Source organism: Plodia interpunctella, chromosome 10, assembly GCF_027563975.2.
Source record: "Plodia interpunctella isolate USDA-ARS_2022_Savannah chromosome 10, ilPloInte3.2, whole genome shotgun sequence".
NCBI lineage: Eukaryota > Metazoa > Arthropoda > Insecta > Lepidoptera > Pyralidae > Plodia > Plodia interpunctella.
This window is the reverse complement of record NC_071303.1, coordinates 4,699,439-4,771,527: the sequence shown is the minus strand read 5'-3', so window position 1 is coordinate 4,771,527 and position 72,089 is coordinate 4,699,439. Positions and strand designations below refer to the sequence as shown.

At 33.2% G+C, this 72,089-nt stretch overlaps 2 protein-coding genes across 6 annotated transcripts; one reads left to right on the top strand and one right to left on the bottom strand.

Annotated features, from left to right (window-relative positions):
* Positions 1-6,421: 6,421 nt before the first annotated feature.
* Positions 6,422-15,365, bottom strand: LOC128672986 (zinc finger TRAF-type-containing protein 1-like). Of its 4 annotated transcripts, none has more exons than XM_053750542.2 (7): positions 15,234-15,365; positions 13,676-13,842; positions 12,456-12,624; positions 11,753-11,953; positions 9,815-9,920; positions 8,082-8,206; positions 6,422-6,592 (listed from the first exon to the last, which is right to left on the bottom strand). In XM_053750542.2, exons 1-7 carry the CDS (start codon positions 15,280-15,282, stop codon positions 6,501-6,503), a joined length of 909 nt encoding a protein of 302 aa, XP_053606517.1. In that variant the 5' UTR covers positions 15,283-15,365; the 3' UTR covers positions 6,422-6,500. The 4 variants fall into 4 exon arrangements, with proteins under 4 accessions (XP_053606517.1, XP_053606518.1, XP_053606519.1 ...); XM_053750543.2 differs by having other exon boundaries at positions 13,676-13,839; positions 15,234-15,364; XM_053750544.2 differs by lacking the exon at positions 15,234-15,365 and adding an exon at positions 14,649-14,886.
* A 23,025-nt stretch (positions 15,366-38,390) lies between these two features.
* On the top strand, positions 38,391-58,730 carry LOC128672985 (uncharacterized protein). Of its 2 annotated transcripts, none has more exons than XM_053750539.2 (11): positions 38,391-39,081; positions 45,186-45,337; positions 47,454-47,639; positions 52,369-52,528; positions 52,607-52,715; positions 52,937-53,134; positions 53,567-53,664; positions 55,236-55,420; positions 56,500-56,649; positions 57,680-57,798; positions 58,492-58,730. In XM_053750539.2, exons 1-11 carry the CDS (start codon positions 39,057-39,059, stop codon positions 58,541-58,543), a joined length of 1,434 nt encoding a protein of 477 aa, XP_053606514.1. In that variant the 5' UTR covers positions 38,391-39,056; the 3' UTR covers positions 58,544-58,730. The 2 variants fall into 2 exon arrangements, with proteins under 2 accessions (XP_053606514.1, XP_053606515.1); XM_053750540.1 differs by lacking the exon at positions 38,391-39,081 and adding an exon at positions 40,102-40,252.
* Positions 58,731-72,089: the final 13,359 nt, after the last annotated feature.

Here is a 72,089-nt window from a genome sequence, read left to right as displayed (position 1 = left end):
GAATAGTAATAGTAAATGGTTTTAGTTACATAACCCAGCTTGTTGAGCTGTTTCGTGATAGTATAGTGTTGAGAAGTATGCGTTGACCCGTGTTGACGCCGTGATTTATCATTAAACCATATCGTCACCACATTGAATCGTACGGTCTTCTGTTGCTCAGTGAGGACGCCAGATTACTGTGTGAAGGTGACGCGTACTGATGATGTGTGGAGGTGACAAGTAGTGATTATACGCGCAGTAGCACTTATTTTTATATAGGCAGCTGTTCTACGATGCAGGGAGAATTACTAGAAGCCGACGACAAAACCTTCGGTCCTAGAATTTAGTTTAAATCCATCTAATCTCCTAGGATTGGAATGTTTATTGATTTTCTTAGTGCTTTACTTAGCTTAAGTGATAACTAAGACAAATCAGTATAGTTAATATAATGATAATGTTTACCGGTGTTTTATCTGCGTTGATATTCAATTGAGCATTCTGTTTTAGGTATCTTCATATGTGTAATATAGATAGGTTTGTTTCATATTTATTATGAAAGAAACTTTTATTAAAATTTATTAGTAGAAAATAAAGAATATATAAATGGAAAGTGCAACGTAAACTAGAGAGAGAAAATATTTAAATAACATAAAATATTTATATGAATTCACTTAATACATTTTGTGTTAAAATATATATTCAAGAACTCAATTATGATAAAAGTGTATTGTGAAAATTGTGTAAGTAATATAGTGTCGGGTGCCTGCGTCCAGATAATTAATTTGCTTCATCTCGACTCATAGCACGAGTTTCACATTGATACAGTTTATGATACGAGTTGGAATTAAACTACATAATATACTTTTTAATTTTGTGAGCAAATTTTAAACCGACGAAAACTATTTATTTGTAGATTTTCTATTTTACATTAGTATTAAAAAAATATATCAAAATCAGATCCTGAAAAAACTTTTACAACTACACGATACATGTTTGCAGTCAATGATTTACTTTTGAATAATTTATTTTATTAGAATGATGGTCAATAGATTTGACAATTGTTAAGTTCAGTATTCAATGAAAGCCAATAGGGTACGAGAATCATTCAAGTAATATGAATGAAGAATGAATCCACTTCTTACTAAATTCTTCCGAGAAACTCGTCTAATTTGAGCCTAATATCGTAATCCTTAGGGAGGCGATTGATCATTGCTCCGAGATGGACTTACTTTAATTATGAAATTTCACAATTTGTGATCAAGTGACCTCCATTAAATTTTTGTAACATTATATTAAGGACTTCCTTAAGGAATTCTATGAAATTAAAATATTAACATAAAAACTGCACTTGTTTTTGTTTTGTCCAGTGATATCAATCTCTTATGTACTAAATACACGTTTTTTCTTTCTTTTTTATGATTATCATCACAATCCTCAGGACAAGAATTATAATAATAAGTGTTTTTTAGTTAAAACATATCTCTTTTATGAATTTCTGAAATGTGAGAAACACAACTGATACATTTATCTATGGAAAACAAAGCAAAACATTAAAAATCCATGGTAATATTATAAATGCGAAAGTCTGTCTGTCTGGTCCACTTTTACTGCCAAACCGCTGAACAAATTTGGATAAAATTTGTTATGTATGTAGTTAAAGAACACAGTTCAAACATAGACACTTTTTTATCAAAAATCAACTCCCAGTCTATATGAGACGCGAAAGTTTGTATGACAACGATGTCTGTTCCGCTTTCACGACTAAACTGCTAGACTGTTTTTGAAGAAATTTGCTATGCATGTAGTTAATCCCGTTCAAACATAAAAAAAATCAACTCCCAAGATTATAAATAAGGGGTGAAATTTTGTATGATAACAAAGACTTTGGATTGGATAATAATCTCAATGTCAACTAATATTATAAATGCGAAAGTAAGTTTGTTACCTCTTCATAGATTAATCTACTCAAACAATCTTCTTTAAATTTTGTATGCGTATCGTTTTCCTTCCGGAAAAATAACTGCTTCCGTGAGAAAATCACGAAGGCGGAGTCGCGGGAAATAGCTAGTTTTCATATGTTATTTTTATTTTATTACAGTCCAAAGGCCCGGGCTTAATCCATTTTAAAGGGAAGAACGGTGATATTTCAGAACCGTTCTGGAAATGAATGAAAACTGAAATCTGAATCTGACCTGAGTCTGAGAGTTCTACTAGGAGGACCTTACATACTATTACATAAATTAATATCGTGAATGTATAAAATCTGCTGCCAATAACCGTATCAATTTATCAATATTCGACTGAAGGCTATTAATACGCAGAATCAGAATATCCACTTTGTCTACCACTTCATTACCGACGGGTCCGGAATGCAATTGGACGTTAGACAGGCCGAATCGATATTGCATTATTTCTATGTACACATACATATAGTCACATACATATATTAATAGAATATTAATGCCTCGATTTAATATTGTATTAATTGTACTCAATTATTTAACTTACAAACACTTCTTCTTTATAATATAGTAGTGTATGTATGTGTAGAACGCCATTTTTTTTGACAGCTACTATTTATCTTCATCCTCAACAGCTGAGGAAGAAAGCGGGAAAAAGTTCAGATTAGACAGAGAGAGAAACTTTACGTCGTCATCCAGACCTACTACCACTACTAAAATTCTTTAAAAAGTGACCCTACGTGAATTTATCTATAATAATAGTATATAATAATATAATAGCACTAATACTATACCTATGTGTTTTATGTGAGTGTGTGTGTGAAGGTTTCTGTTACCCAATTACACGAAATTTACTAATCGGATTTCGATGCAATTTGATATACGAGCAGAATGTAACCTAGAATTATATAGCACAGGGTATTTATCCCAAAATTCCTACAGGAACGAAGACAAATGAACAAAGCTTTTATTATGATATCCAGGCATAAAATACAAACTTGAATAGTTGGATAATTTTGTGCGAATGTAACTAAGTTTGTAAATCAGAACTCAACTTTGTCTCTTAAATTCTGAGACAATTCCAAGCAGCAGTTTCGCCTCGCCACTACGGTTCAGTATTCAAATTTAAAACATTTCAACAGCTGCGAAAAGCAGTCGCGTAATTTGAGAAAGCCAAGAAATAATGAAGCACATTCCGGCCCTGTCTCGTTTAATGAGTTGTCAAACGTCTGAATCCCTCCCTGGCGCCCTTTCCCTATAGGGTTAACAGACATGCCAGCTTTTAGTTTGACGATTTTGTGCGAGTGGTATTCTTAAACGACTTCAGAAATGTATTCCGAATTCACGTATTCTGTTATTTGTGTAATTTGATAATATCAAATATAAATGCTAAATTACTGTGAACAAAATAAAGTGGCGTAAAACGCTTAAAAAGTAATTGTTATTTCTACTAATATACATTTTGAGCTAATTTTGAGAAAGGCCTGATTATTTGACTGTAATAAATAAAGTTGTATTGTGTAGAAAATTACGCCATGATGAAAATTTGCAACCGGACGAGCGGTAATAAATTTCATGCTCTCGTGATTCCGAAGTGATTTACAGCAGTAGCTCTGTACACAAACTGCTTTGTTCAATACGCCAATCAACGATGTTCTTAATAATTAAATACTTTTCTAATTATTTGCCCAATATCTGTAGGAAACTGTTGTTCTTTTTTCTATTCAAGTATTCTTGAGTGAGCAGTGGCTAACCACAGATGACACCGAATGTTAATTTTAATGTAGATATTTTTAGTAACACAAAAAAGAAATAATTTCTTGTGATAATAAAAAATATTTTTTCTTTTCAATCCACAATCCAATTCACTTCACACTTCCAGCGCATTTTCAATATAATGATAGTAGTAGTATTTGTAGTGAATATTCTGTAGTGATCAACTCGATTGTTTCCTTGATAAGAACCACCAAATCATTTTGAAGCACGTAGCTCAGTACCCTGAACTAGAGCTTGCTTTATGTCAAAAACGTGTAAACAGAAGTAAATAAAATATTCAAAACAGAACGACCAAAACAAATACAGCGGAGCGTTCATCAAACAGGGAGCTGAAATAAAACTTCAGTAAAGATTCGCAAATGAAGTCTGAGCGGGATAGTTTTCAAAGGAATATTTTGCTTTGTCCGTGCTATTTCCGATATTTTCTATAGGTACGGTTAAGTTTAATGGTTTGTGTGAGAGATCGATTGCGCGACCAATATATTTTTATTTCAGTAGAAAATTTTCGCTTCGTTTGCTACGATTTGAGATACAAAAGAAAGCATACACCGACTTACTATTTGTACAAATTAAAGATAGTACAGAAAGGGGCAATGCACATGAGAGAAGTCATACATTACGACACTCTTAAATGCGAATTTAGAATATCAGGACAAATGAAAATAAAAAGTACCTAAGTCTTTAAGGTGGTAATTAATTTTGTATGTAAAAATTGCTGTTTAATTCTTTATTTATGAAACTATCTTAGTTTAAACAGCGTAACACTTAGTTAAAGTTAAGTTATAATAAATTATAAACATACCATCTTTCATAAGACAAAAGCAAGCAAGGAACTTATAGGCTGTCTTCCAGTTTAGGCTAAATATATCTTATTAAATTTATTTGCCATTTTCACTTCTGTATTTGCAGATTTTTAAATATTTTGGATTATACTATCAGGATACGACGTTAGTATTGTTGGTTTACGCTTAGCTGACTTCGAATACGACGTCATCAAAATAAATAAAGAACAGAGTTTAAAATCAGATCTGCGATGTTGTAGTATATACTTATAACATTTTAGACATACTAGTGGACTTATTTATGAAGTACTTATTGATATTGGAGCTTGCTTTCTTTACTTCATCAGAATTTAATGCTACAATCGAGTCGGTACTATTGTATATATATATATATATATAAATGACCTGAAAGGTTCTAATTTTAATTGTCAGATTAAGTAATAAAGCCAAAGTTGCTAATCCTATCAATTGTGCATAATTTGTGCATAATTGACATTAATAAACCTAAGCTATACTATATCTGCAGATTAGCTTGTAATAATGCAAGAAATAGACCTAACAATCTGCAACTTAAAATCCGAGAAATGTTCTTGTTTAAAACTACATAAACAGGCAGCTATGCATAGCTATGTAGACTGCTCAGGCAAAGCCGCGAGTGTAAGCTAGTTTACTAAAACTAGCTTTTACTTGCGGCTTCGCCTGCGTGTATTTCCTCGAGGAACAGTACTTTTCCCAGAAATGTGATCCTATTACAGACATATTTTGATATAAGGAGGTACTCTTATCAAAATACGTCTATATGAGAAATTTCAAGATAATCAGTTGAGCAGATTAAGCGTGAAGAGGTAATAAACATAAACACTTACTTTCCCATTTATAATATCAGTTGCGGTAATTGTGACCGGGATAATATATAATTACGTTTTAATAATACAAAATCAAATTAGATGCCGTAATAACACCCCAGCGATTATCAAATCCCGAGATGAAGATTGAATGATGAGATTTAGAAAAAGTAAGTACCTAATTTATAGAAAACGGTTCATTCTCCTTCTATCTCGGTGCCAAAATCTATATTTATCTATGTCATAATGTCAATCACTTCAGTTGCTTTATTAATTTATTCATTATTTTATTAATCAATTTCGACGGAAACAGACACAAAAGACGTCAAAACTTACCACTTTAAGTTGCCGACGACGACACTCTTTAATTAATTATACCAAAGAAAGAAGTTTTAATGGTTTTCTTGTATAAATAGAACTTTCGTTATTTTTACTTACATTAATGTAAATTCCTTATATACTGACGACCACGGTGGCGCAGTGGTAAAGTGCTTGCTTCTGATCCGAGTAGTCGGGTTCGATTCCCGGTCGGGTCAAGATGGAAAATGATCTTTTTCTGATTGGCTGTTGATGATGATGATCTTGGATGTTTATCTATATACGTATTTGTTATAAAATATAGTATCGTTGAGTTAGTATCCCATAACACAAGTCTCGATCTTACTTTGGGGCTAGCTCAATCTGTGTGATTTGTCCTATTATATTTATGTTATATTATATATTTATATTTAATGTGGTTTATTTTATAATAAAAAACTAAAAATAATTGAGCGAATTGAAAACGAATGAAACTCATTTGAGCGCATTTTTTAGATTGAGCCTCATCCAAAGAGAGTGAGTGTTCCGTTTTCAGACCTTTTCTTATTCGCTTTGCATCGTCCCTTTGCTCTCTGCATGTCATTTTTAAACGGATTTGTCAAATCATCCTTGACTACACCAAGTCATCTCTTCTAGGGTTGCCTTCTGCCAGACAGGACCAAGCGAGAGCGTAGACAGACATGTTTATTCCAGTACCTTAATAAATTACATTAAGTAATGATCCAGTATACAGACATTTCATAAATAACAATTAACTTTGTTATTTTTAATAAAATATAATTCGATATAGAATAAAAATGTCCATAAATATCAATTACTTTTAAATTTTTAAACCAGTGTTAGTTTTCTCCAGAATCTTCATTATTCAGTAAAATGAGGCTCTCACTTTCCATCGGCGTTCCTTCAAGAAGTGGTAGATTCTCTACCTCACCTAAAACAAACATAAATTTATCATTACTATCAGTTGAGATTGGTTACTAATGTACCTAATCCCATAAATTCCCTGGTTAAAAAGAAATATTTAGGCCGGCTCCAGACTATCGCGGACTAGTTCACCAAATGTTAGCAGATTCATACATTGCTGGTTAATAAAAGCATTCATACAAACTACGCAATGTACACGAATTCGCGTCGGCACGTGTCAGATTTCGGCGACAGTGTGGAGCTGGCATAATGTTAACTATACACTATCGGCGAAAACAGACAGATGCCAATGCGAATGAATGTACATTCTACAGTTTCTGAGGGTATTTTCTACCACAAATAAAAAATAACAATGTTGAAACTGCCAAAATTCGGCAAAATGTTTGCCAATAGTAGCCAACATAAAAAAACCCTTAAGTACATTTTCCCGTCTTTTTAAGTCCTAATCTTGTTACTTAAAATAAAACTAACTTTAAGTAATCCAGCAAGAAACCTCTTATTTTCTTTTGGAAACTGTGTGAGTGATCCTATATAGATTATCTCCAATAGATGGAAGGCATTAGAAAGACTTGGAATTCTAAGTAAAAATAGTAAAGAAACTTGATTATTCAGGTAAGTTCTCTGCAAACAATGTTAAAATTTCAGTGGCCCTACTGAAACTGTTGAACCTAATGTGGGTAGGTTTTTCTGAATAAATAATCAACAAAAGCTAAGTATCATCGAAATCGAAATAATACTAGTGGTACCTAAGTACTAGACATAATATGCCTATCAACCCTGTTTAAATGAGTTTCTTTCGGCATTTCATTAGGTAATTTACAAACTTCAAACCCAACATTTATAATACAAAAAAATAAATAAAAAAGAAAACCGTTTATAACAATAGATAATGTTCATGAAACTCGTGAAACTGCAATACAAGATTTTTAAAGCGAATACAAGATTTTTAAAACGGTTTTAAAATCGTCTCGTTATAATATAATATGGTCTCATAAGAACTTTATAATTACATCATTAAGATTGGTTTCTCAAAGTAGTAGTAGTAAAGTAGTTCTGCCATAGCAGAAGATAGTTAGCGGCAGAAACTAAAATGAAACTCAAAATAAATTGTAGTTTCGATGCAGTTATCACCATCTGTTGTGGGCCTGACTGAATGTATTTCTTTATCGACATATAGATACGAAATATTACTCATTCCTATTCATATAATACACTGTAATAATATTAATAATGAGATAACGTTCCATTGCAGCGTCGAAATTCATTGCAAATTGGAATCACCACACCCAATATTGTTTGTACTGCTATTAAACCAATAACATTCTATATCAAAATTAGTGCGTTAGTAATTGTTATTATGTATACATATTAATAATTATCATCTCATAATAAGCAAACAATTGGTATTATTATGATATAGAAAAATTTGGCCTTGGAAACTTCAACAAAACATGTTATTATATTATGTATATGTTTTAATGATAATATTAACTTACCAATTCTGACTGTAAAATTCATAGATTCGCTTTCATCCAGCATAGAGAATACATTTTCTACTGGAATGTAAACATTTTGAGTGTGTTCTAGAAAGTCGGCATCTTTTTCACATTTGCACGGACGTCTGAAACCATGAATGAGCACTAAAATCATGTTTGTACCTACAATTCCTTTAACAGAACTATACTTTCTGTGGCCTACAGCCAGTATACCACTTCAAGTATTTATAGAAGAGTAATTTCATTGCTGATCTTAGATTTAAATTTGAGACTATGATTATGTACTCTTTATTGCACCACTAGATGTTTCCCAGGGCTTCGCTCCCGTAGGAATTTTGAGATTAAATAAAATAGCCTATAGCAATCTTGGATAATGTGTACCTTTCTAATGGTGATAGAATTTTTGAAATCGGTTCGGTAGTTTCGGAGAACATACAAACTCACAAAGTCACAAACTCACAAATGCTTACCTCTTTATAATAATAGTATAGATTTACAGAAGAAACAAGTTAAAACTAAGTAGGTTAAGTAAGTATCTGAGTATTAAACAAATTAGGATACAGAACACGTCAATTATTTTATTTATACACCAATTTTCCAAGATTCTTGCCTGTAGCCATATTTATACATAAGCCAATTATATGTACTCACATTAATTCGCCTCCCAATCTCGAGATAATAAGATGCCTACCACTTATCATCCTTAACTTATGTACAAGAAATATTAGCGCAATTCTTTCACAAAAATTGTACAATTTGCAATTCTCCCTTGAGAAATAAATATCTTCAACAAACTTTGTTAAAAACGATACGATATCATTAACAGGGAGAAGATTATGGCCATAAATTGGGTGTTTCGTTTCTGGTTCAGCATCCGTTTAGGGTTGTTCCGTATACATCTTATCGTCTCATCCTATTTCGTCCGTACTAAGCCTATTTAGATTGAGTAACGACTCAACTATTAACAATAAAATAAACCAGAAATACTTACATCTGGATATAAATAGCTAGGTATGATATTAAAATTTGTGTCAAACCGAAACTAAGAATCGATTTTTTTTAATTTAAACCAAACTATGGAATCGAAGTTTTAAATTCAAGAGCGGATATAAAAACAATTAATATTTTCAATTTAAATATAATCTTAATAATAATGATATTCGATTATTGGCTGAAACTGAATAGTTAAATTTCCCCACTCAATCTAAACAATATAGGTTGTGTATGAAATAATAGTGGATGCGTAAGTAAATGAGATGAGAATGCACAGGATGCATATGTATATGCGTAACCATAAGGTTGAATGGGAGTTGTCATTAAACGTACTCATATAACATCATGTAATTGTCGGCAAGTCGATGTACGAGTAGCAAGACAATGTGAAACTATAGACATAGTAAATTAAATTCGTTTATAATTTTAATTACAAAATCGTCACATCCAATCCACAAGAGCGCCTCGGGCAACAAGATGTATCACATTATAGAATGTAATGTTACATTTGTTGTTAGACGGAAGTGTAATAAAATAATTTCTCAGAACATAATTCTGAGGAACTTTATTCAGTTACAAGATATTAACTGACAAAACAACACATTAGTTTTATAAAGTCACATTAGGGTCGGCGCACATTACACTCTCAGTGTTTTGCCCGGTTTAATTTTTGCAAAAAATTATAGTAGGTAAGGAATATGACGGTGAATATGTGAGTGTGTATGCTCGATAATACTTGCCTGTACACGATTCGTTTGCTCGGCACGTCCGGTAGGAATATGTCTACCTCGAAATAGAACTTGTCAGCGTGGTCATCATTCACAAGAACCGTCCACATCATTCGTCCTAGAACGAAAATCACTATCACTACATAGTATAAAACAAAGTCACTTTCTCTGTTCCTGTATCCCTATGTATGCTTAAATCTTTAAAACTACGCAACAGATTTTGATACGGGTTTTATTTATATATAGTTTGATTCCTGAGGAAGGTATAGGTGTATAATTTATTAAGGTTTTACCTGAGCGAAGCATGGACGGGTCGCTAGTATTTTATAAAACATAATTTATTACAAACCTCTTTGGTACGTACACTTAATTTAGACTTCATTTATTTTAATGAAATTTATTTTAATATAATTACGGCTGGATGCTCATTTCATTGATGATGATTCCAATGATGTCGAGTCAATATTACTAGAGAGTTCCATATATGATTTTTTAAAATATTTTGAAGAAATCTAGTATGGATATTAAAAACCCGAAGAACAGAAGCTAGAAATCAAATTCTTACTTTTGGACAATGGCCATTTCTCTACATTTTTATGATAATCATATAAGATTTTATATTATTTTGAGGCTTTTGCCCAGCAGTGGGACATGTTATAGCTAAATAAAATATAGATTTAACCACAAACAATTAAATACTAACATTAGTAAGAAAACTGAAATCAGGACGTATTGCTTCATTCATGAATGTCTTCAGGCATATTGTCTCCATCAAAATTATAATGAAGGATTATTATATTTTGCAGCAAGATGTCATTATGTGTTCAATAAGGGTGAGGAGTACCAGACAACTGTGACGTTAACTTTAACCAGAAAACAGAAAAGTATGCCAGTTTGTTTAAACGTCAGCGGAGGGCAGGTTAATGTCAAATACGCGTTACGTTAACTTTATCGTGCACAGACAAACGCAAAGTAGGTACTTTGCGTATGGCGTAGGTACGCCATCTTGTCTACACGTCAGCGGCGCGGTTGTTAAAAACAACGTCAAATTTGACGGTGCAACACACCCTAAGAGATAAATGGTTAGCTGCGTAATATTGTATCGCAAACGAAACGTATTGTGTTGTGTGACGACAAAATATCGTCATAATTTGCGGTCTTTCTACGAAATATGAGAATTCCAGAATGTGATATTAAATAATGTTCAACGTGACATTAATTTCATCCAACATGGTATCTATACCAACTTATTTGCATATTAAAATGTTTCAATACATATATAAATTTATATGTATTGAATACATTTTAATATGCAATACTTCTACACTAATATTTAAATATAAATGTGAAAGACTGTCTGTCACATTTTAATCCGCTGGGCCGAATTTTATGAAACTTGTAATGGATATAGTTGATGACCCGAGGTCAGACGCAGTCTACTGCGGTGGAGCTGCGCTAGTATGATATAAATGTATTGCTTGCTTACGTAGAAATACAAAAGTTTACCTTTTATCTTTGAAAAAAGTGTCCTTCCCCTGGGAAATTCATGCTTCGGCGTGAATTAAGGCATAGTGCTTTATTTAAATTATAATCTTCACACAAGCATGTAGTTTCATACAATAATACGTTTTGTACAAAAATTTAATTTTTGACACAAGCTTTTATTGTCGTCAGAGAGATCGAGTGATATTCAACAAGTAACATAAAAATCTTGCAGTATACCGGCGATCCTATAGGTTTACCATCTGGTCTTGCATATTATTATGCTTCATACATACCATCCATCATCGTCAACAGCCATTTAATATCCCCACTGCTGGGGCACCGATCTTCCTTATGGATGAATAAGGAATATGGGCCATGAGGAGCATTACAAATGCATACTATTATGTATTGTGTATTTCATAAGTTAAAAGCATGTAAATCATGTAATAAAAAAATGTAACGCACCTCCTCGTTTATCATAGATCTGGTAAACGTTGAACACCTTTTCGTAGCACTTGAGTAAGAAGTAGTTGAGCACAGGTTCTGTCCTCTTCGCGTCCCATCTATCTTTCACTGAGATAAAGGGCAGTTCAGTGACCCTCTTCTTGTGGTCCAGGAAACAGTGGTCCATCCATTCTCCGGCACGACCTTCCCATTTACATTCCCCTGAAAATTAAAATGATATAAAATAGGATAATAAGTTTTTACAAAAATGTAATTTTTGATACAAACTTTTATTGTCGTTAGAGACATTTTTTTGTGATAAAAAAAATCATATCCGTGCAGTAAGCCATTGAGGAGTTCCCTCGTTGGGAGCTGATGCTAGATGCATCAGATCATCAGGTCATACTTATCATAATAAGCATTGTCATGGCATGAAAAAATTTAACTCTGTAGGGTTAAGTTACGACTGTAGGATTTGATTACCGACTATACGACTAATGAATGACAGACAGACATGTGTGCTTGAAAAATATATGTTTTTATATGCCTACGCTATTATATGCCAGTAATATTTATAAATATTAGTTTATTTAGTTTTTTCATAATTATTACTGGTTATTGTCATCTTCCTTCGAATATACAGAGTATTCAATCAAGGGCTCTTTTACGTAGAACTTCATCTGCACGATTATGAACAGTAAAAGTAAAATGCAACAGTACTGACCATAGACTCGAGACATGAAGCAATTTATGATCCGGAACTGGCAGTGTGGCGTGTGTTTCTCCAGCTGAGGCAGAGTGGCGTGTCTGGGACAGCCCGAATTTGTGCATGGGAACAGAACCTTGTTGGCGAGCGACTCGAGGACCATGGGCCGGATTTGGGAAAACTCTTTCTGCGAACAAAATTAAGGGTTTTTTTTTACATTTTTTTGTTGATGTAAAACGTAGACGTGATGATGAATCAAATAGAATAGGATCTAGAATGGAAACTGCATAGGACCGTGGATGACTAGAGATGGACTAGAATGTACATACCTACAAACATTTTACAACCAATTAATTTACATTTACAGCACTATGAAATTCATATTGTACTAAGTATATCTTTCTCTATTGTAAGTTTGAAATTCAACAACCCTCGTATCAGATATTGTATTATTTATATTTAAGAATTGGGTTACGTTAGATAATTGTTATTGATAACATAACACCAACCCGTTATCTTTATCAATAAAACTGACTCGGACAGATAACTTACGTACTGTTGTTAAATTTTATAAAGGTTTTGTTTATTTTCTTATACCTAATACTTAAATACAAACGAAAACCTAGCATGGCGAGTTCATACAAACGTATCCACTGCCAATTCGCCGCTGTCATGAAACTTTTTTTGGCAATAATTTTGAGTTACTTCATGTGCTGCTGACAGTACGCAAGTTAATGCGCATTACGAACAACTTCCTGATCCATACTTCCAAAAAAAAGATAAATAAAAACGATGGGCTAGCATATTGCCTAAATGAGAGATTTCTATACAAGTTCCCGGCCTATCAATACAATGCGGCAGATTCGGCCTTAAAACCGGACACATGGTGAAGGACAAAAAATATTAGCACTGTGATCCAATTTTTCTCGTGTATTTCTAATACCCATTTCTCTTGTTTTTTTCCAGTTAAAATAGCAGACAAATTATATCTGGGGGCACGGGTGTGTTTCCGCCAAGACGAGCCAAGCAAAGTGCAAACCTACCTTTTCTCGATTATTTTAGTCCAGTACTTAGTCACAGTAATTGTCTTGTCAATGGCCTCATTCAAGCTTATTGGAGCACGAGGAGGGACAGTTTCCACAGTCACACCGATTAGTCAAGGGACTTTCTTATATGAGCGGATCGCAAGATATGACCATGTCTAATATACTTCTTCATTCTCTGACTACGGTACTTACTTTACAAACATGGCACTGATAGCTTTTCTCGTAGCAGACGCCGCAGATACTGTGACCGTCCACACACAGGTATATGGGGGGCTTCATGTATTTGTTGCATTTCGTGCAGGTCAGCTCCTTTATGAGGCTCTCGTAGTGGTCCGTCTCTAGCAAATTGCTCAATGCTACTGGAATAAATAACATGTTAGAATTGTCAAGAGTGTGGAGCCGGCGGCGCCCCACATTATCGCGGTGCGGCTTGCCAAAATTTGCGGATTTGGTATACATTGCTGGATTTTCTTTAAGGTAAATAAAAGCTGATGCAAATTACACAATGTTTATGCATTCGCGACAGGATATTTCTGATTTCGACAATAGTGCGATAGTGTGTAACCGGCAATAATGAGTAACTTATGTTTAATGTGCCTTTATTTTAGTTCAATGACGCTACTATTATAACATATTATTTTTGTGACATAATCGCACATTTTATGATTTACTTCCGCCGCTAACACATGGTGGAAAAGTGCAAAAACTAGGTCATTACACTCTACAAGCAATTTTAAAGGTGGATTTATAGGTGTAAAATTTGATGCATTTCATAACGATAACTTGATGAACTGTGGATTGAATATGAATAAATACACTTTTGAGGAATGATAGTCGAAAACATTTTATATATTTAAATTGATTTGTACATTTTACATTTTATATGTCACATATTTTTGAAAATAATTCATATATTGCTAGGCAATAAAAGAATATCAGTCAAATTATGTCATAAATTTTAAATAAATCATAATGTAGATTTCAAGTCAAAAACGAACACTCGTATATGTATGCATTTGAGCATTGATCTTTATTTAATGAAAGTTAAACCAAGCAAATGAAAATGAATACTTCACTACAATTAACTAATGCCACGACGCATGGAAATGCGGATATTTAGCCACAAAATTAGACGCTCACGATAAAACACTAATAATACACTAACACTTCTTGGTAAGAGACGCCGACGACATTCTCAAAATAACACAGACGCTGTAACTAGATCACGTTAACTATACACAGCAATATGTTTTATAAACACTCGATTTTCGAATGCTAAACGATTACACGATAATCGAAGCACCATTTTCAGTGATAAGACAACTGTTGTTATTGCTAGTTGGCGACACCGACGAAGTTTCTATTTTGATGACAAGGTCGGGGCAGAAGGGCCTCGTCTCATTTCGACTAACTGCGATAGTCTAGTAGCTAGTATTATGTCCGATCGCAAAGGAATCACGACTATCTCTCCTCTCTCTCACGATATCTCCAATTTAATGTGATTTTGCGTACGGCTATTAATATTTTAGGTATTTTTTTATGAGAAGATAATACGCTGAAGATCCTTAATATACGACATTACTATTACAGAAATAGAATGGGTACACAATGAAAACAAAACCAAAATCGGGAAATTATTAATGATATTATCATCTCCTTCATTACTGGAGGTTGGCCGTCTTGCTCGCGTCAGCTTCGAAATTTCTCTGTCCATAGCTCAGTGAATTATCAATAAATAATAAGTCATTACCCAATTCATATGATTCCGTCACTTTAGTATTACTAATACTTTTTTGCATTGCTCCTGACTATTATACTAATGTCAATGGATGGGTGACTATTACTAAATTAACTACTTGAGTCTGCGTTACGAACTGTTGCGTTTACCTAATTACTAACAGTTCCTATAATAACGATACTAAATGGTATCGATTAAAAGATAAATGTTATCTCGATATGAAAAACCGCATTGAATTTACGTAAGTAAATTATGTTAGCGATTATTATTTGTTGGCAAAGATAAGATACTAGTGATATCTCATTTTTATAATATGACATATAGAGGTAGCATTTTTTGTGTTTGCATTTTAATTTTCGATTTTTTTATTCTTGATTTCAATTTTAACACCTTTGTCATATGTAAATTGTTTTAGTAATAATTTGATTACTCAATTCTTCTTTTCCTTCAAATGTTTCATTCTCTCTCATCAGATAATTTTTTCTCAGATACAAAGCGTCGGTGCAAATATTTCTTTTTGTCTAAAGGAAAATTTACATTAATGAGATCCAAGTCTTAAAACGTAATTTATCACCTGGAATCCTATCAGGCAGATAGCAATCAGGATTTCAGCTTCGGACACTTCTAATTGAGGTACAAATGTCCGGTCATTCGTCTTTATTGCCTTGCCCTTGCTAATTTCAGGTCCTGCTAATTTATACCTACTGTGAGCCGTTTCGATTTCCCGAGGTGTTTTATGGGTTATATCAAGTTAAAGATTTGTTAGATCACAAAACAAGGCGGCATTGTGGAATTAATGAATAAATAGATAATAAATAATAGATTTGAGTCAATAAAGTTTGGTCGCAATCAATATTGCTCATAAATTTGTATGATAGGAATGTGTTACATACGCTGTATAATCATGATCCTTTCAAAAAGATTTACATGCGTTAAAGTTATATACATTAAAGTTGTTGATGGTAAAATAATATTCAACTACTTGTTTTTAACTATATCGAACAAAACATTGTTAATTAATTTATTATTTTGCATCCAACCAACATTTATTCTTCGAATAGAGTTTATAAGCTGTATTCGATGAAAGCAGGGCCTGATACAAATGTATAGCACTACATTATGTGTAATATTGGATACAATTTGACATTGTTGAACTGAACAGTCATGCCTGCAGTTTTTACATTCCGCATAAAATGTGGAATTTCAGTTATTTTTAATTAATGGTCAATACTATGTAAAAGAAAATTCTGGACAACTCAAAATTTTCTTATCGGTTTTACAAGATTATTGATTTTTTTACAAGCTTTTATTTTGTTTAATGTGTCCCGATGTTTGTTTGTCTGTAATCAAATCTTGCAAATTAAATTTCATCTATTACTGCTTGTCCTACAGGTTGATAGTAGGATTTTACGATTTTGATGTGGAAGTCTTTTCTGTGGTATATTATTTACGTAAATTTATCTCTAGACGAGTTGTAAGTGAAATATCTAGTAATATACTTTACTAATTTCAAATTTAGTTTCGTGAAGTTCTTCAAATTCTTTAAATGTCGTCATTCATTTTTTCGATTAAGATACAAGCTTTGAAAACCATAATTTACAAGAGGTATATTCTGGTGACAAAAGGGCGGCAAAGTCATCAGACGTAAGTACCTATAACAGCAGGATTTTAGGGATGATAATAAATCATTGAAGGGATCTCTGTGAAGACCCCATTAAAATTCCAGGTTCAAAAGGCAGATAAAATTGAACTTAATTTTTCTTTGACATTATAAACTTAGCCAATTCTCTAGAGTAAAATAAGCGGTGTACATTTTAACACTGCCAGTCTGTTTATATCTTAGTTTAAAAACTAGTTTGTTACACTTTATAAAATATTTTTAAAATACAAATTTTTTTCCAAGTAATCTCGAAAATAAACAAATCTAAAAGCAAAAGTTTCAATATCCTTCGAGTCTTACGTTACAAATCGCTTACAAGAGTTATTAAAACTTTTTAATGTCATTGTTTACGAATAAATTATATCTATATAAGTTTCGGAGCTTCGAGAGACGTAAAAGTTGGTAACAGCATTACTGGAGACGAATAAAACGTCTATCCTTCAACTTCACAAACTCAAAAGTTTGGCTTTGTTTTCTTAGGAATTTGCAATTTCAGGTAAAACCAAGAAAGAGGTTATTTATGTGTTGTATGCTAGATAGAGAATGACGCTGGAAGCTGACTTAGTGTGGGTTGCACCAGTAAATTTTTACGTTAATTTTAACCTCCGCGCCGCCGCCGTTGTTGCTTAGATAAATTGCGTTTTTCTGCGAATTTTATTAACATAATATGGAAGGCGACAGTAAATATCTACGTCAAATATTAAATAATTTGTAACAAAAATATTGACAAGTGTTTGACCCAGCGACCCGATATTTGTAATACAAACAAAATCTATTTATCAAACTATGAATGCAAATAAATGTTTATAACAAAAATCAATTTTTGTCTGCAATTTCCGTTATTTATAATCCATATATTAGGATAGAGGCTAAGTACGAAACTAGTCCGATTGGAAAATATATCTTTGTATTTAGTTCTATTGCTTCATTCATGAAAAATCTTATATATACTTAAACTAGTTATAGGAATACAATCAAATGCTCAACAATCTACCGAATATAATCGCAATAATGAAGAAAGTTTGCAAGCACATAAAATATGCTTATTACCTATTAACTTACAAGCTTCTATACTTGGCAGCTTTGGATATTCAAAAAGTTTTTAATCGGTCCGTTAATCTGTAGGATCATGAGGCGGTAACTTTTATTGTTTTTATCCAAGAGAGCGTTTCTAAAAGGTGCCCGTATTACCAGTAGGTAAGTAATTCTGTTTTGTTTGTGGCGTAAATGAGCACTTTGTCCCTTTTAATCCAATTATGTTAGCTTATAAAAGGATCTCGCGTTTTTACGGTCCGCCATTTTGTCTAAAACCGAGAGTGCTGAAACGTGCCTTATTTTCAGCTCTGTTTATATAATTTTAATAGTGTTGCTTAATATTTCGTGGTTAGCTAAACGTTAATGGATACTTAAAAGAAAATGTAGCAAAAGTAACGATATCTGCGTGATTATTTCCTCAATATTTGCCAATAAACTACTGCTACTGCTAGCCACATGCATATGCTTTTCTCAGTGTTATAACTCTCTGTATTTTGGACGTGAGGTAAACCCAGAAAATGGGTAGTCTACATAGACCTAAATGTGAGACGTCAGTTCGTCATCAAGAAAATGAACGCAGTAAAAGTTGCAAAATATTTTTAATGTATGAAAGTAACATACACGAGTGCCAAATTGTGAACTCACTTGAGAAATGACGAAAAACAAAATTAATTTAATAAAACTCTATAGGTATTTATTAAAATAATTCGTAAAACTTCAATTTATAAAATATGATTGATACATTTTAAACAGTTATAAAATATTTGTTCAAGTAAAGTTGGAGAGAAATGCTAGCTGTGTGTTGTACAAATAACTTTATTAAACTAGGTAAGTAAATTGAACTCGGATCGTGCCAAAGTTCTGTCTACTGCACTTCTAGATAACAAATAAAATATTTTGTTTCGATCACTACCTGACCTGGTACTCGAAATTACTTCCTAGCTAGTAGCACCTATTAACGTTGACGGTTGACGTTTGTTCATATATTTATTTGGAGAAAATGCTGTGGTGAAGTTTGTTGCGTCTTCTTCATCTGCATTTTGAAAGTAGTAAACAAATTCCGCCCGACCATGCCACCACTAATTCTCCCCTTTGATTAAACATATTTTCTTGACCCATCAAGTCTTTTTTCCATGAGGGTAGGCAGAGACTAGATAATTCTACTTGCCATGATCCTGACAAATCTCACTTGCTTCCATCATCCCTTATATAAAGCCATGTCCCATTATTCAGATGTCTGTCGATAGACAACGCGTAGCAACAAAGAAATTGTATGAAGTTTCTATGTATGTCAACGCACATCAGTGTCAAAACCTATAAAAAACAACGGATCACGACATTCCTGCAACGTGTAGCATACAGTACGACTGAGCATGAGCAATGAAGGATGACTTTTAATGACCACGACCCTCAACTATAAAGAATACGACTATAAGACTATATTATTCTTTGAACAAAAATAACCGGTACAAGTACAAGACAGACAGACAATACTCCGGTATGGATGCAGGTGTTACTATGGACCATTTGTTTGTTTCCAGTGCGAGAGTGGGGCAATACATTTTCATCACAGAAGCGATATCACGAAGAGAGGTGTTCTTTTATTGTTACAATAAATCTTAAAGTTCCAAGCGCATTGTGTATTGGCAATTGAAGCGTTTCCTTTGATAACTTTACTGTTGATAAATTGGTTAGAGGTTCTTGTATTTTTGGATAATGTTTGTAATGTTTGTAAACTATTGTAAACTGTGTAACACTGTTAGGCTTGTTATTAATGCGTACCACATGCTACGTATCACTATGTACCACTGATCCACTTAGGTACGTAACCTATAGAGCGACTTCCAATTAGGCCAAGGCAAATCGTTGCAAGGTTTTAGGGCGGGAACCACAAGCTTCCCTCGTGTGAGGCGACTAAAGAAAGTCTTAACAGCTGATATGCAACAACAGTAACGCTAAAGAGTGTTGATATTAGACAGAAGGCCGGTAACAAAACCGCGGAATATTAAAATAATAAAAAAACTTTTTTACGAGGACCTTGGTGTTCCTGGCATCACAGCTGATGATACAATTGAGGAACACGTTAATATATGAGGAATACGAGAGAGAAAAAGACTGAAGCACTAAACTAAAAATCTAAGTACAATTTTCATTTGGCTGAAAATATAAAAAAAAAACTTTAAGAAATAATATTGCCTGTCTTATATAAATCAGGGCCGTGTTGGTAAGTAAAAAGTTATCAGTTCATACAACAACATTGTGATCGAATTGTAAACAAATCTTGGGAAACATGCACTCATTAGAGATCGTACGTACTAATAAACATGTTTATGTATTCAACCGTGGCGATATAAAAATATATTTATCACTAAGACGGATTGGAATGAGAGAAATCAGTATATGGCCTATAGGTATAGATTAGTCACTTACGTAATATATTTGTTGTATTTATTTCGCTTCAAGCCTCATTTCTATCCTGATAACACGAATTGAATTCCATCATCGTAAGTCATCTATGTGGGGTTCAACTTCAAATGGAACTTTTTACCACATATTCTGAGTTTGTAGAATGAGCTCTCTGCCATGAATTTCCCTAAATACTATAACGTGGAAGTTTCCAAAAAGGGCCTGAAAATATTACTAACAAAACTATATTTTACCTTGTACTTATATTTTACCTTGACCCTAAGCTTCATGGAGTCAGTCTCCAAGAAAATCAGTAACACGTGAAAATTATAGAAAGAGAGGTAGAATCTGGAGCCCTAGTTTCTATAATAACCTTGCCTCAGACGGGTTTTAATCTTATTATTTTCTATTAGTGTCTGTCGCAGGTCAAACACCTATGCCACAACAACTGTTCACCTACAATGACAGTTATTATTACGCACGTTATCTGCCCCTGCATGCAAGGGAATGTCTCACCAAAATATATTGCCACACTACATCAACCCCTGACACTTGACACTATCTGAATGAAAATATGATCTACGTACTTGGTTTAAGGTTTAGATTACCTTGAGTGATAACAGGCAGTAGGTACTAAGAATGTTATGATCTCTTTATTTTTAATGTACACTTTATTGAATAATGTATTATTTATATTAGCCATGTTGAAGCAATTTGTGGAGGCGAGATTATGTTTTCATCTAAAGGACTATTTTTTGTAATAATAAATATATTTTTTCTTGAAAATAAACTGCCTTTTAGAGAAACTTCACCCACTCATTACCTACCGTTTTTAAAAGAAAATACATTAAAACGAACATTAGGCAAGAATATAAATACGATATCACACGATGAACTTATAAACAAAAATGATTCTAAAAACTTTTCATGAACAAAAAACGACGTGTTTAACGACGTATTTTGGTCATAGGTTACACAATAATTACACGTAAAATAGGCAGATGAATACTGATTAAGTTACTATAAATGGTTGAATTCCTTTGCAACATTGCCTATTAACACATACATTTCACTAAGAGACAACATTGCTAATTTTAAATGAGTCGCTATAAATACAACTTAATAGATAGTATTTTACATATCAGTAGTACTCAACACGTGTCTACTGAGGGAGATATGTTAGGTTATAATATTAATTGCTAATAAAACAGTTGCTAGACAGTGCAAGGAAATTTCCCTTAACCTATTCGTCCTCTAAACTGTTTAAGAGCTAGTAACTATCTAATGAATTATAAAGGAAGATTTATGAAAATACCTAAATGAGATATGAAAATTACACAAGAGCTTTGTAATAATTGTTCTTACATAATAGAAATAAGACCCCTGTCACGTTTATCAGTATGAACGCGATAAACTAAAAAAATATAATACAAAATGGTCCGGCCATTTTGTATTGTTTTCACCAATAGTCAAAAAGCCTGAGGAAAATCTCGTCATCTCGTGTAGGTATTATTTTCTCCGCTTTATTTCTTTATTTATTAATACACGTGTACACAACATAACATCTAATTTTAAGTCTCATTTTGTTCCGGAAGTATTTTGTAATGTGTAATTTATTAGGAATGTGTAATTTGTCGACGAATTGTATATCATTTAAATGCATTGTCCAGCTATTCACCTGAAAACCTGAATATAATGTTATACAATGTTGTTGTATCTTTAATTGGAATAAAATTGGCATAAAAATATTACAGAGGATGGTTTCGAAATTTTATTTCTTTATCAATAATTATGATATCACTAATGTATCTGTCAATAAAACGAATATCCTAAGCACATCTCAGGTTGTATTAGGTTTGATAAAAATCTTGATTAAAAACAGACGATAATTTCACGCGAGTAACCCGTATTTTAAAAATCTTTATTAAGGAAATAAGTGGTGACTCACGTGTAACGCCAGCGAAAAAGTTGATTATAGTTTCAGTATATTTTCTAACTAGCAACCCGGCCCGGCTTCGCTCGAACCCTATATACTCGTAGATAATCAGATTTAATTCAAAATAATTGATTTTCAGGATTCGAACCATCAACAGTTACAACGTGAATTCAATGGTGTTTACGGCTGAGCTGTACTCATATCTTTGACGGGGATTATTCGTTATTTCTTTTCACCCTTATTTAATTACCCTAAAGGTAAAATTTTAAGAAATCCTGAAACACGGGTTTCATTATTTTTGTTGCATAGTATTTATGCCAATTTTCAAGTAGTTGATACAAACTTTGCCCCCCATTTTTACCCCTTTGGGGGTTGAATTTTGAAATTCCTTTCTCATCTGAGCACTACGTAATAACCTAAAGCTACTCCCCAAATTTCGCGTTTATAGCTTCTATGGTTTAGGCTGGGCGTTGATTAGTAAAAACGCTTGTTCTTTATAGATAGATTTGTTTCTCTCTTCTACCCAAAGCTTAGTTTTGGAAGAGATTGCTGAGCAATAAGTCCGTCTTTGCTCCATAAATATTATTTGTGTGTGGGGAATAAAGTTCATTTATTTTTATTAATTATTATATTAGTAGACCCTTTTCAAGAATAATGCAACCCAGGCCACGGATACGAATTATAAATTAGTATAAATCTTCTTCTACTTCAAGTAACAAATTTGTAAACAAGTTATTATTTGATTCTAATTGGGCGCCCTTCATCAAATAATGTTTATTTATTACGATTGTGCAAGTAGTTTATAGAAGGCTATCTATTTAGAGACTCCTCACACAGTATTGTTCTAATTTAGATATTTTAAATGGGTGATATATTATGACATAATACAAAAGTCTTGTATATTATGCAGTATAAAATATCATTGATCTAAATCGAATGAGAGCGTTACGTGAATAAGTTTTCATTTTCCAAATGAGTTTAATTCAAGTCATTGTTTAAGTAACTAGGCCTTGGAGCACTGATTTATGAACTCTACTGAAATATTTTTTTTGTTAATTTTCTAGAAGTATATATTATCAAAACTCACTTTACCAAATCTTTTTAGCGGAGTAGAATAAACAAATATCTGAACTTGAGCATTTCTGAATATTACTTTAGATCACTTTCACTTTTTATCTTTTTTTCTATCTGTAAAAAAAGAAAATACGAAATTTAATATTATAAAATAGTGTTTGGCCGTCTATAATTTTTTTTACAAATTTATTTCAAGAGTTTGTTATCAAAATGTGTTACACTCGGGAACCTCTAAAACATGTTATCAAAGTTTCTATAAATATCAAATTGGAGTCTTGAGTTAACTCTGGGAGCCCTCCCACTTGTTGTTTTGAACTTTATGTTATGCAGTAGTCATCATTGACATAGGTTATCGTTTCTATTTATTGAGAAGCATCGCCAGATTATACACTAGACGGAAGCTTCTCTGCCAGTCAGACGCCAGACATCACCTAAGCAACATCAAATTAAATAAAATGTCTGCAAAAGTGAATTTGCTTCGCTGGATCCTGTGCGTCATGTTTTTGTACGCAGAAATAGTTAACTGTGAACCAAGTGCTGGATCAAGAGACATCTGCAGCAAAAGTCTTTCGCGGCTTGTTTACCAGGTGTGCTTCGGTGATTTTGGAAGTGATGATTTTATGTCAAAATTGAGGGGGAAGAGATCCTCAATGATTTTAACCAAAGAGAGACTTGATCTAATGGTGAGTGAGTGCTGTGTCCATACGTGTTCCATGTCACAACTCTTCAAGTATTGCCCAGAAAACTGGTGAAGAGGAATAAAACATTTTTGTGGATCAAAATTGTGACTACTTCAGTGTTTTTTTGGAAGCGTGCAGCGGGTCAGCGCACGGCCACGGAGTATGAAATACGTTGTAAATTCCTTTCATGTTTTGTGGAGACTTTTGTATTATAAACTCGACTGATATTAATGTATTACTAGATACTATCAATAGTGGTTTATGTTTTTGGGATATTGTCCTAGTTGGCTTGTTTGTAAGGACACGAGTACTGGGTCGCAGTTATCTTGCGCGTGTGGACTTTATTGAGTGGGGTCTATTCGCTTGACCGATGACCCTAGTAATTTCCGTCCATTTAGAGACCATCTAAGACCATCTATTTTAGGCACATTTCATTGTATAATAAATAATAATGAGTGCCAAAATATAGTAAAATATTATGAACGAAAATATGCTTATTTAATTATTTTGTAAAAGAGACCATGCAAAGAATGGTAAAAATATAATAAAATAAAATGTTATTTATCTGTTGTTTTTTTGTTATCCATAAAAGAATAGATTTATGATTTTCTCATGCAACTTAGTTGCAAGTTACTGGCCTTACAGTTGTTTAAGGCTCTTACAGATTAGTTCCGGTTGTTTTGTACATAAATTTATAAAACTAAAAATGAATATAAACGAATACAATGATCCATGGAAATAAGTAGGTAGAATTTTAAACTTGTAAAATTATAGAACATATTAAATAAGATTACTACACGGACAGATCCATAAGTAAATCAATTGGAACAGTTTGACCTCAAACATAAATATATGTACTTGTACCTCACCTCATCACAAGGAATACTTGCCGAAGGCGCCAGTCCTGAGTACGTGAGGTCAAATTGAGTTTGTTTACTGGGAGATAATTTCTAAAGGTACATTTCCTTAAGTACCATTGTTGTGTCTCTTTTATCTTCGTCTGCAGGAAAATTACCGGGTAAATATATAAATATTCAGCTTTAAATAGCATGCTAAATTCAGCTGCGCGGGAGAACTAGATAAAAAAAAAAAAAATAATGAAAGTTTTGGAACAATACATGTAAATACGTGAGTTGATGATATCACAGAATTATGGATAAAATAAATTATATTACGATTTTTGCAACTAAAATGGCCAAATAAAAACAAAAAATCTTGACCTGACCGGGGATCAAACCCGGTGTAGCAGTCCGAAATGATAACCACTAGACCACAGAGGTCGTCAAAAAGTAAATTATATAATTGAACCTAAATTGCTATCGTTATGGGGCAAAGTATAATTATTATTACCATGCAGCGGAGACCATCGTAGTCGCTTGTCGAACCATTGATACTTTTGTATACCCAACCTGAAGAAGACTGGAGAAGACTACCAGTAGAGTACAGAAATCTAGCAACATTTCCGTTTTCCATAGCCAAACGTAAAGTTTAAGTTTAAAAAAAAACTAGGTATAGTATAGTAGCCTCACAAAATACTGTATTTGTGACAGCACTAATTTTAGTATAAAAATATGAATGAAAAAAAAAAACCTGTTATCAACAACACGTGATATTAATTTTTTAAAACAAGCAAACTATCATTTGTTTTCGTTTTTAATAAGACTACGTTTAAATTAACACTATCTCTGTTTGTCTTAAATGATTACGAAATATACCAATGTTAACGCCACGCTATTCACAGGGTAATGTTTTTTTTTTTGCAATGGAATCTGTAAATGTTTTATTGTAACAGAATATTAAAAATAATGTCCTAATTCAAAATTAATAGGTGGATTTTACGAAATATTGAAAAACAGTAACGCTCAAAAAAAATGTGATAAAATGTTGAAAAACATTTTTTTTTATAGATCGATTATTTTATATATATTATTGTATAATCTTAACTAATATTATAAAAGCGAAAGTAATTTTATTTGTTTGATTGTTGCCTTTTCACGTTTTATGTACTCAACCGTTAGGAGTACGAAAAAGAACATAGGCTACTTATATCACGGAAAAAGTATACTCGTACTGTTCCTGTAGGAAATTGACGCGCGAAAAGCCGCGCGTGAATGTTATTATGATATTAAGTATTTAAAACATTTTTCAAAATTTCAACTTATTCGAGTAGATATTTTGACAATTTCATATTAAAAAAAAACTTTACAATATTAATATCGAGCACTTGTTATTTGAGTGATTCATCCATCATTGAAAACTATGAGATCAATAGTTCACAAATGATTTATATTACGCATGGCCCATATTTAAGTCACACGCGGTATCTGGGTCATATAATAGTATAGTCTAATCTAGCCTTAATTTGATTTGCGACGGGAATGGTCGGCCGATAAAACGCTTAGCAAAGGCAAAAGTGGGATTTATGGTTTCAGGCATAGCTGTTGCATACATGAAAAAGGGTACAGAAGTATCCTTATTTTTACATCCTCTGCCGCGTCTGTATGTCTGTTACGATACGCTCAAAAACGATGTCACTACTAACTAAAGCTCAGTAGCTTGTTTTAAAAAATATATGTCTCATATATGTAAGCGTTTTCTAGGTTTCTTCCAATCCGCTCGGAGACTTTTCTACTCTCAATTCCAACAATAAGCCTGCTGTCTAAGCAATTTATTGATGTTGACTCTTCTATCAGTACTTTGACATAAAATACAATGACATAGTCTTTCGTACTCTTTTTAATTGTGGTGCCAGAAAAAAGGGGAGGTATAAATCTTGCTGAAGCTAATAAAGGCTAGTTGACGGCTCTATCTAAGTAGTCCGTTTTGAGAGTGCTCTCCAACAAATATTTAGTATTAGACACGCTTTTCTGGTTCTAATTGTGACTTTCACCAGCTGAGAAGCTTTCACCAGGTAATGATCTCTCTTAGCTAGCCTGTGTGTAAGGATGCTGAGAAAACTAAGCTATATTCTCGGTTGATAATCTGTGTGATTGTGGAGCTGTGCAAACCATGGCTTACTCTTTATCGTGTTCGAAATTAAGCTAATCATAAGGCGGTCGCTGTGGCTTATATTATTTTAATAATAAAATAAATTAGTATAATAAAAATAATTAATTTAAATTCTTCGTATATAATATAATTACTTATTATTTAGATACTTTAATTTTTCATTATTTTACAAAAGCTTAAAATTAACTGGATAATATTTTATGTAACTTAACTTATATTACGCCAAATATTTTTAAAAAAATCGAGAAGTTTCTGCAAACAAAATTTGTGAAGTACATATTTTATCTGACTACGAATTCTTTCAAGTCTTTGAACTTTTCTGTGAACATTGATAACGTAGATAAACTAAGTACTAAAATAAACTACGTGAAAAAGTGATTGGCATGTTTTCGTTTTTATTACAAAGTTTTTATCTTCATTTATTATTTGATTATACATTTACTAAAATGACCGTACCACCGGCTATTTTATCTAGAATCAAAATCAAATGTGCTAAGTGATTACAAAAATAACTCACCTAATTATTCTAGAAAAGTCAGAGTATTAGGGCTGACACATATCAACACAAATCCGTGATATTTATATAAAAATAGCAAATCGGAATTGAGGTATACACGTCATGAAACTCACAAGATATTCTCGTACCTGTCGCGAATCACGTCAGTTATGAGATTCCAGTTTTGCCTTGAGGAAATATTGGATGATTCTCAATCGATTTCCGAATGCCAACAACCCTAGACATATATGATTGCCTTTGAATATTTTGCCGTCATTTCTTGATATCGTTTGCAGTTTAAATTTTGAACTCTAAAAATATTATTTATGCGCAATATCCTTTTCCATGCTGAACTGTTTTTTTATATATTGGCAAGCGAATAGGCAATAAAGGCTAAACTGATGGTAAGTGGTCATCACGGCCTATAGACACTAGCAACGTAGGCGTAGGGGTATCACACGCACGTTGCCTACTTCGTGGCCAAGGCTCTTTAGCTACTCTGTTGCTAGATTTTTTTACAAATTATATTAAATGTTATGCCAACTCTACACCGACGCCGAACTTTGACGAAAATTCGTGAACATTGCGTAGTTACTATGAATACTTTTATTTTCTTTTTATTTTGCAATGAAAAAGCAGCAATGTATACCGAATCCGCCAAAGTTTGGCAAACTGTTTGAAGACAGTGTGGAGCAGGCATTACAACCATAATGCCTGTTTCTCGTGAAAATAGACAGAAGTACCTATGTATTCATGAGATGATATACTTACAGAAGATCTTACGTGAAGCAAAGTTTAACAATTTTCACTTAGTAGCATAAGCACAGAATAACAATCTTACTAAGTCTCGAAATTTCGACATGCAATTTTCAGCTGTTTGTGGGAAGAAATCGCTTTGGCACTGATACTGACACGTGTTAACTATTTAGATAATGAGGAATTGACTTTGATACAAACTTGTTTGATTTAGGTATGTTAGCAAACAAAGTAAATCCATACTAATATTATACACTAGCTTTTACCCGCACCTTCGTCTGCGTTTGTTTCTGCGTTAATTATTTCGCTGGGCACAATAAAAGCTTATGTTAAAAATGAAATTTTTGTAAAACACACCTGCTGTCTAGCTCATTGTAATTCTTATTTTGACGTATTTCAAAGATAGTAGTTGAGTGTGTTATATTCCACATAATGACCACGATCCGGAGACAAGAGGAATACAACACCTATAAGAAAAAATCATATTTCAATTTAACAGCAAAAGACACAAATGGTTTTTGAACTTAATAAAATCGACGGAGCGATAAGGGTACAATATGAATTCATCATAATTTCCACGGAGTCCCTAGGGCGTAATAACTCCTGTTTTAACACTGTTTATCCAGAAAGTTGTTACTAACGAGTGGAGTTACATGAAACTTTATCGGGCACGGGTTGTTGCCGAGCTAAATTGTAAACCGATGGTAGTTTTGCAAAATTCTTTAGTTTGCTTCTTTTTAGGGTTCCGTAGCCAAATGGCAAAAACGGAACCCTTACTGTTGAAACTTGATAATTAGATGTATTCCGTGAAATGTATTCCGCCGAAAATTGGTTTGAATAAGATCTAGTAAGTCGTTTTTTATTCGTCATAAACTGTAAAGCACAATTTACCTTTCATTCAATCAATGCACATGTATCGCGAATATACGCAATCAATAAGAACTTTTATGTTATGCTACGGAACCCTTCATGAGCGGGTTCAACTCGCACTTAGCCGCTTTTATTTTTTTATTGAATCTTTTAGCTAAGCTAGGTAACGGTGAGTTTATTTTTTATTAACGGTGTACGTCGTTATTAATTCAAATAATTATTATACGAAAACTGTGACTGGCCAGTTTCTGTATACTTATTTAAACGAGATAAAAAATAAATATTAGAATTATTTGAACACACATATACATATTATAGAATTATATTTCTACAGGTCAACTTTAAATTTGACTGGCTAATGATAAATTAAGAAGTGTGCTATTGTAAAAAAATATGTATAGCGAAGATTGAACTAAGTAATTTTGTCCAAGCAAATTAATGAAAACCATCTTTTCGATAATGATTTTTGTATAGTGATATTTGAAGACAAATGTGTCTTCCATACTATACAAAATGCTCGTTAGCAATCAGGTTATACATAATAGTGAAACAGCTCGCCAGATTCTGCATACATTTCTGGTTTTTTCACTGTGGTAAATAAATCCCTTATACAAACCACGCCATGTTCGCGCATTCGCGTCGTTTGTCTGAGTTCGGCGATAGTGTTTAGCCGGCATATCCAATCTAATCATATCAGAATATACTTAGTAAGTAATAGGTTAGTAGCGGAAATAAATCTTTTGTATTTTAGAATAGATATATGTATTTTGTATTAGCTATATATAAAGGACCGTGCACACGGAATCACTACGCAGCACGGTTGTATAGGATTTTAACGCATGTTTGTGTACGTGCGTGTACACATGCGTTAAAATTCCACACATTTTCGCTGTGCACGTGGTGGACACGTATTCAGTGTGCCCGGGTCTTAACCCTGCGGCAGCCGCAATCACGGCAAATCGGCGCAGACTCCCGGCGGACCTGTGACAATCTATCAGATACATAATAGCTTAGCCAGGCGGTTCATTACGTTTTAGATTAATCAATATAATACCTACCTATATCGGTTTTATAAATCTCGCATAGTAGTAGGTAGTTCATATTTTTAATTATGATTCTTCTAAATGTTTTATTTTCATGTATCAATACCAAATTCATGCTTGTTCGAATTTCTAGATAAAAATAATCTGAATCCGATTTTTTCCCGATCTATATGAATTATAAAAATCAATCTAGCTGCGCCCCTGGGCTTCGCTCCCGTGGGAAATTCGGAATAAAAAGTACGTATGTGTTATTCCAGGTTATATTCTACCCGTGTACCAAATTTTATAACAATCAGTCCAGTAGATTTTGCGTGAAAGAGTAACAAACATACATACATACACACACCCTCACAAACATTCGCATTTATAATATTAGTAGGATTGTTGATTTGATTAAGAAAACAATAAACATACAAAACGCAAACGTTTCGCAAACTTAATGTTACATACATACAAACAAATATCCCCTACAACAACCACAAGAAAAACTTCGTAGATACTTTTATTTACATCCTCAACTTGTAGGGGAAACTTTTAAATGGATTTATTGTGGTGTGTCAACTGTAGGGAACAAAGACAAAACCAAAACACGAAGTTTTTTTGGACCTTGACAATTTGATAGTTCAGATCAGTAATGAAAAGTTATATTAATATATACTAGCTGTTTCCGGCAGCTCCGTTCCCCGGCAAAATATATCAGGTAAGTTTGTGAAAAAATTGGAAAAAAAAGCATATTTCAACGTTTAATGGCGGCGCGCGGCCGATGGAACCGGGATAACGCTTAGAATAGAAAAACTATTTGATCGAGGGACTCATTGACTGGCAATATAATACAATCCTAAATCCATTACTGTACGTAATAAAAAAAATATTTATATACATAAAAAATAATTTATATGCACAAAACGGCCTTATCACTGTGAGCAATATCTTCCTGGCAAGCTTTTGGAGAATCACAAGAAAAGAATAAGTTAGGTATATTATTAGATTATTTTTTGATCCTAAAATCTGTAGTGCGGTCCCCCATTGAGACTAAGTTATCTCCCGCGTCCAGAAGTCTCAATGGGACTTTTGAACTTTAGCCAAAGAACGCTGCCCACCAACTTATAGTTAAAGACAAATGTGCTAACTCCTTTTTCAACTTTTCAGTTCACTGGAACTCTTGAACTTGGTTTCGAGTTGATTAGGACCCAGGAATCGGATTTTAGACTAGCTATTGTTCGCGACTCATCCCGCGGCACACCAAAAATCACTTCAATTTAATGCTCTATTTTAACGCGAAAAAAGTTTAACTAAATACTTTCTCATATTATATATCTGGATATGGATAAACTATGTCATACTGTAATTAGGCCCTTTAAATAATTTTCAGTTAAGATTGCAAATTCTGGATTTTTAAATATGTACCTACCTACCTACATTCTGAATTTTTAAATATGTATTTATCTCTTCAAACGATAGTATAAAGAGATGTTATGTAGAATATATATATTATTCATAACACATACTTTAAAACTAGTTAAACAAACGAAACAATGTCAATTTTGTAACAGTTAACTACATGTCACCAATTTCATTTCCCTGGGCTCATATTTCCCTCTTTATATTCGAGTTCATTCATGGGATAACATTATTGGCGTTGATATAACACGCAGCATCCCACATGTCATTTCGTTGCCTGCAAGCGCAAGAAATTGCATGACGCAACCATTTTAAAATGATCCACCACCTCTCTCGTGTGTAACTTATCCCGATGCTTAAAGATAGTCTTATTAATTTCTGAGGGGTCAATTTATACTGGCGGTGTTGTATGTGATCATCGATGTACCCCTACAGGCATATTGGAACCAATCTGTGATACCTGAAAGGTGGAGAATTTCATTATAGTCTATTCAATGTCCATTGACGGTCAGATCGGTGGAGACGTCATTGTTTAGTACAAATACAAACCCTATTGTATTTATTTAGGTACATGTTACATTGGAAAGATCTGTTGGCCTTAGATTGCATGTTTAGTTTTGGATACGATTTGTAGATTTGTTTCTCCTTTGGTTTTGTAATTTATTTAAACTAAACATAGGACTCATTATGCAGAACTCAGAGTGGTGGAATGTCATTACACTTTCTGTCATTACTCATAACAAACTCGATGGCCACCACACAAGTGGAAGAAATTCACTTCGAAGAAATAACTACTTTTTTGGTCAGATAAATTATAAAATGGTGCTGTTTGAAAATAATGTTTGATTTTAAAGTCTGTTATTTAGTCAAACTTCACAGAAATAAGACTCTTTCTTTTTTCTTCTATTGATATATTGCATTTTTTTGGATAGGTACACGAAAACAACACGTTTGCAAAAAATATATTCAGTATAAAGCCGCATATAAAGTCTGATAAGCGCGAAATAGAATCTAAACATAGTCGCAGTGAGGTTACCCTCATATACTTTTATAACGCCTGAGGGTGCATAAAATGCATCCCATTGATTCCCATACAGTCATTGCCCCGATCACAAAATATGGAGAGCAAAGAAATTTAGACAATTTCTTATATAGGTATACGCTTTTATCATATAGGTAAAAAACAATATTTATTTTTAATCTCCGAAGACAGATGGAGGGGAGTTATAAGTTTGTTATAAGATGATGTCAGTAATTTTATTGGAATAAACAAGTAACTTAGCAATAACCAACAAATTTCTGAATTATTTCTTATTTATTAATTTAGTTTATATTAGATTTTAGAAGTGAGACTTTTATATGAGAGAGAGAGAGAGAGAGATATATATATATATATATATATATTATCACAATCGTAATGATACAATGCATTTTTTCGCTTCTATAGCTAACCTTATTCAAATTAAAACTTAAAAGTGGCTACGTCTTCAATTATTTCACAAAATCACCTTTTCTACAAATATCAAACCAGTCGGTATTTAATAGAAATAATATTTTCTAATGTAAGTATTTTTTTTTATTTTCAGTCTTTGATCTCTGCAATAAAACAATTTCACGCACTGATAAATGAGATATGCGAGAGTTGAAGTACGTGAGTTAATGTTCTGTACTTTTTCATTTTGTATCGACAGTAATAGCTATGCACATTTAATACTACCATTGCACTGTTATTAAAGAACAACCTATTGTTTGCAATTTTATATAGAGAAAAGTTCTCGTGTCGGTCGATAAAAGTTGCTATACGTTTAGAATGTTGTTTCTCCTCTTACCTTATCGTTTTCTACTTGTATTGTTGGTAGTATATTAATGTTTTTGTATCTTTGAGGATATATAAACTTTATCTCTCATTGTTGCGTATTCTCAGTTTCATTATAGGTTCTAATGTCTCGATGCCCGTGTTTACTTACAAAATTAACAGATCCAGCTGTGATTTTACAGTCGTTGGAGCCCGGAGTCCTATTTTCCATCTTTTCTTCTCCATTTCGCTTGGTCTTTAGCACGCATATTTGCGATACGCACTTATATTATTTTTCGACCTAATTTTCTTCTCGACCTATGGCCTAAAGGTAATCTACCGAATTGCTTCAATTGAGGTCCAGGATTCGACCCCGGTCAAGTTAAGAAGGAAAATAATATTTAAATAAATTTTCAGATTGATAAACATCCATGTATTGCATATTTATCTAATATGGTATAATTGCTTTTAGTAATTCCGTATGCGCTTCGAGTATGCAAATACAAACCATTACAAAATATTAAAACTAGCTCTGACAATTCGGATATCACAAAATTGATTCGATAAAACATCATAAGACAAAAAAGGCAATACTAGTTTATATCATTCAAGTTGACATTTCCAACGAAGAAATTGTTACTTTGAGATTCTGGGCCAGTTCGATGGGCCAATAACTCAGTTACCAACAGTCCCTAATTTGAGGCCTGTGTTGCTGCGTCGTAGGGGGCTCAAAATTAGATCAAATGGACTCGCGAGGAACTTGAATCATTCTTGATTTGATTCACGCATATCAGAAATAAAATTGTCAATTTAACTGTCTTGACGTGAACAAAATATCGAGGTACGTGACGAATCACAATAATCCATTCAGACTTGAAAATATAAAAATATGATCTATAAAAAGTCGTACGTTTCTTCTTATCTCTCTCTCATTTTCGCCTGTTCATGTGGTTTCATTCGGGGCTGTGATGCTGATGAAGGCTTTGTGTCCCTATATCGCCTGTGGAATTCTAGGGGCAATAAACTGTGCTAATCATCAAAATCGGCCCAACAGTTTTTGAGTTTATTAATTACACACAAAAATAAAAATGTGTTTTTTTTCGCTATATAATATTTGCATGTATTAGTATGGATAGATAAATTATTTCCAAATTAAGAAATAATGAAACTACAAATCAAATACAGATAACTGCATAAAGCAAAAGAAAACCGGCTTTCAGCGAACAACGGATATTATCAACTAGTTTGTGAAAACGCAAACCAGACCATTAAAACTGCAAAGAGGATTGTATTTATTTAATTGCACATAAAGACCACGATTCTTATTGATGAGGAAGACGACAGAAAAAAGAATTGAAATTCTAGCCTGACAACAATGATAAAAAAAGCTTCTTTTAAATTTGAAAAAAATCTTTCACGGGACTACTGGAAGACATGTCTATAGAAATAAGTAGTAAGTTTTCCATTAGTAAGTTTTATATTTATGCTGCCAAATAAATATAAATAAAACTTGTCAACAGTTTCGAAATACTAACTTATTATTTTAAGAAAATAACTCACAAAATCCAATCCTTTGGTACAGTCAACAGCACATCAACTTTACAAATTCATTGCAAACTGGCAGCTTTCATCAGAGGTTCATTTAGGTAACTTGATGTGTTGTTGACTGTACTAGATATATCACAGCCACTCCGCTGAGGGATAGAAATCTCAACTCAGAAACTTTCCACTCACCACCCTACCCCCGATAACGACGCAACTTTTACTAATCTTGTCACTGCGTATTTCGTGAATATTTCATACGATTTGTTATGACAACAACTGATTTTGAAATTTATAAAGATAAATTTGTATTTTCTGGTTTATGGAATATAATATTAAAATAATTGTAAGTAATGTTTTATTTTTACATTTCTTGTTCAATTTTTTTGTTAATGGAGTTACATAGAATGCAGAACGAGAAATTTAATTAATTTATTTAAAATTATGAAAACGTCCGCCGCGACGAATACATACCTAGTATGTAATATTTTTAATTATAACTTTTTAGTCACTAAATAAATTATTTACAAAAATGGAATTTTTGACATAAGCTTTTATTGTTATTGCATTCAATGTGTAACAAAAAAATCATGTGCGTGCAGTAAACCGTTGAGGAGTTCCCACTTCTGGGGCAGTTCCTGGATATAAATGACTAAACAAATATATTCTCTACGTCTGTGTCCGTGGTATTGTGTACAGTATAATCCTAAGTCAATATTGTATGTACAGAATAGGTATGATATGACAAATGTTCGTGTTTTGTACAATGTATATCGTCGTCAGATATACTTAATGGCTAAAGTAACGTATGGCGAACACTACAAAATAAATAAAACGCAGAATTAACATTTTCATTTTATGAACAGTTTATAAAATCGATAAGATTCTCGTACTAACAGCAAACAATAATATTATTTGAGAGATCCCGTTTATTATGCATATCATCATCTTCGACAAAAAATATCGATGTTATTATTATGATGAAATGAATGATTTAACCATAAGAACCATCTAAACAACTAACTCGTAGCATAGATAGTCGAGTGCATGATTTTTAAAGTAGTAACTAGTTGTTGCCCGAGGCTTTGCTCCCGTAGAAATCCTGGATAATGTACCTTTGTAATGATGAAATAATTTTTAAAATCGGTTCGGTTTCGGACTTTACCCGTCTCAAACATTCAAACTCACAAACGATTACCTCTTTATAATAATAGTATAGATAAGTAGATAAAGCAAGCAAATATCGCTGCCCAATGATCATCAACAAACCAATAAGAGATGATGCGGTGCCGACCTCTTTATTTGAAGAGTTCAATGTAAAAAATATTCTGAAAACCGCAGAAGCGAGTCAAGTGAAATATATTTTTGTACTTTCAATATTTTGTTAAAACTTTTGTGCTGAGGGACTGCGTGGCCGCGTTTTCAATGTGATGGGGGTTTGATTTATTCCCATTTGGACCTCAAGTGGAGCTTTGGCCCTTTCTGCCTGTAGGTATGTTTAATACCGAGAATTGGGTCATTACAATATGTACAATTTATCACCCGTGTAATATTGTTACTATGATATAATATCACTATTTGTTTAAAGTAAGTTCCATTGCAATTAAATATTAATTATACAGTTATTTTATTATTTTATACTAGCTGCGCCCCGGGGCTTCGTTCCCGTGGGAATTTCGTGATAAAAAGTACCCCTATGAGTTATTCCAGGTTATCAAAACAATTGCTGGAGATAGAGGAAGACGGAAAGAACCCCACCGATAAGAACCATGTTTTGAAATTTTTAATGAATAAATAAATGCCATGTTCCTATTAGAAACAACATAGAACAAAGTGTTTGACAAATTTCTTTGTCTATGAACAGGAAAAAGCATTAAAAACAAATAAGTACTATTAAGTATTATTCGCTACTTATCGATCCATACAAGACGTTTCACATTTTGCCTAAAACTATGTACTACTGAAAATCGGCCCACGGTATACCGATCGCACTAATGGTGTAAACCAGATCTATAAATTCCAGACTCCCCTACTGAAAGGATAATCAGGCGGTCTGCGCTATAGTAAATGGGGATTTAGAGTCCCAAAGAGCGGCCTAATTGACAAAACATACTTGATTACAACCAACCCTTTCGAAACGGAAATGACTTGTTTTCGAAACGGCGTTTCTACGAGTGCGTCGTTTGCGTACTTTGCGTTTTCTGAACAGGTTACAGTTAACGTCAAAGTTAATTTGAATAACTTTGATACTAAATTTAACCTGCCCAGAAAGCAAATGGTGCAACGCACCCTACAAGTTTCTCTTTTTTTAACTAACAAACTATTTTGAGCTTTACATACACTTTTAAATTTTATAAAACAATAAAGTACCTACCTAGAATGTAAAAAAAAAATATGTTGATCGATTGAAAATAATTTCTGGATTTTTAATTTCCTTTTTAAAAAAAAAAAAAGTTAAGATTGGTGATTATCATCACAGTGAAGACGTTTTAAAAATATATTACTTTTAAGTTTTGTACAAGTTTAATTATATGAAATCTATTAATATTAAAATTGTTTTAGGCTAATCGATTTGTCTCTAATTAGTTTCTTTAGGGCAATATCAATATTCAAGCAATATTTTCGAGTACAATAACTTTGTTATTTACATTATAAAGTTTATATTATTTTAGTAGATCTGATTCTAGGTTTTTATAATTTTTATGTAGGTTTTGTATATACATGTGCAACGAACATTGTGTAAAATATTAAGTCTTATTAATTCAAAATTTACCATCTATGAACCCAAATAACTTAAATAAAACAAATATTTGTATTCAATTTTCCGTTTATTTTGTAGATGGTGTCAAAAAATCAATTTAAGGAAATTAAAAGGAGCTCCTATCACTAACCAACAGATACTTCGAAATAATGAAAAAGGGGTGGAATAGCGATGAAATATTTAGGTACGTTCCAAGATTTTGAGAAGAACAGTGATTCAGTATATATCAAATAAGGATAAATGATGTATTTGAGGGTTAAGATAATGATAAAGCACGAGGTGAGAATCGGAGGAATAACAACCCCCCTCCCCCGCCTCTGCCACTTACGCACTCCGAATAGACATTGAGCTACTAAAATAATAGTTATGAGTTACTTTTAGTAGTCGAGCCTCTAGCCGCATTTTTATATACTCACTAATTTAATTTAGTTCATTTCATAAAAAAATATTCTCTAATATAAAGTAAGTAAGAAGTATAAGACACACTCTAATTATAATTTAAAATAAAATTAATTAAATATTTGATAAGCCATATCTCATTAACAGGCTAAAGATGAATGAATACAATACCATGAATAAAATTCAATGAGGCTGTTATTCAGTGTTTCGGTCCCACTCGGGCACATCCAATGAATTCATACATCCGAGAAGAAAAGTCATTGGGGAAATTCGTAGGGTGCGACGCACCGGCGTGTTTTCAGAGCCAGTGCCGTTTTCGCCCACGCCGCGAGAGGGCGCTTTGTCGCCCAACTCTCGACCACGTGACTTGTTGAATCGCTAATACCGAAACATGTCACGTATCCAACAAACGCGATAAGTGCAATGACAATATACTTTGACATGAATTTTATTACTAAACCTCTATACAACCATGCTAGACTTTTCATGATACTGAGTTTCGCTTTAGCGATATTAGTGGCCGGAATTTTATTACGTGCGACTAATCGCCCTGTTATTACAGAGGATATTCGCAACGGCACGGAATATGAGCTTGAAATAAATGCGACAACCGCGGATCCGGGGAAATCCAGAAGAAAAGAATACCTGTACCGCCTTTTGACAAATACGACCCGTTCCCTCATACAAATGGAAATAAAAGCAAAGAGACTTGAGGAAAATATGCGTAGGATTAAGGAGAAGACTGCAGATTTATTGTGGAAGAATAAGGACAAAGCGCTGTGGCACATTTTGTTCAAGAATATAAGCAGACATATTTCAATCCGGCACGAATTCCACCAGCATGCCAGTCTGCACAGAATAATGCAGGATAAACATGTACATCACGGACGTAGAAAAGTTTTTTTAAGCCGGTAGACAGTTAGTGTTAAGACAATTGACAATAATATTTTGTTTAGTGTTAAAATTGAGTTGATGGTGGCTGAAGGACTCAAAGCACGTACGTACCACATGTCTGGCTTATTTCTTTGGTTACAATTTTATTGTGTTGCGATATATATTCTAGTCGGGGAGTCTTAACGATGGCACGCCCGCTGAATGGTATTATTGCTCGTATATATTTCGAAGGAAACGCAATTTGTTTTTGTCATGGTACGTTTTGCACACATCCTAGTCATTAATCACTAAAATGGAATAGTGGAACGATTCAGTTGACTATTTAATTGTTCAGTAGAATAATTGTGTCTACACTATTACGTGTTAATAATTTATTCATCGTCGCTGTACAATAGTTGAAAACAAGCACAAATTATAGTCAAATAAAATCATAGATTCTTTTAATAAATTAATACATATTACATTAAATAACTATGAAGACAAGATTATTTTTATTCCTTGGGAATGCTAGTTGCACAAGCTTTGTCCCTTAGTCGCATCATCCTACATCTACGGGAGATTATGGAATGACCCTATTATAGTGCGGAACCACACGCCACATAACATGTAGTTTTGTTATGATTTTGATGACGATAAATGTGATTTATAAAAACATACTAAATTATGTAACACATAGAAGACAAACTGGTTCTTACTACGATAAATCATTGGTCAATATATGACGACAAGTTAGAAAGTGATGGATGCAATAACATAGATAATTTTATTAGTATTCATCATGTGATTGCTAGTAGTGAAGCTAAACTATCGATAAATGTCGTTTCGTGAATTATACTTTTCAAACTATATGTATACCTTCGAGGATAAATTGTCTAAATAACAGTGAAAACTGCATTAAAATCCGTTTCGTGGTTTAGGAGAAGAAATCTACTACACAGACAGACGCGGAGGGCTACTTTGTTTTATACTATGCAGAGATAGTGATAAAAAAGATGATGACAAAACGTATACTTACAAACATCATTTATATTAAATGTATCGTAAAAGTGATTATGTTTTTTATATTTGTCATGGTATTTGTAAGTCAGAAACAAACTGTCATATAAATAAAGTCAACGCGGCCGCCGGTATCGATAGTAACGTCGCCGCCTCTCTAATTCGGAGTGTGGAGTGGATATCTCTGCGCGTGCGCAGCGACAGTCACCGGCCGGTTGTGTTTGTGTACTAAATTCAATCGTAATAAATCGAAGCAAAATTTTGTGAAATGTCTTGCTGTAAGTTTAAGTTTCTTCTATTCAGTTAACCAAGAATATCAATATAATATTTCTACAGGCAAATTTATTGTAGAGATTTGCGATTTTGTAATTAATTTTGTAAGTGCTTATTCTACATTTGTTCTCTTTCTTTGTTGTCTTTTTTGAATCTTTGATAAATTAATTTTATTATTGTTTTCATTTATTCACATTGAAATATTAGATAAAATAGATAATAAATGCGTGAGTTCTATTTCGATAAAATAATACACTTGGAGTTACATATATTATTCAATATTTTTTAATTTTGCATCAGAACTGTGTTCTCATCTTCTATAACCTAAACCTCAACCAAGCCCATAACCAGAAAAAACACTTTTCAAATTGTCTAGATATGATTGTGCTAAACTTTACAAACAAATCATTACTCATTCTACACATAGTGTTAGCTGTTATGTAAATCTTGTGAATATATTGTTTATAGACAACGACGTCACGGTTTTTTTTTGTTGATCTATGGACGAATGGCTGTATGGGCTTAGATCCTTAGACAAACGAAACAAAAAAATGTCTATAAACGACGACGATAATGATGTGATGACTATGCGAAGCTTACTTTACAATAATCTCAAATTAATCTTTAAAATCGGTAAAATAGTATTCCAGCTTCATAAAAACTTCCCAAACATTGCACAGTGCCTATTGCAAACTGACAAAAAATAGACATGGAGTCGTAGTGTGCACATACGTCATAAAGGTTTTCATAAAATTTCGCCCGACTCCTAAGACATCATATCCCATTTTTCTCATCGCAATATGACACACGTATTTGTCAGTCGTAAGAAACTCATTCGTCCGTGTCACGTGATAAGTAAAATAAAGGAGCCAAAGGTCACAAAAAAAATGTCAGACACATCAACCTCTGTGCAATTTATCATTCTTGCCGCGGGGCTGGCATCAAAGCGGAGCTAAACTGGTCCAGCGAATACTTTAATCTGTGATGGTTGTATAGACCGGGACTTTTTCTTAAGGCATGTTCATAAGTTAGGTTTCTAAGCCAATAAAATTTACCACCAAGCACCAACTTGTACTACTCGTGCTATAGGTAGAATAGTAAAAAAATTAACAAACTTATTCATACTTGCATTATTTTTTTTAATTAGCTAAAAACATTCGTTTGTATTGGCTTTTTACTACCCAATATTTAAAATGTCGAGTAGAATAAAGATACACAATACCGTAAATATAAAACACAAAGTTTCGTAATTCTTGTGTAATTTGTTTCTGATCGTTTTGGATGGGATCATTGCAAAACTATAGAATCGTTTTTGACACTATTAATAAAATTATAATAAATATTTTACTACATTTGTGTTTTTTTACAATATCCGTGAATTAAATTCTGATTTGTGGGTACTGACCTTTAGTTGGAATATTAATCGCGAATCTCGAGTTTACTTTCTGATAAAACGTTAAAAAGACTTTGTAGATTGCGGCCTTTGTTATAACAGAAGAAAATGTTTTAATTTAATGAAATAACAGTTACGATTACGGAATGAAATGTTTAATTTTGTTGATACATCCAAAGCATATTTTTTATATTTCTAGTAAGTAGGTAGCTTTAGAAAATATATCTCGAAAAAGCAAAATATTTTTTTATAAATTGCTAGTCTCACTCACGAGCTAAGTCCAATTAGAATATGACGTTCTTGTCCCGTAGCGCTCAGTGGCGCGACGCTTTCGAATTTTAAAATTGGCTCTTGGCATTGACGCTCTTGTTATGATTTTCTTTGCATAGACCGTTCGACTGTTAGAATTTCGTGACAAAATGAACTAAAAGAGTACCTATATAGTTTTGTAGACATATATAGTTTTGTAGAAGGTCTTTTATTTTTTGACGTCAATAAGTTACGTGTATCATCCTAAACTGAATAAAGGATTTTGAATTTGAACAAAAAAAAGGAAAACAAAAGGAAAAGAAATGGCCAAAAAAATTCCCAAATTTGAGATAATAAAAAGATACTACTGCGTTTACATAAAAATACAAAATACCGCATTGTATTTTATTTAAGAATTAATATAATGAATAATAATAATGAACGCTAGAATGCGGAAAACTGATAGACACATTGTCGGAGAATAACATCGCGACTGTCTTGCCTACCAAGTTCGGATAATAAAATGCAATTTATAGTTTTTATAAGCTACTCAGAAGAAAGCAAGCAAACATAGCTATTAAATGCAGTAATGAATAATTCACGGCCGAAAGCCTGAAAATATTTGAACAAAGTTTATAAAAAATAGTGTATTTTAAATACGTGATGTGTAATGTGTAAAACTATTTGTAGATGATTCATTGAAATGAGCTATAGCATTACAAAAAACGTCTGAAATATTTACCAGATGTATTTATTTATCGTCCGTATTGATGCGAAAATAATGTTGCTGCCGGATGCTCGCCTGACTGATTTCAGATAAATATGTCGCTACCAACCGAACTTGATTATTTCACATTTTCGCACATTCTGTCCAAAATGTCCAAATTGAGATACGATAACAAAAATTTCCAGTTTGTCATTGTGGTTCGTCCCGACTCACGGAGATATTTAAATATATTTTTAGATAGGTATTTCATTGCTTAATACCTGTTTTTTGCCCTTTTCTTCCATAACAACTGAATTATTGTTTTCCTCAAAGAAAATCTGACAGATATATAAGCAATATCGTAGGACGAAAATAGACTGAAAATTAAAAAATTCATAGCCTTTGGCGTGGGACATAAAATGCAAAATACAGAGTGGATGGGCACCGTCAATCATCTTGATTAATATTCTAAAATAAAAATAAAACAGATTTACGGCTACTCGTATTCCACGAACAAAAAATCAATGTATGGACAGCAAAATAAGTAGAAAACAGGACGCTCTGTGATGGTATTTTAAATTATACTTGGATAACTAAAAATCTTCCCCAGGCAATATTTAATAAAATATTTCTTTCTTTCCGATTGTTTCAATTGATTTTATCCAAGTCGTATAAAGGCATCTGACACGACTTTTTATATATTTTATTTATTGTAATTTTATTTATTTATTTATTCATACAACTACGACTACCTACCGGGTCTATTGGTACAAGCAGGAGTAATTATGTTTTATATATTGTATACACTCATATCTATATTTTTCCTGTATTGTGCTGATTGCCCTTCAAAAAAGCCAAAATTATTTTCATATTGGTGAATAAATTTCCCTTTTAATATAGCACTGATTAAAATCTCTTGTATTCCTTTGTTCAATTAAGCGTGGAAAGTTGTGGACAAAATGAGGACCAAACAATGGCCAATTGATGGGATTACAGGCTACAAAGGAGTAATTTATATGCAGGCAATACCTGACTTGATTACTAAATAGAGGGGTGCCATCCCTCGGTTGTCCGCAAGCCCCGTTTATGCATCGAAAAATAATGTTTTGATGCATATCGCCTATTTATTGGGAGTGACGGTTGGGTTTTTTGAGGCCACCATATTATTTGTGAGGGAAATTGAGTGGGCACAAGAGGGGAAAGGAATTAAGTATGAAATGAAATTTAATGTATTGATAAATTATTCTGAAGGTTTTTGCTCTGAGTGGTAGACATTTTCTTGATCGAGAATTTTTCTATAGGTATTTTGATTTTGTGCCAGTGTTTTGCCCCATTATCGTAAGATATTTGTATTAGAATCAGAAATGGTAAGACATAATTTTTATACTTTCAATCTAGTCTACTGATAATATAAATATAATTTGTTCTTGATAAAAAAAATCTAGTAATTATCTTGTCATTCGCAATTCACGTCCACTTCACGCAGAGTAACTTTGTGTTCATAGTGTAGGTATAACTTTAACTATAAAAAATATTTTTAATTTCTCACACTCGGAAATAATTTAAAAATTGTATAGCGGATGGGAGATGCGGTATTCCATCCTCGGTCGGGAAATATTGCTAATTGCCTACTTTCCAATAGAGGGCGGTATACGATTTTTTTTTATGTTTTGGCTTCTATTAGTCCCATAAAGAGCTTCCATAATTATTTTTCTTTAATATCTGCTACATATAAAGCCCACTTATAGTTTTATTAAATGTATAGATAAAGATAATACTAACTAAACAGCTGTATTCCAAATTGTCACAGTCAAGTTACAAGCATCATACGGGTTGTCCAACATTCTCTGTAGTTTATTGTTACCTCAACAATACACAGCTTACCTGCAGTACTCACAAGCTTTCGTATGCACAGACAAACTAATTTAACAAATCCTGTTAGAGGCAAAGGACCAAGGTGCTTTTCCCCCTTCGCCCTGGCTTCCAGCTTTGCATGCATAGTGTATCGAATTTATACATTTTACCTTTAGAATTTTCACCACAAGATATTCCAATTTGTTATCTACCATAGGACCTCAAATTTTCATGTACCCTGGTTGTGTTAGGTGTTGAGAAGCTGCGAAATACGGGATCAGCGTAAAAAAAATCTTTAAAATGTTGAAGATTCTGCTGTGATTTTATAACCGGCCGCCTGCCTGACGTCTATCCTCCTTGGAAATGCTATTGTTGCCCATCAGCTACCTAGGCTTTGTATTCATTAGTCGTCTTGTATGAAATTAATGTCAGGATATGGAGTCCTATTCTAGGGCGGAACCACACTCCGCAATATAGCACCGATTGCGATGAATTGTTGAATCTATATATAGTAAGCTATCCCGAATTCAAACGAATAAGGAATAAAAAATCAACCTTAAGGAATAAAAAATCAACCTTTACAGTTGTGAAAGATTTTATGAAAATTTATTGTTGTATATCTATAGCCTCGTGATATATGCAGGGTAAGATAATAGCATTAAATGATATGTAAGGTATAAATGGATTAGCATAGATACAAAATATATTTAGCCGTCTAACCTCAAACCGTCCACAGGCAAAGGACCGGGGTACTCGTCGCCCCTGGAAGCGTTCACAAAGGGCGCCCGGGAACAGCTCCTGTACGCTGTGTGTGTGCAGCCGGACCGGACCAAACAGGATTACTTGGCCACCGTCGATGTGGACCCGAAGTCACAGACTTATTGCAAGGTATGATGAAGAGACAAGAAGTCTCTTACAATTTAACAAATCTCTAGACAGGCAAAGCAGGGACCTGCCTGGAAAAAAAGGTGGTCACTATCGATATGGATCCAAAGATACTACTTATTGCAAGGTCCGCTGCGTTTGAATTTGAATCTTCTCAGCAGTGGTCCTTCTGATGCTAGTAGTATTTAGCTTTAGCTTTTTAGTATTTAAGCTTCGAGAAAACTCTTCAAACACACAAAAAAATCTAAAATTACTGGTGCAAAAAATAAAGTCACCCGGACACGTCTGTCTGTTTCAAAGCTTTCTTCTTTTAAACCATGCAACAAATTTCCATTCAGTTTTCACAGTTATTTATACAATTTATAGTAATGAAAATTTATAAGGTACTTACATACAAATTGGCCATATTAGACCGTGCCAGATTAAAGTATTACATAATTTTAAACTTGACGTAATAAACAGCTGCCTGTGAAGGTAAATTTCTCAATAACTTTTTGCCTTTGAAACTAATCAGGTAAATAATTAAATTCTATATCACATTTTTCTGTTCTTACAATATGCTGAAATGAAACAATATGTTAACGTATACATTTGTTCAATGAATAACTTCTAAACGAATTTATGTAAGCAGTTCGGCAAACTTACTTACTGCCGTACAAATCGGTAAATAACTTCGGGTTCTAAAAGGAATTCAAAGGATTCGGAAAGTAGAAACTTCCCCAAAAGACGTGTTTCCTATAAAATTCGCGTATATTCGAGAAAGTTAGTAACATGGCCACAGTGTCTTGTTAGCTCATTATTAATACCTAAATATTTTTTATAGATGAAAATTGTCGGTCGAAATTTATAAAAAAATGCACATTATATATATAATGTGCATTTTTGTTTGTGCAAAGAGTTAAATGTAAATAATTTGAAACATAGACTCTCAATAACTATTTGAAACGTGAAAATAATTTTGTCTCAAATTTTTAACGCCAACAAATTACTAATACGATTTTTTGAAGTTCAATTTTAATTAGAAAATCTATAGCAAATCTGAATATACAAATACTTGTAAGAAAAACAAAAAAGAAAACATTATAACAGTGTTTTCTAAGACTCTCTATTTCCTTTTATTGGTCAATTTTACGCCGATGTCCAGCAACTCCGCACCCTAATCCTGAAGGATCCCAGCATCCACATTATTGTGCTTGGGCCCCATTCCGAAACTAAATTAACCGGCGAAATGCAATATATCGTTCCAATGGATTTGTTGCTTGATTTTTGGTTACTACTTGCTTGCGACGTCTTCTAGTCAGATTTAGTAACTGTTCAACCCATGGCAACAGGAGTATCTTGTATAGTTTTGAAAACAATCTTCAATCTTCATTTCCATTGGACCCCTTTGTAGATTGATTAATGGTAGAATATGTTTCGTGTCTTGAATTAAGCCTTTCATTAAATTGGGTCTAGTGGTTTAGCCGTCAAAACTAGCAGATAAACGGACGATCTTTAATATTTGTGTAAATAATACTATGCCCTAGGGCTTATGTCTTGTTGACTTATCGGGATACAAATTTAACCAAAACTTTTATCAATAATAGCTCAATGTTGAATTTGTTGATTGAGTACAACCATCCATCTTATTTTGGCATTTATGTAATATGAGAACGACACTAAACGATTTTTATTAAGCGAAATCTTTTATTTTTAAACTAGAAATTCTCAGAAAGAGCTATTAGCCTGAGTATTCTCGACGAAGTCCTTTTTTAAGCGAAACAATAGCTTATTTTTTGTTTATAAATTTAAATGCCTTTAGCAAGTTTTTTTAACAAAGGTCTTAAATTCATTGGAAAAGAAAAAATAATCGGTATATAATTTATTCAGTTTATAGTAATATACCCATGGTTAAATTAATTGTGAGGATCTTCAATATTCCTCTAGGTATAAAATAAAAAGAATATCATAGAGGAACCACTTTGAAAGATTTATATGGTTAAAGATTAACAGCAGCAGAACTAGAGCTGAATAACTCGTCTAAATAACAGTGAAACATACATAAAAAACCCGTTGCATGGTTTAAAAGATGACTTTGTTTTATTCTATCTAGTGATTCTTACCTCTTTTTTTCAACCAGGTCATACACCGCACATACACGGGAAATGTGGGAGATGAGCTTCATCACAGCGGGTGGAATGTCTGCTCTAGTTGCCACGACAACCCTGAGCTGAAGAGGGATCTCCTCATCCTACCCGCTCTTGGATCTTGCAATGTCTACGCTGTTGATGTTGGAACTGACCCTAGGAAGCCGGAAATACATAAGGTAAGTCTACTACTATATTTCGGACTAGATTATATTAAATTAAAAACATAAAACAATAATGCGCTGGTTCCATGATATTTATAAAGTTATGAACTAATGGGTACGATCGGCAAAAGACTAGGTCGAATGGAAACACCATGAAGAAGTCTACACACATCTACTCGGGTTAAGAAGATTTCAAATGGCTTTAGGAACTGTTATAGGTGGATATACATTACTACTATACACCATACATTACTACTATAAATTGAAGAGACAACTGCCAGCTTCTAGACTGACATTGCCCCAATATTATTTTTTAAACTGTGGCACAAGTAAAACAGCTACTCGACAAACAAGTTATTTAACTCATTTATTTAACTTAGCTTCCTCAGTCATCTTCTATTTATCTCGAATTTGGAAATTCAGGTTAAAATTTAGTCTCAATAAAAGGTTACGGCGGGGTTGCCATACCATAAAACTTTTATGCACCTGTAAACTGTTGCAGCGGACTGAGTTGAAACATTCACTGGCTGAAACTAGATGTTTATTGATTTCTTTTTATTTTGACTTCAACAAAATTGCATTGCGACGTAACTGCATTGATTCGGGTTATTTGGTTTCCACAACGTGGATTTCTTCGTGTTATATATTGGCAGAATATTAAAGTTGGGGAAAAGGTGTTTCGTAAAATATATACTGAATACACGTAGGTAACACTATTACTTATATCATAACAAATGTGGCCAAATTATATTCTATATAATATGTAAAATCAATTAATCTCATAATTTCCGAGCAGTTGAGAGATGGTTTTACTTTATGTATGTTTAGTAAAACCATGCTCGAAGTGAAAATTTTAAGTGAATAAAATAAAACTTGAAAACATTATGTGTCCAAAGACCTAATTATCTATTATGACTAATAAACAACTAAATAAATTCTCCAATAAACACAAAATTCACCCCAATTCGCGGGTCATTGCTGCACTGCTCTGAACTTTCGAAACTACTTTCTCAAAGAATATTTACATGCATAACGACTTTTTTATATATCCTGAAGGAAGATTTTACTGGAGACAACCAATTTCATGATTTTTACGAAATAAAGTTCCCTAGGATAGTCATGTAACTGTTTCATATTAAAACAATTTTGAAAAAAGAATCCGAGTACAGATTATTTGTCTTTCTTATCTTCATCCTTTAGTAAATGTAGAATCAATGTAACAGTTTCAATGGGATCTTATTTTCACCAGATTACTTAAAATATTTACAATGTATTTAGGTTTACCATGTAAGTACTTGCACTAAATGATATACGATAAAATCATATGATTTACGATAAAATGTGGAGAAATTCCCCTTTGTCCTTAAATAATGCAACCTCTCTGATTTAAGGTCCCGGTCGGGCACAGCCGTGTTTGGCAACCAACTCGTAAACTGAATTTTTATGTCAACACTTCGGCAAAGTTTTTTAATTTCTCGGGTTTTATGCGTTGCTACGTAAAATAAAGACAAATGGAAGTCACGGTTCTCCATCTTTATTGATAGGTGCTCGACTTGCCTATATGTAAGTCTTAGAGGCGGGTGTTAAGTTGTGAATATAAATTATTTTCCATTGAGATGGATTTTCATATTTTTTGCTCGATAAAAAATGCAATTAAAATAAACCTATTACAACAAATTAAAGTAAAACAAAATTTCAGAGACATTTAAACTAAGTTCTCCCACAGTTATCTACTAAGGTGCTCATAAGAACGTTTCTCCTACTACGAAAACCACAAACATAAAAACATTTCAATACTAGCAATACTATACTTAATATTAGAGTACCTATAACGCTTTTACTTCTGTGCTGACGATATCTAGCTTCATAGCTGTGATCCGAATTTTATTACAGGGGTAGATTTTTAGTTATGACAGAGTTATATGCATCGTAAATTTCAGAAATTTTGATTTTACTTGCAATGGCGTGGCGCGTTATTCGAACTTGTAAAGAAACAGCGATTTTTTTTTACATCTTGATTATGATATTTATTTTTCATCTCATCTCAATAAATATATCTACTTAATGACAATTTGGTTAGTACGGAACTTGTAACCAGGAAATTGCATTTAATTCTAGCTAAACGTACTTTATTTGCAAGAAAACGTTTCCTGCATTTGGAAATCTAATATTTTGCTGAACTGAACCGAATTTAAACTCCCGATGGCCAATCTGGACTGCGCTGTATAATAGAAATTCGAGGATACTATCTTTAATTTAAATTATATAACGTTGTTTAGGAATCTATACATTTTTAAAAGTTTATTTTAAACTTTAGGTTTTTCTTCAATAGATCAGTGAGAGCCTTACTAATACCTACAATTTTGAATGTGATTGATTGTAAAGGGGGACAGTTACTCAATCATGTCAAATCTACTTAATGGATTTCGATGAAATTTGGTTCAAGGGTAGATCGCGCGTATTCTAGTACTAGAACACCAGAACGAAGTTAAATCTAGTTTCGAAAATTTAAACCGTTTGATATTTTCTACCAATTTTAATGTCAACAGTATATTAACCTACTCAATGTTCGTGTTTGAGCGAGGAAGTCGAAACACATGACCATAGCGATAATTTCATCCTTATCGCATTCGCATAAGGTCTATGTGTTCTTGCCATAAAACTGACTGCACTGCTGTCAGTCTATGGAATATCACCGAAATAGTAATTATTTGTGAGAATTAGCATCATACATTCTTGCATAATTTTTTGCATATTATTCATAAGTTAGTAGCTAAATTCTATATTTACGAAATTATTTTTCTTAATTTAAATATTTTAGAGATTTTTTCATGGTTTATCATTTATGGTAATTGATCTTATAATAGCTTATAAGAATATGAATGCTGCAAAATATTTCTGAAACATTTTACTTTAATTCTACACATAGATAATAATAAGTTTTTCCATTGAAAAACTGTGGAAGAAATAACATTAAATTGTCTGATTCTAAGTAATTTCAATTACCTACTCATCTGCTTTGGAGAATTTAAAGGAAAATGTGTAGTTCCCGGGAATTCCTCAAACTGCATCTACATAATAAACTCGCATGAATAAAGGGTGGCTACGCTAAAATATGAAATTGTTGCGGGCTTTCCACTGGGATCTTTACATTCTTGTCCCATATTTTCGTAGTATTACGAAGTATTAAATTTTTGCAATATTAACAAATGATTTAATTTAAGGATCGAATTCAGATTTCTTTATTAGTTCAAATATAGGTATTTAAAAGTGTAATAACACTGAGTCCCTTACATTTTACTGTAGTAAGGTATGCAAATAATGAAATGTCTAATATTAAAAACTTTGTATGTCATTTCAAACAGTAAAAACTTATACATTAGTCAAACGTAAACACAAAACACGTTACATCGTTACGCAATCACAAAGATAAATACATACACTTTTTAATTTAAAAATTATTCAATAGTTATATTTGTCAATCAATATTTTATGTAGCAAAGTTAAATATTTTCAATTTATATATCTTATAAATGGTTGGGTGGTTTGTTAAATAATTTAGACCCTAACTGTTCATCCCAACTGTATTTGCAGTTTTAAAAATCCCGTGGGTTTTATCCATCCTCCTTATCCATCCATAAAGAAGACCAGTGCCCTAGCAGCGGGAATATTACAATGGCTGATGAGGATGATCGAACACAAACATACGATACCAAAATTTAAATTAAATGCCATCTATCTATTTAAATGTCATCTACTTCATTGTCGCTTTGCCAACAATTATTTGACTACGTTATATGTATGTATCATATTTGGAGTACCCAACTAACTAACTTCCACTAATGTGACTATAATGTGGAGGTAACTATTTAGAAATTTTCCCGATTTGGTATCGCAGGCGTAACTTGGCACTATCGATCGGAAGGTCGTATAATTATTGGCAAATAGTTGGCACAACTAGTGCCGAACTCATCCCAATTCTGTCGGGAAACTTGGTACTTCGCACATTCCAAGTTGCAGACTGTTCCCAACTCGTTATTGGCTCTGTTGCCCTTTTTCGCACATTTCGTGTTGATCCACGAGTGTGCAAATATTGTGACAAGTTTTTTCTTTCGCTTTGTTGTTTTTGACATTTATCTGCAAATTGCTTTTAACTTTTAGAATAAAACAAGTTTTTTTACAAAAAAAAATATTTTGACACAAGCTTGTCTTTAAGGAGATCTTGGTACATTCAACACTTGACAAAAAAAAAAGTTCATGCATCGTTGAGGAGATCCCACTGTGTCCCATTTGGTCGAGCTTATCAAAATAATGCATTGTCTTGGAAACTAAAGCGTAATCCTACTTCCACTGATTCTATAGAATTAAAATTTTGTTTAACTTGTATTCGCGACTTCTAGTCGCTGTCGTCTATGAGTCTGTAAACAAATCTTACAGACTCACAGAGCGACTAGACAGATAGCACAAGTGAAATAAGTTTATTGATATTCAGGATAAAATTGGTAATTATGATTAGAAAGTAATTTAAATTATTTACGATAAAGTAAATAATAACTAAGTACTATTTCATTTATTAAATCTCAGGCAATAACAACACGTATAAAACTAAAGTGCTATAAAAACAGGGAGAAGAGCTAATATTGTCGCAATTCCACTACCTCTACTACCGTCTAATGATATAAGAAAACGCAAGTGTTGCGACCCTTATATCCTTTTATCGAGTCTACGAAAATCTCATTACCAGGTAATCGACGGCAGGGAGATGAGGTCATTCAACTGCAGCTACCCCCATACGGCGCACTGCCTAGCGACTGGCGAGATCATGATTTCCACGATGGGAGATAAAGACGAAAACGGAAAGGGGGATTTCGTGCTCATCGATTCCAAGACTTTGAGAATGACAGGTGAATGAGGAGCCTTTATATACACTGACGGGGGAAGATTACCTTTTTAAATAACTTTAACGGTTGATTGAATTTTAGGGACGTGGACGAAGGGAAAGACGGCTAAGTTCGGATACGACTTTTGGTACCAGCCCTATCACGACGTAATGATTGCCAGTGAATGGGGCACTCCTAAATATTTCAAGACGTGAGTGTTTATTTCACGTTGCAAGTGAGCTAAAATGTCTGAATTCAAGTTCTTATTTACAAGTATATAAAAGTCAGCTCAAAAGTGAATAGTTCTGTAAACCTTTAATTAACGAAATTTTAGTCTTTCTCACTTCTATTTTGGAATGTAGCATTTATAATTAAAACTTAGCTTGTGATGATCAATACATAACATAAGTCTCTAAATGTTGTTTTCTATAGTGGATTCCATGCTGACGACGTAAACAATAAAGACCGGTATGGCAGCTCACTAAACGTTTACAAATGGTCGACTCGTGAGCTGCAACAAGTCATAGATTTGGGCAAAGAAGGCATCGCGCCCCTCGAAATCAGATTCCTCCACGATCCGAAAGCAGCTGAAGGATTTGTTGGGTGCGCTTTGGAGGCTAACGTTTACAGGTACGAGATTTGTAAGGATTTGTCCACTAAATAACATGAGAAAAAAATCTGCTCGAAATTTTTTTCGCTTCTGCCGAATTCGGCCAGAATGTTTCTGGCCGAATCGATTTTATTTTTTAGGTGGTCATGAGTAGTATGCAATGTCAATTATAAACTTGCCATGAAAACAACTGACCTCCTAATATCATTATCTCTAAATGTAAATCCCAGTGTTAATTGTTTCGTCATATAAAATCTACATGGATCACATTCGACATATGCGTAAAGCAAAACTTGAAATACCATGTTTTTCTCGAACAAACTTAAGAGCAAAATCCCATGCACGTGTTATAATGTAATATAATATAGCGTAATTTGTTATGATTCCAGTTTCACGAAGAATGAACGATATAGCAGAAACTTTCTGAATAATGCTTCTAATTATCTTGTCAGGTTCTACAAAACTGCGAACGGGACGTGGAAAGCCGACAAAGTCATCGACGTACCAGCGAAAAAAGTTTCCAGAGACGGTGTCGAGTCCCAGCTTAACGGTAACTTTCGTACTTCTCTTGTTTCTACTATAAAATGAAGAAATCATAAAAATATTACACAGTCCGGTTGAATTGATATTGTGATATCAATCTTGGTTTGCACGATAACAATTACAAGCTTCGGATAGTTGTTTAAATATGTACGTAATGCGGTTAGACTGATGAATGTATATTGCGCGTGATTGTATGAAATTCGTAAGTAATTTACAGTTTTATCCAAGGATTCTTAAAAACTTCTTAATTCCTTTCTTTTGGAATAATGCTTAATGCCTTGAATCCATATGTGTATCAAGCATTGCTAACGGAATTGTTATCACATGAAGTTTAACTTCTATACAATTTACATTTTGTACTGCGAGTTTATCCAACATTAACTTTTTGGTTAGAACACTTTTGTTGCGACCAATCCAAAGTTAGGTCGTTACGCATTGACGCATTTTTCTTTTAAAAATAATTTCCTTTTCTTGACACCATTCATTTTTCATAGATATTCCCGCAGCTAACTTAGGAAATTACTTTTGGAAATGTCACTTTGGATAGGGATACAAAAGTTCCGATTGAAGACTAAGTGAATCAATCAATGATATTAGCATTAATATGTCCGCTGCAGGAGTGCTGGCCATCTTTATGCCATCATCTACCATGCACACTTAATGATGATAGGAAATGACGATAGTCGATTTTGTGTTGTGGGATGATAGCATACTCTCCATTTAAATTTGCATACCCGTGGACGGTAAAACATGTAGAATTAAGTTCTTCTTTTAACACCATATTGTAAAAAAAATAAACTCATGTTTTTGCAAATAAATAATCTTTGTCTTTGTCAAAAGTTTTAATGACCCCTGAGCCAGGGGGTGTTCAAGATGTTACATGTTAGGTCATCCATCTCGTTACAGATCATTGCAAAAGTGCTGCGCATACGCCACTATTGCAGCTTGATCACTAACCACTGCACCACTAAGTTATTAAATAAATAGGTCGCTACTCCGATAACCCCCGATAACGAAATTTGTCTTGTCGTCAAGTTATGACAAGAATTTGCTACGAAGAGAATATGCGGCTGTATACCATTAATTTAATCCTATTCGACCTTTAAATCAGCTTAGACTACAAGATGTCAAAGGTTGGTTTAACAATATCCGGCTGTTGGGGATACAATATATATGTGTATATAATATACAAATAATGACTTTAATTTGATGTCAAATAATCAAAGGTATATGCGAAATAACTGCGCTGATGCACATGACTGTATCTTATCAACAACGGAAAATTTCATAATCATTTTTTTTTAAATACATGTATCTACTTTATCGTAATTAAGCCGCAAATGGTTGTCACAAAAAGTAAAAGTAACACAAGTCGTAATCACATACTATTACACTACTATCTAACATCAACTTTTATCCCATTTCCCATTCAAATACTTATACATGTTCAACTTCAGAAAAATCGACAAGAGAATATTAACATTCGTATTATTTTACCAAATCGAGAGACCACGTTCTTGGCTTCGTTTCAATCTCTCGCCTTTGTAACATGACAATGCTATTAACTTTTTGCTCCAGGTTTAATGTCCGACGTTCTCATTTCCCTGGACGATAAGTACTTGTACTTCTCGTGCTGGTTACACGGCGACGTGAGACAATATGATATTTCTGACACGAAGAATCCTAAGCTAACTGGTATTGTACGGTTCGGAGGACTTGTCCAACATGATAAACTCAAAGTTTTAGAAGACAAGGAGTTTAAGGTAAGTTTTTATATTTTAGCATAAAACAAAATTTGACAATGACATAATTACTTCGTTCCACATTGATCTGTACTTGCTTTTGGCAGGGGTATTTTATGAATAAATTCGACAATAGTAAATCTGTATTGTAAAATTTACTTTGAAAATATCTGAATCTGAAAGTGCACATTTTTATTTTCCTTTTTTGAGTATCACAAGGTACACACGTGGTATTTGTTTGTTGATGTTGACTAAAACCACCAGATATGTTATTTACTTTTCTAATTAAATACTGTCCGTCGAAGTAAACTCAATCAGGATAGAGGAATTCCAATAGAATTGCCTCAAATTAATGTTTCGTGACTAAACACTACGTTTCGCTGTGTCACTTTTTCGATTTGAGTTTACGCGTTATTTTGTTTCCTAAATTACTTTCTAACGATTTTTACGTTTTATTAAATGGTTCATACTTAACTTTGTTGGTAAATTACATTTATTAGATTACAGAAACGATAAACTAAAAACCTAATAACAATAATATCAATAAAACACTTTTTCTGCTTGTTATAAAGCCGCAATCTTTATTTTTCATATGTAACGTAAAATGTTATTACTAGTTTCATTCCAATATTATCTTTGTTGATGTTGTTTTTATCTGTTCATGATAAGAAATGTCATGTTATATTTGACATATACATAACTATTTATCTTTTTGGAAATAAAAACCTATTGATATTCATTATATCAATTAGTAATTTTACAAGACAACATTTTAAATGTACCATTCTTTTAAAAACTAACAATTAACAAGATGTCGACTTTGCTCAACGTCTTCTTTAAATAGATGGAAGATGTTGAGTCTTACATCCAGAGTATGGAATTGTAGATTCTACTAACGTTAAGTCAGTATCGTGTCTCGATAGAAATACTTATTTACACACAATAAAATTGTGCCTTCAACCTTCAAGCTGTCTAACCAATAGTTGACCGTAGTTAGATATTGGAGAATCGTCAGAGTGAGGATCGAATGAGCATTCGCTTGTTTGGTGTAAAAGCTTTCATCGGCTTTGAGATGATGACGAAAATTACTCACGTCACAGGAACCGTCGCCACAGCTGGCAGTCAAGGGAAAGCAGCTACAGGGTGCTCCTCAGATGCTGCAGCTGTCTCTCGATGGAAAACGGCTTTATGTGTCTTCTTCACTTTTCTCTCCTTGGGACAAACAGACATATCCGAAGATGACTCAGGAGGTTTGCAACCTTTGAGATTTTTAAATAATTTCTAATTTAAGTTTCATATTACAAATATTCTTACTTCATTTTCTCAGAATGTATATAATCAAATGTGTCCATTTGTAACTAGGGTTTTTGTAATTGTTTTTATATCATTTCTATAGACGAAAATACCATACACTTATCAAAGGTACCTTGCCACCACCAAAGGTGCATTACCAGGTGTTTGGTATTTTTCGTCACCTATTTTGGTATCACCGTATTTTTTGGTTAGACTAACCTATATCCGGTAAATATCGTTCTTTTTTCTCCTTTGACATGGCGTGGTACATGGCGATAGATAAAGTACTTTATTGGGGTGCACCCCTGTGACCCCTGCAGACCGCAATAAAGCGTCGTTATCTCCTATATCTAGCCCCTTATTTATGCATTTTCCTTTGTAGCTCGAGTTATTTTTCTTACCTTTATTATGCAAGCCCATGTCACCTGAGCTAGATGAATAATTCATGAGACTCCTTGTGTGCGATTGTACAAATAACTACATTTATTTAATTTTTGTACTCCTTAAATATTAGCAAGAAATTCATTATTTACGTTTTCCGCTCGATATTCGAATGTTATGTTTGGTTAATCGTGTTTTGTATATTTTTTTATAATCACTTGATTATAATTTACTTAATTACATTTTTTTGTATACTTTTTTACTTAGACTTTATAATACTTTGTTTTGTTATACTAATAGAAAAAAAAATTATGTATGTAAGAAGCCAAGCCCTTTTGGCACAATAGGATACGATATAACACTATTTAAATCAGTTTCTATCGGTAGTACTACTCATTCCGAAATGCCAATATAGTCAAAATTCGTAGTTTTTTGAGAAATTAATATATAGGTAATTTGTGAAGGTCTAATTTCTGAATAAATGATTTAAATTTCATTTTTTTTCCAGACTATTACTTGGCCATAATGAATTAGAAGGAGGTCGATTTTTCAGTTCAAATTTTCAATTTTGTTAAAATGTCTCCTAAGATTTTTCATATTTCGCAGGGCGGTTGGATAGTAAAACTTGATGTAGACATTGAAAATGGAGGTATGAAGTTGGATCCAGAATTTTTGGTGCACTTTGGTGATGAACCTAACGGTCCTGCGCTACCGCATGAAATGAGGTGAGAAATATACGTAATTAATATTTATTGGACGTTTTTTCAATTCTTAGATATAATCTAAGAATTTAACAAATTATAGCTATAATTTGTGTGTCGGCAAAATGAGGTAACATCATTATGTTGGCTAGCGGCTTTGGCAATTATAGCTTAAAAGTAGGTACCTTAAAATATTTTGTGTACCTACACTTAATTTATAATTACAAGTAATTAGAAATAATGATTACTAAATTAATCAAAATAAGTATTTTTTTTAATATACCAAAATAAAATATATCGTGCAGATTCACACTTTTATTATTCCGCTTTTTATTAGTTAGGGGAAACTCCGAAACGCATTCCACAGTCAGGAAAAGGGTTCCTGTCAGCCATTTTTCTTTGTCGGTTTGAAATGCATTTAATTTAAAAATTTGTTCGGATTTAAGCAGAATTTTCTATATTGTTTTACAACTCATTGAAATATTTAAAATAAAAGTGCTAAATTACTTTTGAAATGTATACTTTCTCCGTATTATCGATAATATTGTGTTTAGAAATTTTAAGAAAAAGTGCATGTGAAGATCTAATTTCTGATTATCTTCCGATTTGATTTGAAATAGTCAACGCACAAACAATTTTGACTAAAATTGAAAGATTTTTCTTCAATTTATTTCAGTCCTCACTCACCCTGAGCTTCAATATTACATTTTATTGCAGATATCCTGGAGGAGACTGTACATCAGATATTTGGCTGGCTCAAGATGCGTAATATATGTGTGCCAATATTTTTTATCACAATATACTTATCTTGTAGGTATTTAGGCTTTCAATTGTAACCCTGAACCGTTACCTTCATTAAATTCTAAGATTATATTATATTAAAATGAGAAATTGAACACGAATTTTGTACAAAATTATAATTATAAAAAAAATACGTAATATATTATATAACATAACTCACGAAGTTTTATTTCTATTTTCGAACACTAAAAATAACTGCAAACATATTAGACTTTTTTCTATTTCTAAAATTATTGTGTGTATTTTAACTTAATTTATCCAATTTAGGTTAAAATAAACAACGGGACAGAGTATGGTAGCATACGAGAAAAGAGATACTTGCACAGCTGTAGCCAGAAAATGGTACAAAATACATTATTATTATGAGGAAAGATGAAAAAAATCTCACCACTCTCTAACATGATGTCCGATAAGTAGGGTAGTGGATCCCACTGGATAAATTTTACACCTGCTTGTAAATTCCCCACTAAATTGTTACGAGAACAATAATATATAAACTTCAACATAGCCTTTTACAACAACGATAAAATAAGTAACGATTTTTATTTAACCAACTCGTTCACGTCTATGCACCGGTACCAGGTTACGAGATGCGGCCGACCTTAGTAGTACTTGGTGGAATTCAGCCGCCAATCCGCCAGGACGCCATACAGCATCTCCTTTTATTTGCTCAGTTCGACAGATACCGTAATACCGGGAGGTAATTTTTGTGAGAGAATAAAGAAATCGGCTTATAGCAGGTTGTAATATTTTTTATAACAAAGTTTTTACAGAGCGTAATTTTTTGTCTCTAAGGCGGTAATAGATCTGTCTTTTTGACAGATTACTTTTTTATATAAATCGGTCTGGTGGAATTATTGCCAGCCGAAAAAATAATAGTTGGTGAGCAAGGCCCCAAACATGCTTTATGACATTAAACTGGTGTATGGATGTTGTACATTGAGGTTGTTTTGTTGAATTAAAAAAAAATAATTAAATATGTTGTAAGTACATAAGGAAAAATTAACTGCGAAAACAACCAATGGGCATAACTTTATAAATGAAGTGCATTTAATTTGAATATTAACACATATAGGTATAAGACTTGTCACTAACCACTAGGTGATATAATTACCCGGCTTCGATTGGTTAAAATCATAATAAATTATACATCTAAACCTTCCAAAGGAATCAAACTGTAGTCTATTAAAAAAGGCATCAAAATCCGTTACGTGTAGTTTTAAAGATCGCATACATAGGGACAGACAGAGGGAAGCAACTTTTCTTTATTCTATGCAGTGATTGTATTTTATATTTGACGACCTCGGTGGCGCAGTGGTAAAGTTCTTGCCACTGAACCGAGAGGTCCTGGGTTCGATCCCCGGTCGGGTCATGATGGAAAATGATCTTTTTCTGATTGGCCCGAGTCTTGGATGTTTATCTATATATGTATTTGTTATAAAATATAGTATCGTTGAGTTAGTATCCCATAACACAAGTCTCGAACTTACTTTGGGGCTAGCTCAATCTGTATGATTTGTCCTGATATATTTATTTATTATTTATTTATTTATTACTTTAATTCGAACTATAATTTTTAACGATATGTAAATGAATAAAAAGGTGAAGAAAATGTATTTCTATCTTTGTCAAACGTGAAACAACATTTCGTAAATCGTAATGCTTTTAGTTCTATTTCTTGCAGAGGCATAATAAGTACTTCTCTATCGATGACCCAGATTTATTATTTCAATAAAATATACTGCAATTTTAGACTTGGATGGTACGATCGAGGAGAATTTAATGGACAGATCTAATCCTCGGTTAGAGCTACTTTCCAGTATCTGATGCACCTAAAGATTTATACGGGCTCTTAAAATTCCATATATTTTTAGTAGTGAGGTTTTAACTCCACTTATGTGGTTTTTCAACTTCGTTCCAAGTAGAGTGTTATAAATTTGACGTAGCTATGTATGTCTATCTGTTTGACTGTCTATGACACGACAGCTCCGAAATCGATGATGAACCAATTACATCGTCAGATTTTTGTTTCAATCCCAAACAATAAACGCTCATCGCTTCGTATCATGCATTGGGTTTACATCGGCCTTTACAGCCCGTGCACACCGAATGCATATCCAGCACGTCTACATGAGAATTGTAAGGAAATTTTACCGCACGTGTACACGCGTGTTTGCACACATGTGTACAATCGTGTAGTAATAGTGCTGCACAGGAATTCGGTGTGCATGGGCCTTTTAAGTGTTACTATAAAGACTGGTACTGGTGTTTGGATTTCCGGTATTCATCACCGAAAACATTAGCTAGTAATAAATAAATATATATATAACACAAATCACACAGATTAAGTTAACCCCAAAGTAAATTCGAAACTTATGTTATGGGATACTAACTCAACGATACTATATTCTATAACATATAAGTACATATATAGATAAACATCCATGACCCAGGTCCATCTGAAAAAGATCATTTTCCATCTTGACCTGACCGAGGATCAAACCCGGGACCTCCAGTGTAGCAGTCCATTAGGCCACGGAGGTCGTCTAATGACTGGTTGACTATATCTAGGATTTGTCCATTTGGCGATAAAGTAAGTAGATGTGTAAGCCATTAGGACTCGCGTAACTCCCGATCACCTTCTTAATTATACTTTTAGAAGCCCGAAAAGACCATTGCTGAGAGTTTATGGGTTTTCAGACCCGGATTCTAATCTCGAGCATAGATCGATGAAAGACCCAAAATAGAGATTGCTTTCACGATAATGAAAGAATCTTTCTTAAAAGGGTCCAGAAATGTCCAAGTAGCATTAAGGGCAGTCGTAACCATTACTGGTCTTAGCAATAAGAAAATTTAAATATTCATTTCGTCCCCTTTGATGGGCACTTTAGCAATTGGTCCCTTTTTTTCGATACGCTGAAGGTAATGCCGTGATTTATTTGTTTTATACAGGAAATTGAGACTCGTATTTTAAATTGAAGAAGTATACTTCCTATAGAGTTTAAGAGATGCTGTATAATTAATCTACTTAAGGGATATTGCAAATTTTGCAGGGCAGTTCTATGTGGATATAAAGCAACACTGGTCACCTTAATAATGCTTCTCAAAAATTGTACTATAGTTTAGTTAAGCGGAATGTTGTACGAGGGGACTATGGAATTAAAAACCTTAATACCCGAGAGGCAGCAACAGGATTCCCAAAGAGGTTTGAAAACAGGTTGGCCGTAAAACCACCGATTTTTCTATTCCCTCTTCCAGATTGACTTACGTGCGATGGGTGCATAATACGTAATACAATACAGGCGTAAAAAGACGAATACTGCGGTTATAATTTTTTTTGCAAAAAAAAACTGTTTATTTTTAATAAAAAACCAAACGGTTTAAATAATCAACAAAATCATAAATCCGTAAGCACAAAAGATATAAATCTTATAGACAAAGTTGAAATAACTTTTGTTGTGTCTCGCTGAAACTAAAGAAATTGAGTTATGAAACTGTGCTAAGATTTATTTCGCCGCCTTATGGTGCACTTCGAGCTACGACCAGTCCGGGTCAACTGACCAAATGAACCTTATACCAATGCAAACAAAGACCAAAATGAAACAAAACCAAAGTGTTTGTCCATAAAAAGTGACCTAAATTCAACGGTGACTTCAATCCTTTTACTTAGTAAGTAACTCTAATGGCCTAAAAACGGCTCAATAAATCCGGAGATATGAGCAAAATAAATTATAGACAGAAAGGGGCTCATTGTTTCTCATTTTCTTTATCTACGGCTGAAGGGATATTAATCAGATTAGCACTCCTTTTCTTTGCTTATAATATTTGTGAGGAGTGAAAAGGATAAAGAAAAAATAACACAATGGAAGTTAACAATACGGCAAGCAAAAATTGTGGTTAAGATTTCCGGTTTTCAGGCAACAATTGAGACATTATTCATGAGACTTGAAACATGTTTGATGGGAGTCCTGTTGAAATCAGACATACCTATGTAAAATTATAATATTTTATCTAATATCAGCAAATTTCATTTTTCACTCTACCACAAAGACTTCTAGCTGATAAACTAAAAAGTTAGGTACCTAAGTCACATCTCGGCTGTCATTCTAATTTAGTAATTACAGAAGGTATTATAGCGAGTCGTAATAATTAGACCAAGTATGTATCGTAGATATTAGATTTTTTACTGACTACAAAGAATCGACACCAACAAAACGTCACACATCAAAAAGTAATGAAAGCCCGTATCGCCGCGAAATTATTCTAAAACGACTGCGAACAAAGCTATTAGGAAAGATATAACTCCCGGGAATGTCCCATATAGTCTATAAGACGTTTCCCGCGTATGTCACATAACATCGGTCCCCTATCCGTCGTCCATAAGTTTCCAGGCTTACGACTCAAGTAATTTGATTGTAGAATCAATGATATTTTTTATTTTATAGACACATCTGAAGAAGACATCCAAATCTTTGCTGATGCTTGCAAAAAGTAGCTTATGTAGTTCTCCACCTTTTCGACTATCTCCACACCAAAGACAATCTCAATCCAATGCTCCGTTTGATATGAAAGAAAACACACTTTCACATTCAGTATGGAAGTTTCATTAGTATTGATATTAAGACAATAAAGGATAATATATAATCTGATGATGATTAATATATATTGAAATTATGAAAATGATGAGATACTTAGTTGCTACAAATAATCATAGATCTTTAATTCCTTGCCCAAAGACCTTCAACTGCTGCCTCGTAAGAAGTTCTTAAAAGAACTGAAAACGTGGCTATGTAATCAATGATTTTACTCAGTTAAAGAGTTTTTTGATCGACCCAAACGTAATTGACATTTGTTGAAATTTGACATTATTTATGATAAATAATAACGTCATTAATTATTGTGTTAATATGTTTTTGCGTGGCCGGATTAGGCTTGTGTGATTGACAATATAATGTAATAACAACGTCTGATGTAACCATATTTATGCAAATAAATTATTGAGTATAATAATAACAGCTAAGCAAAGACAAATAGTGTGAAGACAAAAACTAACCACCTCATGTTTTGTCTATTTGTTACATTAAGTCATACACACTACAATTGAGGAGCATAGTTTAATAAAGTTACTTCCTTAATTTGACTATTTTTGTAAAAATTTTCGAAATTCGAAATTTGAAATTAAAATATCAAACAAATCTAGACTTTAGCATCATATCAATTAGAATTCAAATTTGTTCAATATCACAAGTACTTTCGTTATTTCGTATACCTAGTAGGGTTATTGAAGGCTCGAAGGGTGCTCCGTACCTCAACAATGGCGGAGCGGGGACGTGTATTGGATGTCATACCTTCTATAGGTGACACAAGATGCAAGATGACTGAAAAGGCGTGATCATCTATTGTAGTGGCAGCATCTGTTATAAGAACCTTTATGCTTGCCCACCCTTGTGTGCAGCTGGGATTGGGGATGCTCTTTTGTGACGTTATTGGCAAAAGGGTGCAATAACTTTATAGAAACTATCTTTTTTCTTCGATTTTCCTTCCTCTTATAGGTATCTTTTGTAATATTGCTTCTATGTTATTATTTTATCTATCGTTTTGATCTTTTGCGACTAGATCAAGGAATATGAGTTTATAACGATCAAAGGTAAAATTTATTTCATATTTGAAACGTTGATTGTTGATTGTTTTTTGTGATTGAGTCTATCCAGGCCCTTTATAGGTAGGATTGCTAACACATCGCTGCCACCCTTTTCTACCTACGTACCATTTCCTGCTACGGTCGGGTTTTGCATGCTAAATGACGACCCGATTCGGGCTAATCCAAATAATAGGACGGATTAATTCGTACAAAATACATAGAGGCTCACAGGGTTGTTTATCTTTACCCTCTACCCCGAGGGTAGCTGTGGCGGAAGTGTCGCGCAGGTTGACATGCTTTTACTACATTAAATTTTGCAATATAGTATATGTATCTCGGAGAAAAACAGAAGGGAAATACCATAACAATAATAACACGGCCGGCCTCTCAGGAAATCGTCCATGCCTCATGGGAAATCAACCTTACCTATCCAAGGCAAGGCTTCCTGCTCTACCCTGCACGGAACTGTACGTCATAACCATTTATGTCTACTAATCGACGTCCCACCACGCGAACAATCCAACCACAATTTATGGTCAACAACAAGTCTGTGGATAGACTTTTCACTGCATAATAGGAAAATAATGGACTTTTTTCCTTTTAACACCTAAAACGCATTTTCCCGACGATAAAACAAAGCCCTAATCGCCGTAACCCACCATAAATTGATACGGCCGTAAACGTCTTACGGGCACTAAATGAGTTTTCAATTGCCACAGGGGAGATTAACTGGATAACCACAATATTACGATCGTATAAACAGATCTTCATTGGGCTAAAACCATAAAATAACGAAGCACAGATGTTAGAAAACAGCGAAAAAAGTACGTAATAGTTTTTGTGTCATGTGGTGCAACAGTTCACTGTTACAGGGTACTAAAGTGCAAGACTTGAATTTTAGACGCAGAAAATGGTAAACATAATAATTAGCAAATGTATTGAATAAATTATAATTCCCTTTGGAACATTAATATTTTCGAGATTTTTTTAAATTTTTAAATCAAAATCATCAAATTGCTTCTTTAATTTTTTCCTAAGATGTGATACATTCACATTCAATTATTCTGATATATATATACTTGGCAGAAGAGTTAACCTTAATCTAGTTATTATTTTAAGTAGTTCTAATTTTTCTCCGATAAATTACTGACAATAAACTACTGAAATAACTTATAAATATTATGAACGATCGAGCACTTTTTTTTTAAATGGTGAAAGAAGTGGTTATCTTTTCACACTTACATTATATTGAGCTAAACTGGGTACCTCATTACCATTTAGGCTAAAATGGGTCGAATATTAAACAGAGCCGGATTGTGGAGGTGCGAATTGAATTACACAAGAGATGTTTCGCTCGTATTAGACTCAAATTGGTATGTCGTGTTGCGATATTGCCTGTTGTGAGTTGTATTTGTCTCATTGCCTTACTATATGCCATACGCGAGGAAATTTAGACATCAGTTAAACATAACTATAGATTATTTATAAACACATACGGAATATGTTTCAAACTTTATATTTTTTAATAAACAAAAAATATAAAAAATATGAATATTAATGCAAAATATGTAATATAGATAAATAGCAAACAATAACGCATACTATTATATGAAACATTTACTTTAATCACTGTTCAACAATATTTTGTTATTTTTTTTCTTTTTCCAATTACGTAAAAATATTACGACAAAATAATTATCCCGACAAGCAACGTATGATGTATGTCTAGACAAAACGTACGAAACAGCAATTATATATTCTGTCATCATGGTTACGTGAGACATAATATTACAAGTAAAACGACATTGTCTCTCGTTAACATGCTCTCGTAATGGTATACGATTTGGCTGCTTGTAAAAGTGATTGCCAACCCTGTGTGAATTAGGGTTGCCAGTATTCCATTTGCATTGGAAATTGCCTGAATATTTATCAATTTACCTTTGATGTAATCTTTGAATGTAAATTCGTCTTTTGATTAATTAATTTGTAAATAACAAAATTTATTCCTAAATTTTGTTTTTGATTGGAGTTTACATGGTACAATAATCAAATAGATAACCTTGTAGAAACTATATAGTATTGAGTTTTTTTACAGTAATTTTTAATTTACCTAGAATCTCTGATATCCACTCAATTAAGGCCCTAAATTCGTTGTAGGTAGTTGAAACAATGGTGAAATGTTGGACAATGGTTGAAGTGGTTTATAAGGATGCTAACTGGTTAAAGAACCTACATCAGAGTCTAGCTTACTTTAAATTTGCTCAGTATACTAATACACCAACTTGACTTATGTACGGGGTAGACCCTCACTTCGGTATGAAATGGGACAGGGAACGCTAAACTATCCCATTAGTAAATGTTATGATAACTTTAATTACAAGGCTTTTCCGCTAATGATTCAGTGCCACACCTTATAAAATCCTTGAATTCTATAACAAAATTTCTAGAGAACTAGGATTCAAAGAAAGTAAAATATGATGGCATTGTTATTATTATTTATTTTTCTATCTCGATATTTCATATCGCTTGGTTTCTTTGCTCACAATCGTATGATTTTATGGCCTCTATAGCGTAGTGGTCACCACGGGAAGTCCTGGATTCGTTTTCCAGGACGGGCAAATATTTGTACCTGCGACTACAATAATTCGTCTGCGGTTCAGGGTATGTTCGGTGTATTTCTTTGTTTGTGCTTAGTGTGGACCATTGAGTGTTATCAGTATAATATTAAAAAAAAAACATGATACTTGAATGATATGAGAATGCTAATAATTCTTAACTCAGCTATTTGCTAACATTTGGTTTAACCCACTCAGACTGTTGGTATCCACAATTTACAAGGGCAAAATATATCAATCCATCTACGTTTGGGAGAACACACGTCTATACTTACCTACCACCCCGTCCAAACTGCAGGATACAGAGTTATCCCAAATTGATCTCAAAGGCGTTGTAATAGTTACTAAATTGCAACGAATGGCTGTTTTGATATGACGGTGGCGGTACATTGCGTATTCATGACGCATACTACTTGTATATGGGATCAGGCAACGGAAACAGATTTTATTAAGCCTGTTTTTGGAAGGTGATATATTTATCTACACGCTTATAAAAAAAAGGTTAGTAATTATTTTTTAGTTCATTTACGGGAGCAACAAATGAATAAATACTTTTAAGCGGAAAAGTTTCATAAAAAATAATAAAGGTCAACTTAATAAAACAAAAAAATGCCGCAACAATCAACATGATAATAAAAAAAAGCATTCCAAACATCCAATAAAATTAAATTAGTCGTTGACATTTCCCGGTTACAGATTAAAATGAATTTTTTAAATCGATCCGGCGCGTTTTCCCGCCAGCGAGTTTAATTAAAAGTCTTTAGCGGCGGAAAAACGACGACAGTTTCGTCGAAAAATGCGAAAATAATTGTTTGTTTTTTTTTCTTAGCAGCTGTTACGTAGACGTTGGGCGCCGGTTGTTGTGACAATATTGTTAGCACTATTTTATTTTAGTTAAGTCGTTTCAATTTATCGCAATACTTACATATAAAATATAACACTTACTTATTTCGAACTCACACTGTAAAATACTACGAAGCCCAGCTTTTTTACATGAGCATTACATAGCTGTAATGCTGTCATTAATATTAAGGTCCTTTCGCTGTTAGCGAGGCTTAGGCAAATCTAATACAGATATCTCTCAAGGATTCCCTTTATAGTTTTAGCTGTTAATGCATCTGCAGATTTCGCAGGGCCGGACTGAAGCATAAATATTTCAAAGTAATTTGAATGTATTTCAAGTTAGTTAGCTACCTAGAAATAAGACAATATACAAAATTTTAGTTGCAACTTTAAATTCCAGGTGAATAATATATTATCGAGTTTCTAGTCTTTTATAAGACTATAAAAGACTAGAAACTCGATAATATATTCCTCATGGCACAGGGTAATGGTCATTATGTGAAATGTAACACGTAACGACTTCCTGAGCAATAATACTACTGGGAGTGGTTTGCCATTGTCTCCTCCATTTTACACACTAGCGTCAAATTCAAAATTATTTATTCAACTTAAGAGACGTTAAACAAATACAAAAATTTAGTTGAAAGTCTACCGCCGACTTCCAAAGTGCAGATGAAGAAGAAGCGGCGCAACAAACTTCACCGCAGCCTTTTTTCCAAAGTCGTCAATTGGCAAATGTATGTTTTATAGAGTGCAGGGTTTACTCACAATCGTTTCCTTCACCGGATCTTGCACTAGGTAACTTTAAATTTGAAAGAAACGTAAATATGTTGACGACTGCTTTATGTATGAATCATTTACCATTTGTGCCAGTTCTACCTTGATCCGACCCTGTTGTGACAACTGAGATGCTCAGTCACTTCTTAATTAGGCGGGTTATAACCAGGATTAACTGGGCCTTCTAATGTCTACATGAAAGAGCCTCCGAAGCCTAGTGTAATTTCAACTCTATTAAAAATGTATAGTTAAGGGTATCCTTTGAAGAGGATACTTCAAATTAAATCTTTGTTTGTTAAAGAATTTTAATTAATTTGTATTAATTAAACAAACGATTCCAGAGTAAAAACGCGGATTAAATACGCTGTTAGCTAATTAGTTTAAATTATAACATGATTCCAATAAGTACATATTTTTTTGTTATATTTGTTTTGTTTGATAACACTATAAGGAAGAACTTCAGTAATAGAATTTATTTAAAACTTTGCCACATAATTCACACGTCTCGAGAAATATATTGATTACCTGCTGTAGCATGCAAAATACGCTTCTTACCGCAAGGGTGAATCCTCCGGAGAGTAGTTGCCGAAATTGACGAGAAACAGGGAGGCGTAATCAGGTTAGCAGCTTGCGAACGGCCCCGCATGGACTGATGCGGCTAAAGTGTTGCCAACACACCTTAATACTAGAACATTTCGCCGTAATTTGGCGGTATCGACGTACGTTGATGGTTTTCCTTGCGGCTAATTAATAGCTCTCATAGAAACTATGCAATGTAAGTTTATTCACGGTGTCATCTGAGTTCAACGATCCTAATATTATGGACTTGAAAGTCTGTTTGTTTTTCTTTCATATTAAAAGGGAGCAGTGTTGTGTTGTGATGATAGTTGGAGAGCTGCAGAGTGATATATTACATATTGCTGCGAACAATGCCGCGGGCAACAGCTACCAGTGAGGAAAAAAGATCTTATGAAAGTTTCACTTAGAATGCAGGCAACAACGCATCGGACTTATAAGAATTCTTTTAAAAATAAATAAGTACCATTTAAAATACAGATGAATAGCCTTTAAGAAGGTTGTAAAAGTTTTATACAAATATGCATAGTGTAAATTGAATCTGAAATTATTTTTCAGAGCCGGTACGCAAATACGAGACGCATAAAATTGAAGGAGGCAAAGAATCTGAGATTAAAATTCCTACCCTTTATTTTGGAGGGAGAGTCAATAGATTGAAATGGAAGCCAGAAATCAAAGGATCTGAGCCTATTTGCGCGAGAATCTTTCCAAAGATTTCGTAAAAATACACCCGAGGACGAATTAATGCCCTATTTTCGCTATCATTTAGGAATGTACTACATTTTAATGCTATATATTAAATAAATAAATATATACATGTATGGACACGTATAATCAATTAAACACAAAAACAATATATTATAAGGGATTCTTAGAAAATGTCTAAGGAAATATAATTTAAATAAAATTTACATTTTAATAAATATTTGCATGTTTAAAACATAATAGAGTAAATATACATGAACAATGAACACACTGCATCTTTGGTATAGCCATTGAATGTAACCGGCAAAACGCGAGGATAAGAGACATATTCGTATAGGTCCGAAATATAGTCTGTCAAAAAGGACACAATCAAAAAAACTTCAAAATTATAAATGAGAAGGTGCGCCTCGCCAGAATTTTAAAGCTGTACTCATGGCTCAATTTAAAATTGCCTGGTGAATTATTCAGTCCGCACCCCTAAGTAAAGGGTTGAATGTCCCCTAGTGAAGCTTCAGGAAGTGAGAGCTTTGAGGCTAGCTCCCAAAGGGTAGTGATTGTGAACTGTCAAATGGCTTGATGGGTAGGCGTAACTGATTTTCAACAAGGTATCAGATACGTGATCCTAAATTATACATACCCGTAGTTTTGCTGTTGTCTGACCCCAAATTGTCTCAACCATTAATTATAATAATAATGTGTATTTATTTCTAGTAAACAAAAAAATAAGTAATGTCACGGACTGAGTAACGTTCGAAACTTTGTTAGTCATACAATTAAAATGGAAGAATTTTTTATAATTTTCTTTATACTAAAAGATACAAGAAATTAATTTGGCAGTCGCTAGAGATAACAACACCATGATATAATTTTCCGAATAGAACAGAAAATCCAAAAAGTGTAGAGTATTTTAAAAAATATAAAAAAAAAAGTTCAGAGACTAGATAAAGTTAAAATATCTCCTAAAAATACCAAATTGTATTCCATTATCTATGAATTCGTAATTACATATTTGATGTGGAATATAAAATTGGATACATTATTTAGATAATAAAAAAAATAGATAAAATATGAAACTAGTTAGTACTTAGTGATTGGTTAGAAATTTTTAGTAGAACTAGTTAGTGATTGGTTAGAAATTTTGCGTCACGTGAAACGTTAACCGAATCTGGAATTAAGAGATTGAATTAAATTAAACTACGAATAATTTAATTTGAACATAAGTCTTGTGAAATAAATTTAAGTTAATGTTAGCGTGATAATGAAACAATATTTCTGAATCGATCTTACAATTTTGTCTCTCAAAACCGTATATAATAATTTATTTCAAATAATTTAAGATGAAAACAAATTTTAACCAGTTTGATTTAAAATGTATACAGTAATACGTAATAGGGCCAACACAAAACTATGGTAATACTACTAATATTCGTAATACGTCAAGAACATGTGGAAATCAATATATATTTCCTGCTAATTAAGCTTTGAAGCTAATATCTTCTGCAGCAACCCTATATAATAGGATTAAAACTTGAATGAATATGTCATTTCAATGAAGGCAATTATTGAAATCACGCAATGGATTTAATAATCCCTATATGATAATATATTTTATTGTTTAGTTGTAATTATATTATTATTATAAACGTAAAATTGAACAGAATTTGAATTTTATTTAATTTTTAACCGAACACAGCGATGTAGTCTAGTTTTATGTGAGGATGTTTGTTACTGAAACTGTTTTTTCTGAAATTTAAATTTTCATGAAATGGAGCATACAGGTGAAATACAGTTAGGAGTCGGAATTAAAATCATTGTATGGTAAGCGTTAGGAAGGTACACACTGGAACACGGTTTCCATGGCAACCAGAGGCACTTAGACAGGGCTTCGGGAGGCTTGATAACTGTACCATTTGAATGTGAAGTGCTATGCAAAGCGGTGCCGCACTCAAGGCCATTGAGATTGGTTTAATATTCGCCAGTAAATAAAGGTGTCGATCTGTTTCATTTTGAGAACTTGGAAAATTACGTAAAGTTATTCTTGGGCGCGATCCCTGTTCGCTATCACCACCATTTTATCAATTTATTTCAATTAATAGCGAATATTAAAGTACCACAAAAGATTATGCAACATTCTTCTTTTATATTTTATTGTGCGTGTTAATACAGGTGTCAGATTTTATTTAAGTCGCTTAAAGGCATCTGACATGACTTTTACGAGGTTTAACTTTTGTATAGGTTTCCTCGCGAGGTTTTCCTTCACTGGAAGCAAGTGTATGAAAACTACTATACATTGTTAGGTGAATATACAGACCCTTTCAAGGGTCTATAAATAATTTAAGATATTTTATTATATATAT

What these genes read in the sequence shown, in the direction of transcription:
- LOC128672986 (XM_053750542.2), bottom strand. Translation starts at nt 15,282, where the DNA reads ATGCAAAAAAGTATTAGTAATACTAAAGTGACGGAATCATATGAATTG. An exon ending in GACGGAATCATATGAATTGG is followed by an intron (nt 13,843 to 15,233) that starts GTAATGACTTAT and finishes TATTTATTCCAG; the next exon opens with TAGCATTGAGCAATTTGCTA. An exon ending in GATCTATGATAAACGAGGAG is followed by an intron (nt 9,921 to 11,752) that starts GTGCGTTACATT and finishes TTTTCGTTCTAG; the next exon opens with GACGAATGATGTGGACGGTT.
- LOC128672985 (XM_053750539.2), top strand. Translation starts at nt 39,057, where the DNA reads ATGGTGGCTGAAGGACTCAAAGCAC. An exon ending in GGAAGCCGGAAATACATAAG is followed by an intron (nt 47,640 to 52,368) that starts GTAAGTCTACTA and finishes TCTCATTACCAG; the next exon opens with GTAATCGACGGCAGGGAGAT. An exon ending in TTGGAGGCTAACGTTTACAG is followed by an intron (nt 53,135 to 53,566) that starts GTACGAGATTTG and finishes TTATCTTGTCAG; the next exon opens with GTTCTACAAAACTGCGAACG.